This window comes from Cryptomeria japonica, chromosome 3 (genome assembly GCF_030272615.1).
Source record: "Cryptomeria japonica chromosome 3, Sugi_1.0, whole genome shotgun sequence".
Lineage (NCBI taxonomy): Eukaryota > Viridiplantae > Streptophyta > Pinopsida > Cupressales > Cupressaceae > Cryptomeria > Cryptomeria japonica.
Genome location: NC_081407.1, coordinates 158689201 through 158761289, shown reverse-complemented (window position 1 = coordinate 158761289; position 72089 = coordinate 158689201). Strand labels below are relative to the sequence as shown.

The window sequence follows — 72089 nt, the reverse complement described above, 5'->3', positions numbered from 1 at the left end:
TGAAAGAGTGCAACTCTTCTTTATTTATGTCCTTTGAAAGAGGCACAACCTTTAAGTCAAATCTACAATTCTGATTCCCAAAATTATCTCCTCTCAAATGAGGTACTCTTCTCTCTTTTATATCTCATGTCTGAGGTAGTCACAACTTTTCATTCCATGTATTTTGACCATCCATTAAGTTAATTAAATTTTAGTTATATTTAATTATATTCTTTTTATTTTATTTTTATTTTTATTCTTGTGAATTTATTATTATTATTTGTCATTAAATTCTATTTCAAAGTGGGGCCATTACAGTCCGCCCACTCAAGATTCCTTGTCCTCAAACAATCATCATGGAGTGTTCAAAATGATTCCCAATATGAAATGTCTTTGGGAATACACATGGAATAAACATGTTGAAAACATACCAGACATGAACCAAACACAGAGCATACACATTGATATATGCAAACATGGAGCATACATGGAAAGACAAGTATTGTTAGATCCTTCTGATTGACTAGAATCCATCCATAGATTTACCCTAATACATTTTGGAATCAACTTGTTTATGCAGGTAAATTCAATCTACCATTAATGGTTTTAAGAAACAATGAGCATTTAGTGAATGAGCAAACTATGATAAACATTATGACTAGCTAATTATTCTATAACTAATCATTGCTTAGTTTGGTAGGAGACATCAAAAGAACATCGGTAAACTTCCCAACCTAACTAAGCCCGAGAGCATGCAATATCCAAGTTATGGGCATTTGCACCACATCCCACAAGAGGCAAGAATGTCCAACCAGGAACAGATCCATCCTTTGGGATAATCAATTTATCACTTAGCCCACAAGAGGTAGGAACGTCCAACCAAGACCAGATCCATCCCTTGGTGTGATCAACTCATTACTTGGCCCACAAGAGGCAGGAACATCCAACCAGGACCAGATCCATCCCTTGGGGTGATCAATTCATTCTTGGCCCACAAGAAGCAGGAACATCCAACCAAGGCCAGATCCATCCCTTGGGGTGATCAATTCATTACTTGGCCCCCAAGAGGTAAGAACACCTAACCAAGACCAGATCCATTCCTTGAGGTGATCAATTCATTACTTGATCCACAAGAGACAAGAGCGTCCAACCAGGACTAGATCCATTCGTTGGGGTGATTAATTCATTACTTGGCCCACTAGAGGCACAAACGTCCAACCAGGACCAAATCCATCCCTTGGGGTGATCAATTCATTACTTGGCCCACAAGAGGTAGGAATGTCCAACTAGGACCAGATCCATCCCTTGGGGTAATAAATTCATTACTTGGCCCACAAGAGGTAGGAACGTCCAACCAGGACCAAGTCCATCTCTTGGGGTGGTGTACTTAGTTTGAGGGAGTCAATAAATAACATCTCTCTAACAAATTGTCGATGCAATATATAGTTGCTATATATCTCGATCTAGTCTACTTATATCAGATTTAGGCCTTGATCAATCCGCTTGGTTTGTCTTCTAGTAATGTTTATATTGTTGCATGAAATGTTTTGAAAAACTATGCCATAACACTTATATTTGATTTGTTCAAGCATTGGCATTCTACAAAATGTATTTTTGTAAGGAAAGTTGCAACCAACTTTATGACAATTTCCACATAGCCCAATTGAGATTTCAACAAAATAATCGCATAGAGTCCACATGCAAAGAATAGACAACATACACATCAAAGATGACACAAGATATACCTTGGAAAAACCCTCATGAGGAAAAAACCTAGCCTCCAAAAGAATCCATCACCATGTATTATTCAACAATGCAACATTACAATACAATTGTGAAAACTTTTGAAACTCAGCCATGAACAAGTCACCAACAAGCACTCCATGTGAACAAGCATGTAACCACACATCCCATGCCATGCTTCCAACTCCACAAATGCTAAACCTGGCTAACTGGTTCTAACCCAAACAACTACCCTTGTGGTTCCTTTTATAGACACAACCTCCCACAAAACCACCAAGTGTTATTACATCAAAACCATGTGCAAATACCATGGGCTAACTACCCCATTGACCCCACATCTGATATTGGGTACTTTATTAAATTACTTTTCCCAATATTAAATAAATACAATATAATGTCCCAATGTTACAATACAACTCATCAAGTGGTCCCGAGAATATTCCCAAGGAATCTTGACATGTTACATGTCCATGTGCAAAATCAAATAAATAAATATTACATTACATGTTCATGGGAAACTCACATAATAAATAAAATATTACAATTATAAACATTATTATGCAAGGTATACAACACCTATTTTCCCAACATTTTTAATAAAGGTTTATTTATCGTTTTAAGGCCTCGTGATAATTATTGATATCATTATTTCAAGCCATGTTTGACAATCTTTGTGATTCCTAGAAGTTATAAGACTTGTGAAGACTCTTTGTCACTTTTTCACTCTTCTCTATTGTAAACCTTGTTCTACCCTTCATGTTTGTCAAGGGTTTGACTTCGAGTTTGTTGTCCACTAATCACATGACTATTGCTATAATGCCCATGACTATCTAATTCAATTCATGTTGCAATTTCTACCTTCTTTGTTTCAGTATCATCTTGCATTTGGCTTAAGCTCCCTGCCATGTATTTCATGTGCCTCATGCTTGTGGAGACTATTCTTTAGGCATGATACTGGCCTATCTTTCATGATCCTTATAATAGTATGAATCAATCTACAGTCTATAGCAATATATCGGTTGCCACATTCATGCTTTATGTCTCACATGACTCCAAAACTATGTCTTTTTTGTGCTTCTTTTGCCACCCATTTTAGAGATTGTCCATCGTATCTTTCTAATGTCCCTTCTAAAGAACTTTATCAATACCTTCTTTGTTGCTTCATCATAAAGACTTTCATTTATGACTGTGAGTTGGTTGTCCTTTTGTTCCAATTTCCTTATCTTTTAGGTCATTTAGGGTAATTAATCTTGTGATTCTTTTCACAGGGATTGTTACTATCACTTTGTATTCTTAAATCTTAATTTTTTCTTAATGATTGTTTTAGAATAGACAAATCTTTTTGGTTTTATGCCAGCACTGTTATGACATCTATGATAACCTATTGTCTCCATGCACAGGACAAAGGATTGTCCTCTATAATGAAGCATCAATATTATAACCTCACTTTAATGTTTAAACATTCCTCATAGCTGTAAAAAAACTTTTATCTATTAAATTTTTATCATGGTTGTTCCTTGTCAATGTGTTCTTATATTTCCATCATTTTCCTTCTATCATATAGGCTGCCATATTCTTTTCTAGTATGTCACTGTTTGTGATGTCCCCTTTTTGTTGACATCAATTCTTTAGTGAGGATTAGCCTATTACCCTGACCCTCGTAGGCTAATGGGATTGGTTAGAGGGTCTTTTGAGGATTGGTATCATCCCCAGTGTTCAAAGTGCTTCAATTTAGTCTTTGTTTGGCATCATTCGGACATCATTTTCTCTACTTACTATTTTTAGTAAGTCTTGGGATGTTAGAGATGGACCCCTGCTATTTTTAGTAAAGGGGGTATGGTCATATGCAGTCTCCTCATGTTAGCTCTCAGTTCAGACGGCGTTCGAAAATACAGAGTATTCACGGAGATATTAATGTTTAATTGGCTCAATTAAACATTAATTATTTGGAGATTATATTATTAAGTTATAAAATGACTTTATATTATAAAGCACTTAAAGAGGGTCTATTTATCATCAGAAGGGGGCCAAGTTTATTAATAATTTATGAGCCAAGTTTATTAATAATTTATGAGCATATAACCCAAGGTTTAATTACATTATTGATGTCAATGAAATATTATAACATTTTAATGTTAATTAAGAGCTTTTTGGAGAAGTTCGAACTTCTTGAGGAAATATAAGTGTGCAAAATGAATCGAACTTCATTATGTGATTGGAGTTTTTGATTGAAGTTTCTCTAGAGCATTGAAGTGTAGAATACCGAGGGTTTCTGCAGGATTCAAGGCTCGTCGGCATTGGAGAGCATGGCTTCTTCATTGTAACAGCATATAGAGGGTGTGTGATATCATCTAATTATGCTTGTGAGAGTTGGCTTCATTCAGGAGCCAATATTGAGCTGATTGGAGGGTTTATTTCAGAGTTTGTTTGCAAATTGAAAGGGATTATATTCAGAGATTTATTTGTTGCTACGGTGCCCGTGAACAGTGCGCTACAGTACCCATGAATAGTAAATCGCTACAGTACCCGTGAATAGTAAACGCTACAGTACTAATGTATTTTAGAAGAGTTAATCTACATAAATTCAAAGGGATTTGAAGAGCGATTTCAGATTGTTGGAGGCTACATTTATTGTTGTTAGTACCACTCATTGGCACGTGGGAATTACATGTATGTATGACAAGTGTTTGTGTTAATGACAATCAATTGTAAGTGCATTTTGGTCTCTTAGAATGCATGCCAAATGTTCATAGAAATGTCTAACAGTTGTAGATGCATATTTCATACGATTTCAATCACACATTGTCATTGAAAGGTTAGTGGTAGGTGTTGCATTGCATTCTCATTTAACTTCAGACTTTGATATATGTCCTTTTGAGTTCAATGAATGCATATTATCATCTCTTAAATCAGAATATCAAAAAGAAACCACAATCAGCAAGTATAGAAGTTTCATGACAAGTGTTTGACAATATTCCTTGAGCATTTAAATCACAAATTTTCAATCAGATTTGGCAAGGGATATTACAGTGGTATCAGAGCGGTTTCCTGCCAACCTGTTGGGTAGATTGATTCAGCTAGTTAATCATGGTTACTTCAAGTACCCAGAATCAGTGGGAGCAGAATATGAAGCAAGTGTATTCCTCATTGGAAAAGTTAAAACAAAACCAGAAGAAGCTGGATGAATTGATTTCACACCCTGCAAAACTTGATAGAATTGCTCGATATATGACATCTATTTTTAAGGGGAAGGAGAAACAAGAGGACTTTACAGGGGAAGTATCTAGAAACCTTTGTAATGAATTTCTAGCAACTTGTGACCAACATACAGTTGAACCTATGGCGAGCAAAAATCAGACTTACATGGAGGAAGATGTTGGGCACAAGACACTTCATGATGACTCCAAGAGTGAGGAGGCATGTGTACAGGAAGTGAGGGTCAGATTTGAAGTGAATGTTGACACTGATAGCACTTTAGAAGTCATTATTAGTCATGATAACAATTCTGATTTTTGCAATAGCAGTCATATTCCATTGCCTAATTGTGAGTTAGTAGCCATCTCAGGTGAGATTGATGATTGTGTGGAGGCACCTAATGCAAACACTCAAGTTATGGGTGATGTTGAGGCCATAGGTGTTGTGGATTCAAACCACAACAAGTCTGATTTTTCCAATCAAACCATGGAAAACAAATCAGAAAATTTGCCTAATGATGATGGTTTCGAGGATTGTTTGACCGATGTGCACACATCTATATGGATAGTGAACATGAGCATTGATATTGGCGGTTCAGCAGTCTCTAACATGTTATTCGAGCCATCCCAAGAGGTACATGACAGCGGTACACTTGTTGAGGATGTGTGCAAAGTAGATAGAACACATGATGATGCTTACCACTCAGTGAGCGATGACAACTCCGCCTCTTACCAGAGTGTAGATTTCAAACCAGGAAATTTGAATGGAAGTGACAAGTTCCAAGGTTCTCACCATTTAGTAGGGCAACTGAAGGTGAACAAAAGTATGATAACTTCAGCCTTAGAACACTTCAATGTTGTGCAGCAATTGGTGGCACATTGTTGTTGGACTCCTGGTATATGTGAGCACTTGGATGGTGGGCTTACCCTTGCGGAGTTTCAGTTGCTCAGAGATGTCGTTGGGGTAATGCGAAATCATTACCTACAGATATTATCAGATAGAGATCATCTCCTTATGCTTGATAGTATCTATTATGATGCATTGAGGGGGAAGGAAGAGGAGGTTGACGAGCTCACTCACGAGCTTGAGGTGACTTTGGACTCGTTGGAGAGCACTTAGTTGGCCCTTCAAGAGTCGTAGGCATGGGTTGATAATCTTACTGTGGATGAGCCAAGCTCAGTCTTCACCAGTTACATATACGGTACAGTCTCCTACAGTGGCAGTTGGTGATGGTCTTATATCCACGGATCATGGATGTGGTGATGGATATGTTGAGGATGTTCTTGTCTCCATCACTGAGTTAGGTGCAGTTGATTCACATGGGATGAGCATATTGGTTAGAGCAGTGGAGAACCACATGTTGCACCGGGTTCTTCAATGATCGGTGCTACGAGAGGTGATGTAGGTCAAATTGATGATAGTGCTAGTATGGCGGTGATGGGTTCTCCAGAGAGTTGTGCGTTGGTGCACTGTGACACTCCCTCATCTACACAAGTGACTGGTAGAGCGTTACTTGGTTAGGAGTATGGCTCTCACACTAATTTGTTTCCCACTCCTGGAAGCAAATATGTTTCCTCATCTCATGCAGTTGATATGGGTGGACAGTTTGTTGCGACTCAGAGTCAGAGTCATCAGCTGTAGGTTTTTGGAGATAAGGTTGACTCAACCTTTTTTCCTTTTTACGACGCCAACTTATTTGTTGAGCACTTACTTGAGAGTTCAAAGTTTTAGGATGATTTGTATGGAGCTACCGGGGATACTCTCATTCGAGGTTCTCATACCATCGGGCGTCTTGTGGGAGCAATTGTAGACACTTTGGCTACAATGCTTCCAAATAGAGATTTTGCAATTGGGTTCGTTGAACAGGTTGCCAGAGGCGCTACCCAATCCGCTTTTCAAGGCCAGAGTTTAGAGTCATCTTTTGATTCTAGAGTTGTTAGTGATGAGTCGTTGATCGAGGTTGGATCTTGCTACAAGAATTACATTGTGAGGAGTGTTCACCAACTTTCCTTTGATCCACATGTGGAGGACTTGGTGATGCATCGGTGTGGATTGGCTTCGAGGGTATACCATCCATTGTGGGATGGAGAGTTACCATATTCTGTAGATGGAATTAGCAGTCACAAGTACCCGACTCAGTTGTTTGTTGGGGGCTACTTACTGGATTAGTGTTCAGTTTCCCATCATGGTGATGTGTATCCGGTGGAGATTGTTACTCCTGTGACATAGCGACTATCTTTGGATACATGGCTTTAGAGAGACTATGGTGACAGTAGGCATGATGGTTTAGTTGGATATCACATCCATGGGAGTTTAGCAGAGGTTGTGGAGGGATGTTGTGTGGTAGATGTTTCCAAGTATTCCTATCTCCACGGTATGGATGGATGTGTGTATAGATTGCCCTGGGATCCGAGTGGAGAAGTTTATTTGTCGTCGAGATTACTTGGGGACAAGCAATTCCAGGAGGGGCGGACTGCGATGTCCCCTTTTTGTTGACATCAGTTCTTTAGTGAGGATTAGCCTATTACCCTTACCCTCGTAGGCTAATGGGATTGGTTAGAGGGTCTTTTGAGAATTGGTATCATCCCCAGTGTTCAGAGTGCTTCAGTTTGGTCTTCGTTTGGCATCATTCAGACATCATTTACTCTACTTACTATTTTTAGTAAGTCTTGGGATGTTAGAGATGGACCCCTGCTATTTTTAGTAAAGGGGGTATGGTCATATGCAGTCTCCTCATGTTAGCTCCCAGTTCAAATGGTGTTCGAAAATACAGAGTATTCATGGAGATATTAATGTTTAATTGGCTCAATTAAATATTAATTATTTGGAGATTATATTATTAAGTTATAAAATGACTTTATATTATAAAGCACTTAAATGAGGGTCTATTTATCATGAGAAGGGGGCCAAGTTTATTAATAATTTATGAGCACATAACCCAAGGTTTAATTACATTATTGATGCCAATGAAATATTATAACATTTTAATGTTAATTTAGAGCTTTTTGAAGAAGTTCGAACTTCTTGAAGAAATATGAGTGTGCAAAAGGAATCGAACTTCATTATGTGATTGGAGTTTTTTATTAGAATACCAAAGGTTTCTGTAGGATTCAAGGCTCGTCGGCATTGGAGAGTGTGGCTTCTTCATTGTGACAACATATAGAGGTTGTGCGATATCATCTGATTATGCTTGTGAGAGTTGGCTTCATTCAGGAGTCAATATTGAGTTGATTGGAGGGTTTATTTCAAAGTTTGTTTGCAGATTGAAAGGGATTATATTCAGAGATTTAATTGCTACTACAGTGCCCGTGAACAGTGCGTTACAGTACTCATGAATAGTAAATCGCTACAGTACCCGTGAATAGTAAACGCTATAGTACTAATGCATTTTAGAAGAGTTAATCTACATAAATTCAAAGGGGTTTGAAGAGCGATTTCAAATTGTTGGAGGCTACATTTATTGTTGTTGGTACCACTCATTGGCGCATGGGAATAACATGTATGTATGACAAGTGTTTGATTTAATGACAATATGTTGTAAGTGTTACTATTTACTAAGTTGTCATTAGTTTTATGTCCAAAGTCATCCTATATACTCCAGTCGGTTAATACTACTGAAATATTCAGTCGGTATGTACTAAGGTTGTCGGTTACAGAAGAAAAGCTAGTCACCGAGATGAGAGATACCGAGCTACCTACCAAGTAAAGTTCCCATGCCTACCGAGCAGCAAAGAAGGTATACCAAGTTAATCTGAACCGAGTGGAAACGTGTTAACAAATTCAATGAACCTGGACACATGTGGAAACGTGTTACAAGATTCGAGAACAAGGAACCGTTATTACATAGGAAATTGCATTCAAATATTTTGTATGATTTTGAGGAAGTTTATCCAATGAAATAATTTCTATGTTTATTCATTCGATAAAACATGTTTGTATGATCGATGTATGAACAAGATCACCGTCTCAGAGATCTATATATACAGAGTAATTTGAGTATCTAATATAAAAAGGAAGATTGATGATTTGAAAATGAAAATCATGAGAAAAGATAAGCTGTGAAGAGTGACAGAGATATTCAGAGGTCACCGAGAAGGTTTTTCAGAAAACAGTTTAAGGGACAGAGTATACAGAAGAGGTCATCGAGTTGATTTATCAATTACCGAGGTATGCTATGAGCAAGGTAATTTCATATTGAGCACATAGAGTCTACTATAACATTTCAGATGTAAAGTTGCAGATATTTGTAAAGATTTTTTTATTGAATTATTTGAGTTGTAATAGAAACCTTTAACAGGGTAAAAGACTCTTAACAAAGTCTATAAATTGTAAAGCCTTTAACCAGGTACATCATTTTGTAAAAGTGTTTGTAAAATCCTTTAACAAGGTAGATCTAAAGATCTTGATACTCCTAACAGGGTAAGCTATCAAAAATAGCCAAACATGTAGCTCTAACCAAGCAACCTTTATTATTGCAGTAGTGAAGTTGTGGGTGCCATCTCCACCGTAGTTTTTCTCTCTAACAAATAGTTTCTGCGTAACCAAAATATTTGAGTTATGGAGTGAAATATGTATGAATGTTATTTCTATGATTATGTTTTAGCATTGCATATTATGAGATCAGCTATACACAGTTTATGTTTATCAGTAAGATTGTTTTTGAAGAAAAGTTTTGAAGTACCGCTTCACCCCTCCCCTCTCAGTACATTAGCTTTCCTAGTTGGACCTAACAATTAGTATCAGAGCACTACTCTTGGAAAAGGGTTTTATAGCCTAAAGAGAAAGATCCTATCAATGGAAGGCTATAAACAATCACACAGAATTGTGAATCTTCAAGAAGAATTGGGTCATGCTAATTAGGTGATTGTAGACATGCAGAGACAAATGCAAAAATCACTGAAAGTCAAAAGAAGATTATATGATGATTTACAGGACTCACAAGAGTTGGTGGAACAAATTGAGACATCATCTGAGAACAACATATTAGAAGAGTCTAAAGAAATGAATGTAGAATTGAAAGAAAAGAACAAAGCACTGAATGATCAGCTAAAATCAATGAAAAGGGAACATGAGTATTTTAGCACACAGATGACTAAAAATCTTGATGCATTGAGAACAATTGAAGATAACATAAGAGATATAGAAAGAGAAAAACAACAGCTAGAAGCATTGGTGTCTGAAAAGAATGATGAAATCACAAGGATGACTGGAAGTCAACATAATTTGTCTGATCAATTAGGTTATGCACATCATGGAGCAAATCTAAAAGAAAATGAGAATCAAGCATTGAAACTTAAATTATCAGGATTGACCGATGAACTTGAAGTAGAAAAGAAGTCAAAAGAAACACTGAAGAAAAGTTATGAAGTGTCAAGAATGTTGGATGAGCAACTAAACATAAGATCACCCAACAAATCTGTCGGACTCAATTACAAAAGAAACAACTCTACCAACAAAGGAATCAACACCACCAAGAAAGGAGAATCATCAAACAAGGCTGGAAATAAAGATAAGTTGAAAGATAAGAAGCATGTTTGTAATTATTGTGGAAGACAAGGACATACTGCCAACATGTGCCGAATAAGAAAAGGTAAGCAACCGAATGTCACTAGGTCTGATGGTTATTGTTACAATTGCAATAAGTATGGTCACACATCTAATCAATGTAGGACAAAGTCTGTTAGCAATTATTAGAAGAGAAAATTCAAGGGGTTTTGTAAAAACTGCAATAGATATGGACACAATACCAAGAAGTGTTGGTTTAAGCAGAAAAACTATATGTGGTCTTCATACCGAGCAAATACTAGAAGCTACCGAACTCACACAGATCTTAACCGACAATATACTGCAGTACCATGGGATTACAATACAAGGATATGGTGTGAATGTTGTGGAAGATATGGACATATAAGTGCCAACTGTATGATAAGGTTTGGAATGAACAACTGCAGATCATGGAGAAATCCTAGAATGGCATGTTTTCATTGTCACAAAGTTGGACACTTGGCTAAAGATTGCAGAGATCAACCCAGAGGAGATACTGAAGAGATAAGAATCAAATTACAGAAAATCTGGAAAAAGAAGGAAAATGGGTCAAATAATGAAGAAAGCACCTTACCTATCGAGTTAGGTGCATCTACATTGAAATAATCATAAAGGTATGAAGGGATTGCATTTTCTCAAGGTTAGATCTTAACAATTCCTATTTAATCATGAACACAGTTCCAAAATCTGCATACCTAAGATGCAATAACATTTTTAAATACTATCTAGTCTTTTGAAGTACCAGAGAAGTCGATAAATGCAGTAAACCTATCTAGTCGGTAAAAGCATATAAGGAAGATAGTCGGTTTAGTGGAACCGAGTGCATTTAATGCTTATCTTACCTAACTGCACGAAGCCCGATAAGGTAAAGGGTGTATTTAAAGTTCTTTGTGCGGTCATTTTACACTTACCAGTTTTTAAAGAGCAGAGTTAAGCGAATCAAAGGCGATCAAACATTTCCAGAGCGAATTTCAAGGTATTTTCACACAATCTTAAGTGCATTTTCAAGCAAGTTAACCGGTCAATATCAGTTGTGAATATTTGCATTATATTTACTAAGTCAAAAGCATTTTCTGGTTAGTTGAAACCCTAAGCTATTTCGTTAGTAGAAATCCAAGTTTGAAATGGCTCCCAAGATGCAGAAACCCGTTGTAGTTGAGACTATTGAGAAGCCCTCACTAAAGTATTCCTTACCTCCCAAAGTGGCATCCGAACCCGATGAGAAAACTGCATTCTCTCTTATTCCGGATAGGGTTCTATTGGTTGAACATGTCAGATTTTATACTAAGTGTCGTGTTGAAGAGTTAGGTCATACCAAAATTAAGGACATCTATGATGAATTATGCACTGATGGAATCCTGGATAATAAGTTAGAGCATATCAAAGTTAAGGGATTAACCGAATCCCTAACCTATCCTCGAGTTTTCAAACCCCAATGGGTCAAATTTGTCTTGAGTAGAGTGCATGACGACTTTATGTGGTTAGAGGATCAACCACTCAAGATCACCAAGGAGATTATTCACTTAATAACCAGATACCCTATATTTGACCACGCCCGAGCACAGAAGATGATTTCACAGAAGGAATTGATAACTTTAACTGGAGTTGAGTCTGATTGCAGAGGTCTCAAGTTGAATAATGTAACTAATGCAGAACTAAAGTTTGCAATTAGAGTCATTGGTTATTGTTTCTTCCAATCGGCAAGAGAAAACAGTGTACCGTGTGCAGCTGTAGATTTGGCCTATAAAATTGTGAAAAAGGGTATGAAATTTGATTTATGTGAAGTATTGTTGAAGAACCTTTTTGAAAATCTCAACACAATAAGGAAACCTAAGAAGAATAACAATGCTAACACACTAAAGTTTGGGTCACTCTTAGTGTGTATGTTCTTCTATTTTCAGAAGTTCTTTCCTTCAGTCGGTAACATCGTTTGGGAATTACACCGACCAATCACCCATCAAATAAATGATTTTATCAATCGGCTAGGTGATAATTTCAATGAGATAATGGATGATCACTTTAACAAATTTCAGGACAAGATGCATAACAGGTACAGGATCCCACCTCAGCTAGTGGAAAAATATAAGGATACTATATGTTTTGAAGTGGACACCGACTACTGTTATGTCAATGCAGTAGAACCTAGAACTCAATCTTTACCGCCTATGGGTTATGAGATTGATTTTGATATTACTCAACAACAGATAGATGCCTTTTTGGCACTTCTAAGGCACTCGACTGAGATCGGGTATGGTACCTATGAAGAGGTAAAAGAAAAAGTAAAAATGAGTATTGTGGTACCAAAGGCTACCAGGAAAGCCACTAAAATGATCAAAGTTTTAACTGAGAAATTTGGAGAAGGTTATACCTCCACACCTACTAAACAAGCAGGTAGGAAAAATGATCAACTTACAATCGAGGAAGAATCTGAAGCTCAAGAAGCCGCAATTACACTGAGCACCGAGTTGCCAAAGGGCAAAATTTTGAAAAGAAAGAAACAGGATACAACTAAGGTATCACTAACTCCAGCAGTTAAGCGACCTAACACTAGATCATCTGCTGTGTCACCCAGTAAGAGGCAGAAAAATGTTGAATTGCTTAAAGTTACAAAGACATAGAAAGTCGACCAGAAGACTCATTTTGAATAAGGAGTCAAGTGACACTAAATCTGAAGATGCAATTAAATTTCAGATTGTTAAAAGCACAAAGGAAGATGTACACAGTGTTGACAATTTTTGTGCAAAATTGAAACAATATGGAGGATTTGGATCATTTAGGTATATAAAATATGACTCCCGAACAGAAGAAGAGAAGAGGCAAATAGAAGAGTCAGTAGTGTGTACACTTCTCAAATTCCGAGTAGTTCCATTGGAAGTAATTGATTTTCTTCCAAAAGAATTGTACTCTTGTATTGACAACAAATGGAAATATGTTATGGACTCAGAGAAACAGATTAGAGAAAGAGTTTTGGTACATCTCTTTCCAGACATGTCAGTAGATGATATAAGAAATCATTTGAAAAACTACCAGACAAATTCTCAAGTAAAGCAAAGGGCCTTGAAAATGATGAATGGTCTTTATCTTGAAGTAGAGAAGGAAACTAAAGAAAAATGGCAAGACATATTCAGAATTCAGACTGAAGAGCCTCAAGGTGAAGTGGAAATAGTTGACATCACCGAGCAAGATCCTGCTTCAACCATTCAACTAGATGAAGATGTCATGGACACTGAGGCACAAGAAGAAGAGATGATAGAAGGAAATGCCTATGCCAAACTGGTATCAAGTGAATCAGTCTTGGAACAAGTTAAGTCCTATCCTCTGGTAACTCAACAAGTGTCAACCGAGAAACCTCAGGACACAAAACAAGGTAAAGAGGATCAAAAGGCTACACAAGGTGAATCTATCTCTCAGGCCACAGGCAAGCAAACTTCTCAAGCACCTACAAACACTGAAATTGTTGCCACTGAGACCCCAAGCAAGGAAACACCGAAGGTTACATCAGAGGCTACAGAAACTGACAAAAGTGTTGCTTCCACCGAGCAACATACCGAGGAAGAACAAGCCTCTAAAGCCGTTGTACTCATTCAACCGGTGAAGGCATCATCATCCAAAGAGAAGAAAGCAAAGAAGCACAGTTTTAAGGTAGATCTATCAAAGCCTATTGTGTTGCCGAATGTTGACATTTCAAAACTAAAAGGGCAAGCACTTATTGAATTCGGAGAGCTTTGTAAAACCAAAGCAAAACAGGAAAAACAGATAGCTATTCAAAAGAAGAACCGAGTACTACAGAAGGTCAAAGCATTATTGACAAACATGCTACCTGAAGCTACCGTAAATAAAGATGTTGCCATCCATATGCAAATGGATGAACTACTCACTCAATTAGAAGCATCATGAGTAGACGCATCAGAATACCTTAGCAAATTAAAAGAAAAAGAGCTAACTACCAAGATGATTGAAGAAGTGCAGAAAGCAATTGCTATAGGTAAAGTCAAGCTTGTTGGATTCATTGCTGAGTTATCCCCTCAACTCAAGCACATTATTTATTTATTCCAGAAGTTATGTACATTTTCATTCTTTATTAAAGATATCAAGCATAAGATCGAAGTCATTGAAAAAGAGATTACCGATCTCTCCAATACACTAACTACCGAGCCCAATTATATTCAGCATTTTTATACAAAACTACAAACTCTTATGGCTTAGCAGTTAGAACATCGGAATAAAGAGCACAAAATAAGAATGGATATCATGACTTCAAAAATTATTTATTCTCCATTTATCATCCGTTCAAGAGCAGATCAACCGAGCTATACAATTATCCACTCAAACAGAGGGAAGCACTTTAGATGGTTTGATTTCACTGTCAGCTGATATTACAGCTCAGAATTTTTTAATGGAAAGTGTCAAGGATGCCCTTACCAACGCTCTCAAAGACGCTCGTACTAAGTATAAATCTATTTTTGACCAGTTGCCCCCACCTAATGGTAACTAGTTTTGATGTTTGTCAAAAAGGGGGAGTGTACCGAGTATACAAAGTATCTGAGTGTACAGAGTTTATACTATCTACCGAGTGTACAGGTGACATTGACAGGGGAAGCATGGAACATCAGGAGCATGCAAATCAAGTTATGTACAACATATTGATAAGGGGAGTATGTACTTGAAGTATGTATTTGAACAAATGTATATACTGTCATTTCAGTCAAATTTTGTAAGTATATAGATTTTGTGTTATGACTTTGAAAGGAGTTTTGTCAAACATACCAAACTAATGTGAAAAGGGGAGATTGTTACTATTTACTAAGTTGTCATTAGTTTTATGTCCAAAGTCATCCTATATACTCTAGTCGGTTAATACTACCGAAATATTCAGTCGGTATGTACTAAGGTTGTCGGTTACAGAAGAAAAGCTAGTCACCGAGATGAGAGATACCAAGCTGCCTACCGAGTAAAGTCCCTATGCCTACCGAGCAACAAAGAAGGTATACCGAGTTAATCTGAACCGAGTGGAAATGTGTTACCAGATTCAATGAACCTGGACACATATGTGGAAACGTGTTACAAGATTCGAGAACAGGGAACCGTTATTAAATAGGAAATTGCATTCAAAGATTTTGTATGATTTTGAGGAAGTTTATCCAATGAAATAATTTCTATGTTTATTCATTCGATAAAACATGTTTGTATGATCGATGTATGAACAAGATCACCGTCTCAGAGATCTATATATACGAAGTAATTTGAGTATCTAATATAAAAAGAAAGATTGATGATTTGAAAATGAAAATCATGAGAAAAGATAAGATGTGAAGAGTGACGGAGATATTCAGAGGTCACCGAGAAGGTTTTTCAGAAAATAGTTTAAGGGACAGTGTATACAGAAAAGAGGTCACCGAGTTGATTTATCAATTACCGAGGTATGCTATGAGCAAGGTAATTTCATATTAAGCACATAGAGTCTGCTATAACATTTCAAATGTAAAGTTGCAAATATTTGTAAAGATTTTTTAATTGAATTATTTGGGTTGTAATAGAAACCTTTAACAGGGTAAAAGACTCTAACAAAGTCTATAAATTGTAAAGCCTTTAACTAGGTACATCATTTTGTAAAAGTGTTTGTAAAATTCTTTAGCAAGGTAGATCTAAAGATCTTGATACTCCTAACAGGGTAAGCTATCAGAAATAGTTAAACATGTAGCTCTAACCAAGCAACCTTTATTATTGCAGTAGTGAAGTTGTGGGTGCCATCCCCACCGTAGTTTTCTTGTCTAACAAAGAGTTTCTGCGTAACCAAAATATTTGAGTTATGGAATGAAATGTGTATGAATGTTATTTCTATGATTATGTTTTAGCATTATATATTATGAGATCAGCTATACACAGTTTATGTTTATCAGTAAGATTTTTTTTGAAGAAAAGTTTTGAAGTACTGATTCACCCCTCCCCTCTCAGTACATTAGCTTTCCTAGTTGGACCTAACAGTAAGTGCATTTTTGTCTCTTAGAATGCATGCCAAATGTTCATAGAAATATCTAACAACTGTAGATGCATATTTCATATGATTTCAGTCACACATTGTCATTGAAAGGTTAGTGATAGGTGTTACATTGCATTCTCATTTAACTTCAAACTTTGATATATGTCCTTTTGAGTTCAATGAATGCATATTATCATCTCTTAAATCAGAATATCAAAAAGAAACCACAATGAGCAAGTACAAAAGTTTCATGACAAGTGTTTGACAATATTCCTTGAGCATTTAAATCAGATTTGGCAAGGGATATTACATTGTCCATACCTTTAACAACATGTTTATGACTACATGGCTTTATTTGTTGACTATAATGCATTGTTTTAGCTTTACCTTGCAGGCTGGCAGGATCAAAGCTCTGATACCACTCATAATGTCCCTTTGTGTAAATTCTTTAGAATTAGAGACTATCGACTCACAAATCCTTTATAAAACTTATATTAGGCATAATTGATACCAAAAAATGGTATTATGATTCTCTATATGGTTATACCCCGATCTGCAATTATGAGGTTAACTTTGCTCTTCTTGATATGACAATATAATTTGCGTTGTAAGCTTTCTCCCCAATTGCTTATAGCGATGATGATAGGATCGTCATTTTTTATTATGCTTTGGAAGTATGCAATAGTTATGGTGTTGTTCCTGATTATTGTCTTTAATGTATGCAACCAAGTTTGCCACTAAGGTGGCTGCTCAAATGAGTGATCCAAATATGGATCAGTATAAAATAAACAATGTCAGTGATGTTGATTGGAATGAGATTGATCCTCTTTTAATATCTTAGGATACCGAATGGTTGCACCTCTTACTTGAGAATAGACGTGCCCTTCCCTTAATCGCATATTTTTATTACTTACACAAATCAGGCTATGCACCTTTCCATGAGCAATTGTTGATCATGCAAATCACACATTTACTCCTAATGGTTGTCTTTGCATGATTATGTATAATAATGAATCATATTGAATAACTAATCGATAAATTAGTAAATCATTGCTTTTAACTTCATGATTAATATAACCATCGATTCACATCTAATTAATCCCTCTTTTATCGATAATGATGATATCAATTTGATTGCCTTCATATAAGATCAATGCATATGGTTCCCCTTGCTTAGTGGAATCATGAATATCCTCTACAATGTGTATGTTTCTGTGTGGCATCAATATTATGATCTATGAGTATTGCTAGTGTAATGTCCCCTACTAGAAGGCTACCAATTCCTGTAACTTAAGAACAATTTTGATCTAATCTGATCGATGGTCATGTCACTGCATGCTTTTGATTCCTTTCCTTTATATCTCTCAATGTGAGGAAGAGCTCACACCTCTTTATTATGGATGCCCTTTGGCAAGAGACACGCCCTTTCACCATTAGCACCCTTTGAAAGAGTGCAACTCTTCTTTATTTATGTCCTTTGAAAGGGACACAACCTTTAACTTAGATTTGCACTTCTAATTCCCAAAATTATCCCCTCTCAAATGAGGTACTCTTCTCCCTTTTATATCTCATGTCTAAGAGAGTCACAACTTTTCATTCCATGTCTTTTGACCATTCATTAATTTAATTAAATTTTAATTATATTTAATTTATTCTTTAATATTTTTATTTTTATTCTTGTCAATTTATTATTTATTTGTCATTAAATTATATTTCAAAATGGGAACATTACATCTCTCCTTTCTTCAATGTTACCGATCTATACTCTTACAAAGGTGAAGAACGAATAGCTCAAGTGCCTGAAACAGGTGAAGAACAAACAATCCAAGTGCCTGAAATAAGTGAATATCCGATCATCGAGTGGGAGTAACAATTGCCCAAGGAGACACCAAAGCAACCTAAGGCAATTTTGGACAAGAAAGTGGTCAAGCAAACAAGTGGCAAAGAGTACATTTAGTATTTGATCAAATGGAGGAATCAACTAGATGAAGATGTTGCATGGATGACAACTACAAACATATCCAAGCATGGTAGCAATATTGATGAACTCATAGACAAGAGTCGATGAACAAGTTTGTGTTCCTTGGTAGTTTGATTCAGACACATCATAATTGTGGCTTTATTTTGGATGTTTCTAGATTGAATAATTAGAGGTTGTAAGCTCTTTACAATCTTCTAAGTCAATTTGTTTTTAACTGAGCTAGGAGGTTAGAGATATTTTAGGAGTAGTTTTTTTTTGGTTTTCCTAAATTTGACGGATTTGGTTTTGAGTTTGAATTAGCCATTTGTGTGTATAAAATACAGACAATGTTCTTAGCCTAAGGACAAGGAGAGTTTCCAAGCATGTAGAATAATATGTATAACTCTCGCCTTCTTAATATAGGAGTCAATATTATATGAGATTTTTAAGGTCTCTTACAATTATGCTATTGATTCTAGAGTCAAGCTTGGAGAATAATATTTCTGCACCATCAAACCCCCTTGGATAGAAACCCTTAAGTGTTAAATTTGTAATGTCCCCATTTGGGATTTGCCTTTGGTTTAGTCTCGAGAGCACAATTTTGACTTAAAGTGAGAGATGCAATATAATAATAAACATAATTTTATCAGAGTTGAATACATTTTATCATAATTTTTAACTTAAAATTCTAAGAGCAGTTTGGAGGATATTTGGTTTTGAGTTTGAATTAGCCATTTGTGTGTATAAAATACAGACAATGTTCTTAGCCTAAGGACAAGGAGAGTTTCCAAGCATGTAGAATAATATGTATAACTCTCGCCTTCTTAATATAGGAGTCAATATTATATGAGATTTTTAAGGTCTCTTACAATTATGCTATTGATTCTAGAGTCAAGCTTGGAGAATAATATTTCTGCACCATCAAACCCCCTTGGATAGAAACCCTTAAGTGTTAAATTTGTAATGTCCCCATTTGGGATTTGCCTTTGGTTTAGTCTCGAGAGCACAATTTTGACTTAAAGTGAGAGATGCAATATAATAATAAACATAATTTTATCAGAGTTGAATACATTTTATCATAATTTTTAACTTAAAATTCTAAGAGCAGTTTGGAGGATAGAACTTATTTCCTAACTTGACAAATGGACTTATGCAATGACGAAGTGGAATCAATTAAATAAATAAATTAATAGAGGAAGTGGAATCAAATAAATAATTAAAATATTTATTTTATTTGAGAAAAGGACAATTTAAATAAATAAAAGTATTTATTTAAATGAGAAAAGGCTTAGAAGAGGATAAATGAATTAATCAAATAAATAAGATTTATTTAATTAATAGAAGACTTAGGATAAAATAATTAAATAAATATTTTAGGTGTCTACAGGCTCCATTTCTATTGTTGCATGGTATTCATTGATCAATTGTGCCTTTAGACTAAACTTGATTCATTAGTCATCACTAAATGTGCATCTATAGTATTTGGTTGATCAGATCATCTTTGTTGACTGTGTGTGTTTTAACCTGCCTTTCAAATAAGGAAACTTGGAGTGCTACGTATGTTTGATTGCTTAATACAAATTGGTATCTGTAAAGGCAATACTTATTGAGAGGCTTCTTTCATTCAACATATATTCCTTTGTTGATTCTCTTGTAGGCTTAAATCTATTGATTTTTTGCAATCCGGTTTATCTTACACGACGTTATCTTTATTTATAAAGACAATACAAGGAGCTTTCTCAAGTTGTTTGGTCCTAGAGATTTAGCAATTGGATGGGGACATCACAAAATCATACCTGCAATGGAGTCTCCTCTACACCTATCAAAATATTGACAAAAAACCACTTTACCTTTTGGGGGTCAAAAGAATTCATTTAGAAGTTACATTTTGTAAGTATGTATTCCTTATCATAAGGTTTCCAAAAAGTATAATTTTGAAAATATTTAATTTCATTAATATATTTATTTTTTTATTTTTTGTGAATGTAGGTTTTTCATCGAACATTAAGGTCTTTGTTTCACACGTGGAAAAATAGGAAAATAGAGAAAAAAAAATGTAAAAAATATCTTTTTTCCTAGGTATCGATATCTTCATTTCAACACAAAAAGAAGTTAATTCAAATGCATACAAAAAAAAAATACATGACAACATACATCTCTATCCAAATTACAATTACAGTAACTTCAAAAATTAACTAAAAAGGAAATATATGCAACAAAAAATTATGAAAGATATCCATACACTAGTATTGTGTGATAATTCTATATTTTAAATATTAGAATTTTATTCCCACTACAAAAAATGTTACGCATGACGATTTTGAAAAAAATGTTGACCACTATAAAAAAAAATATTTAGAATCTAAACATAAAAACTCACAAATAAGTAGTTTGCTTACATACAAAGCAGAACTTGATCCCACAATAATGTGCAACTATGCTTTCCTCCCTTCGGAGATTTTTTTTGTATGCTTTGAGTTGTTCCATATTATGTATAGGGTTTTTGGTTCCTTCAAAGCCAATTTACTTTAAAAAAACACGTGGACTCAAAGAATAATCATGTCACCAAGCAACCAATATTGAGAATGCACTCTAAAAACTCCAACTTGAACTAGCATGCCAAGCTGACAAAAGAGGTCATCCAAAGAAATCAAAATGTAAGCATGATTGTGATATCAAATGGATCGCCTAAGGTGCATAATGATCCAAACAAAACAAAATGTGAAGCTAAATGCCAACTTCATGTCATTTATGAAAATAGCATGTGTATCTTTTAATCCTAAAGATTATCTTTAAGGTAACAAACCCTTACCCATGATTAAAATAGTTAAAGTGAATTCTATTCAAATAAAATTCCTCCAATAAAACTAGGATTGGGAAATATATCCTCCAATAAAAGTAATGAAATGAGTCCTTTTTAAAATCATGACCTCCAAGATAGAATAAGTCATCCTCTAGGAACATGTGGCCTCCAAAATAAGAATAAAGCAAATCCTCCTCACATACACAATCTCTAACATCCTCCTAAAATGTTCCTTAAAAAAAAAAATCAAATGAAGTCAATCCTCTTAAAATAAAAGATCTCTAAAAAAGGATACAATTCTTGTTTGGACATTAAGGAAAAAAGCATTTCCTTTTCGAACATATAACATCCAACAGAAGAAATAAAATGAGACTTTTTTTCGAAACATGACTTCTAATATAGGAATGATGCAAATCTTCTATGAATATGACCTTCAACAAATGAATGAGTCATCCTCTAAGAATGTGCAACCAACCACATGGGAATGAGACAACCCTCTTCATATAAATGACCCCTAAAATCCTCCTAAACCATCCCTTGAAAGCACGAATGGAATCAACATACTAGCATTTACTCTATCAAGGGCCCCAAGTATATTAGGACACATCCAAGAAATGTAGTAGAGAGACCGTAATTGATGTGATTAAAAGCTCAGCATTCACAAACACCATCTTGATCACTAGTTCCACCACCCAAACATGCTTGGTTAAATCAAGACATCTCCCCTAAATATGGGAGTCTCATTCATCAAATTTACAATATTTGAAATGATGATAATCAAGTACCTCTCCTTGAATGCTTCAACTAGCATGATAAGAAAAATCTCCAAACAAGGCAAAGTGTCTCCTTTGCATCTTCCATATAAGCACTAAAGGACTAAATGTACTCAAATATTTCCATAGTTAAAATGTCAACATCACAACAAATTTGCTTCATCAAACTCGGATGGCATCACTAATACAACCCTTAAAATCACCTCATTATTCTCAACTAAAGAACTTAATTACTATAGCATAATGTCTCAAGCATTTAAAATATAGGAAGCTATAATCCTTGGCTTGCCTATCAAGCTTATCACTAGCTATTATCATAAACAAGTCATTTCTACTCTTCACAACAAACTTATCACCTCAAAACTATATATCCTTGTTGAGTACATGGTAGCAATCACTAATCATGCCACCTTCAACCATAACCTTGCCCATACCAAATATGTAGGACTTATCATGTCTACTTTTTCAATAATTTGAAGCAAACTACCATCCTAGCCATATCATGAGTGAAACTAATATCCATAATAAACTCGTATTTAAAAAAGTGTAATAAATACATTAGATCTATGAGCTACAACAAACAATATTCTTACCTTCATCATATTATTCACTTTGTGTATCAAATCCTTCATCTTCTTGAAACAAGACTCAATATCTCCAAGCTTGCTACAATTGATAACTCTTTCCACTTCTATTTTCCCTTCATGTCTCCCTTTTCCCTTAGATTCATGTCTCAATCATATGGAATTTCTAAGATTTTTGCTTCCTCTTCCCTTTAGCTAAAGTGAGACTACTATAAACTAAGTATACCCATCATTGTGAGCTCTTCTTATTCAACAACTGGTAGAAATGTATAGAATCAAATGATAGTCTTTCCATGTTGTTTCATAACAAGCTTGATTGAACTAGAGAGAAACACGACATAAGGTAGATTCAAGTTAACAATAACAATCTCCCATTGCCACCTTTTGGTTGTATTCACTTCCACCTTGATCTAGCTATAACAAAAAATAACATGAACCATGGTATTAAACTCTTCCAATTCATAATCAAGTGTAAATATAGTCTTGTTCGATTCAAAACCCAACCCATTACTATGTCAAACAGTTTCAAATTATTGAACATCTCAAGGTTTTTTACTCTAGATAAAAATGTATCACAAATACATATATCAATAGAATGTTGATTCCTTATCCAACCTACCATAGAAAGCATCCTTCCCATCCTTAGTAGATGTAACTTTTTTCATCCCCATAAGTTTCTACTACAAGCCTTTGGTCTTTTAAGCAATCTAAATTAGAAGAAATTCAAAACTAATAACTCTATCCTAACAACATCAGAATCCCTAGGACAACCTTGTTCATATTCAAAGATGTCAAGACCATAGAAAAAACCTCCAAATAGGTTAGGAAGTAACATAGTGGTTGCTCTTCCGGGTGATGTGGTTTTTATGGTGGGGGATAGGCCTTGGTCACAACTACTGGATTTTGAAGGCCTCCCCTTTCGTTGTAGAAGATGTTTCTCTACTAGTCATCTTGGTTTGGGTTGCTCTTCTCCACAACACAAAGGGGTTTCTACATGGTGGAAGAATGCTACTACTGACCACTTAACAGTTATTGCTACAGATTCTGTGTCTAATGGCTCCTCCCATGAGGATGATGTTGTGCCCCCCACGGCTCCTGTTGCTCCTACTGATGTTTTTGTGGCCTCGTCTCCAAAGGTCCCCACTTCCGCTTCTCATGTCCTGCAGCCCTCCCCTGCTGCTGGATCTACTTTTGCTTCTATTGTCCTGTCACAACCTGTTGTTGTTGTTGTTATGCAGCCCCCTACAGCCCTCTTCCAATCTTTTGTTGTCACCGGTGTTGTTAACCCTGCGGGGGTCCTTCCGGTGGATCTTAGCATTGCCTAGTTTGTGGTTGCTCGCAGGCATAAGGAGAAATCTTCTCCCCTGCCTCATACCCCCCCCCCCCCCTCATGGGGGTTTGGGTGGCCCATCCCCCACTTGAGTGGGGTTTGTTCCCTAGTTGGTTAGGTTCTTGTACTTGTTCCTTTCTGCCTTTGGGTAGTGGTTCTCTTCCAACATCATCTCTCTTGATGTTGCTTTTTATTGAGGGTCAACGCCCTAGTTAACGCTACTTTTTTAACCAAAAACATAAGTTAACAAAGGCAACAAGTAGATTACCTTGTGAAAGCACTAAACCAAGCACAAATCCAACAAGATCACATTCATTGACATAGGACTTGGGAAGTTGATAGGTAATGAAAATAGGAAAAAAGACAAAGGCTTAGTTGATTTATTTAAATAATTGTTGTGCTTTTGTAGACCAAACAAAAGAATCCTTCTTTGTAAGGTCAATTAAGGGTTATGTTATTAAATAGAGGTTTCTTGTGAAGCTTCTAGGAAATCAAACTAATCCAATGTAATGTCAAAGTTTCTCATGAGAATAACAAAATTAATATGGGTAAGAGGTGGATACTTGGTAGTTCTTTGGGGACCTCTAATTCGTAACCTTAAACATAAGAATGATGATGAAAAATGTCTATAGAAGTGTTTCATTGAATAGACACGTTTTTTGGGCGACTCTTTTCAAAATACCTTAATAACCTATTACATCGTAAAGATTAATTAAAGCATTCCAAAAACCATTCTTTGATAGAATATTTCCCTTAAGAGGTGTATCAAGTAGAGTGTAAAATTTGGGAAGATAAAAACGCTACGTGGTGGCAACAAAACAAATCATATTGTTCTCCCATCTGAAAGTATCAAATCTTTAATCGAATTAACCCATCTAAACAAAACAAAAAGACTTCATATTCAAATCCTGCATATATAATCCCACTATTATCCATCAAATACTTTGTTCAAGTCATATTTAATAGCTATACCAGGCTTCCAAGCGAGACATGTTTGTTGTTTGTTGTGCAATACTGAAGCCATGATGTCTTCCTTGAATGATCGTTGACTGAAATTCTCTTCCAATATTTTACAAAGAGGCTGCAACCAGCTCAATATGGTTTTATCGATGGTCTAAGTAGGATTGAAAGAAGCTTTGCTGTATTTTCAGAAAGCTCATTTTTTGACATCAAAGCTGTCAGTAAAACTTTATTCCGGAAGAATCTTTTGACTCTTGATGGATTATTCCACCAAGGCCTCGGGACTTTTTTCACTGCCTCAAGCAGTAAAGGAGACATAAAATTCTTTAAATTCAAGGATTTATCCACCACTTATCCGTCCCCAAAAATGCTCTGCACAAGTCTTAAAATTCTTCTACATCAACATACAACACTAAATCAAAGACTATTCCCAATAAACCATCAATGCGCTTATCTTACGTTAAATCAAAATCTGGCAAGTACAGTTACACATCAATTTCTACACTTATTAAATAATAACAATCCCTACATATAGAAGAAACGGTACAAAACAGAATATCTATTCAAGAGAAAGGTGGCAAAGACAGATTCTCTGAACCGTATAAGTATGATCTGGAATTTCAATAAGCTTATAATGACGAAAACACAATTGCCCATTAACAACTGGAATTACAGAATTGAGGGTCTGATATTATGAGAGAATAAAATTGAGCCTTCTCATCCTATTCTATTACATCTGTGAAAGTTCTTCATGCATTTACCACCTTAAATTGGAAAATGCCCTTTTTGATTTCAGGAAAGCAAACTTATTATGCATTTCCACCAACGGGAATTGAACTTCCATCCCTCCCAAGATTGTGAACTCTCATTACCGTCAACCATATTTCATTTGACAATTTACCATCTTAATCAAATTTTATGCTGAATTCTTCAATTTTGAGAAAAAGAAAGCCCAATAAGTTTTCCCATAATATTGAACTCTAAATTAGGGAAGCCTGGAGCACGTTTGTCAGTGTTCTATCTTTGCCAATGTGATTAGAAGTATATAATTAAGCCAAGAAAGCCTGCAATTATCAGTATGTGAATTGAAAATTTAAAGGTAGTTCTTCTCAACTACATAACTTGTATAAGAATCCCAATTTTAAACAAATTAATGAGATGTTCACAGAGGTCATGATTGAGGCCCACTCGATCATGGCAGTAGTCAAGAAATTTAACTAAGGATTTAATAAAACATATAAATCTGGATCATATGCAAGCATATGAGTGTAGAGGTAACAAAAAGTCTTGTACATCGACCTGACATGCCTAACTATTTACAAAAAGGATTAACCAGAATGAACTGAAGAGGCAAACTGATTATCACCTTCCAACCCATCATAGATTAGGTTTCATGAAACAATTGAGATGCCATAAACAGCATCGTGCAAAATTGAACATGGGATGATAAAGCCATCAGAGAACCCAATCTATACACTAAGCTAACGTGGAAAACCAAAGAATTGACTCCCATGTTTCGATGCATGAATACCAATCAAAAGCTTAATGTAAACTCCAGAAAATTTCAGCAAAGCACCAAACAAATCTGCAAAATTCAGTAGGCAGCTCCTTTTAGTTGACCTTACAACACAGAAAATTCCAAGGGGTAAACGTTTATTAACAACTAAAGAACAGTTGATTAATCTTTACAGTTACAAATTAAGTGTATAGAATATAAATTAGATTTGATGAAAAAAACATAAAGTTCACTGATAGAAAGTAGAGTTTCTGGTCAAACTGCGTAGATTTATTTTACATCGGCATTTTGGATCACACTGTGTGATCCATCATCAGGGTAATGATATCAAAATGATGACAAGATTGAAAGATAGCACAATATAAACAAAAGATGTAAAGGAAAACATGGCAACTGACAAAAACCAATAATTAAGAATAAAAAAGGAGATAGGGATAAGATTTTGAGAAAAACCTAAAAGTTAGAGGTTGAGTGGTAAGAGGTAAGACTAAAGTACAGATAAAGGAAGAAGAAAATTGGAAACTGAAAGAGCAAGAGAAGTGAAGTTTAAGGAGGGAATGTCTGATAAGAGAGGGTAAATAAGAAGGTAAGGAGACGCAGTAAACAAAATGAAGAAAAATCTCCAAAAGAATTGAAGAAAACGGGCATCTTCTCTTTGTTTAATCTACACAAAGAAATTAGGAATATGACCCTCCCCTAAAAGATCAAAAGGAACTGTTTCTCAGATATGGTGCCTATAAGATTGAATGCTCTTGTGAAATGGGTAAAGCTATCTGCTCTAGGATCAAGGAGCATGACACAAACATCAAACATGATCACATTAACATATATGTGCTTTTTGAGCATTCATCTGAGACCAGACACTATGTTCACTTAGAATACAGCATGGTTTTTATGAAAGAGGTTAATTATTACAATAGAAAGTTGAGATGTGATTGAGATTAACAAGCACCCACATAACCTGAGTAGAGATGGGGGTTGGGATTTGAGCTTTCCATGGCAACCGATCTTATACCCTTTAACCTATAAATAGAAACTATGGTTGAATTGTGGGGTATTGTTTTTCCACTTCAACCTCTCCCTCGTAATGGTTTTTTTGTCTCCTAATCATATCCCGTGGACTTCTCACCTTCCTTCTAAACAAGTTCCCCGATGATATTTAATTCCATCCCTTCAATTATTTTTTCTTTACCTCATGTTCAGCTCTTCTGTTTTCCTTTATATTTATCCTTTGCTCTCTTATAATCCTTGCTTTCTTCTCAACCTCACTTCCCTTCCTCTTTCCATTTTGCATTCTTTTCCACCTTCGTCCCTTTACCTTACTCTTATCTCTTACTACCTGAACCTTTTTATCTTATAGATCTCACATTAATAATCTTATTCCGACCCCCGATTTTTAAATTTCATTTCTTAATAGTTATTCATCGACTTCAATGTCATTTATTGACATATCTTGACATATATTCTGTATATTGTCCTATCTTGCAATCCTCTCATTCTTTTTATCTCATTATCCTAATGGTGGATGACAATACGTGATCTTAAACATTGACAAAAACTAAATTTGCACAGATTTTACCAAAACCTCTTGCCCTATGTGTAGTGATGCTGGGGTATTGTCTAAATTGAACTAATTCTGAATTTACTTTCAAACAACAGTTCATCCAATACCGATGTTAAATTCCAGAACATTGGCATATACTGAGCTATCTTTGCATTCACTTCCAAAATTAATTAATTCATTCCTCATATAACCAAATAATGACATAACAATTTACAGTTCAAGGGATTGTATGAGAATGCAATCAGAATGCTACCCTTACAAAGAACCCCAACTAAAAATCTACAGATTACAATTTCAGACCAGATGATATACATATACTAACCAACAGTCTTGATAATGGTGCTGATAGTCACATCTAATCACCCTCCACTTGAACCTATCTGCAACGATTCTTGCTGGTTGTCTTGAGTCCATTCCCCTGAGTGGATCAATGCTCAGATGGCTACTCTGGGGTAAAGGGGCACTGAATGACAATAGTATTGATGAGTGTTGATCCTTGGGTCCGAGACATAGGATCCCTTTTCTCCAGTGATCTATGCTGGGCATATTTGTAAGAGTATTTAATTATTATTTAATGGTCATTTAGTTATATTTAGTTTGGTTTGCTTGTATTAGATAATTTCTATTTCAGTCTTTTGTTTACGATTGTTTCATTTAGAAACATCGTCATCTAATTGCCTACATGTACAAGTTTGTTTTCTTTAATCAATAAGCAATTACCATTTCATGGTATTGGAGCGGGTTAAGTTTTACAATTTTTTCTTTTAGAAAAAATTCGTAAAAATCTTTCAAAAGGTTTTTTAAATTTTTTTTTAAACAAAAAATCGTGAGCAAAAATTCAAAGGTTCCAATCTGGAAGAATCGTCTGCAGGTTTGTGTGGTTTTTTTGCAGGCAGTTTTGCAACTTCGTGGGTCGAATTCACCTACAAATCATGTTTATTGTCTGAGGAATCACGACGTCGAGGGTTTTCGTGGCCTTCTGTTAGCTCCTATGGGTTTTCATCTGCATCCCATGGGCCTTTTTTTTCCCGTGCATCTTTCTTCTTTGCCACGCGACGTTGAAGGGTTTCTGCGACTTGCAACTTCCGGCTCTGCTCAAAATCACGCAACAGTTCTCAAAATCGCACACCATTTTTGTTTGCTTGCGTGCTATTTTTTTGCGACGGCTCTCTACGTTTTACGAGTCTGTGGAGACGGTTTTGTGCTTGTGTCTCCCTATTTGTTCCGCGTGACCTGGGTGATCTTTGTGGGCATCGTTTCTACAGATTGCAATTTTTTGAGTGTGAGCTTTGCAAAACAACGCTTGTTCGCGGAGTTTTATTTCTCAGTTGCTCATGGCACCGTGTTGTTGGCTGTGACCTAGGGTTTCAAAATTTCTTCTGCTAGGGTTTCCTCTGATTTTTTAATCTTTCTGCAATTTTTGACAGGTTTGTAGATTGTGTTTTTAACTGCAATCTGGGTTTCTGCAATCTAAATTTAAAAAAAAATTATTTTTTTTCTAAAAGCATGCCTTGACTTTTGTACCTCGAGATTTGTGCAAGTGTTGTCGGGTTGACTATTTTGACCAGCTCATCAATGTTTTGTAGCACCTTGGGATCTGTGCATGCAAACTTTGTTAGTTTCTAACCTGCATTTAAAGTTTGTAGACACGTGTTTTTTGTGCTTTGGGAAGCATGCAAGTTGGCATCTCTGACAAACAATATACTGGAAAGCAGTCAGAAATTCAATAATCAAAATTATAACACATGGAAACAGCGCATGTCAACAATCTTTGAATATTGGTGTCTTGATGAGGTTGTTCTGGGTACTACATCTTGACCTTCGATATCGGGAAAAGATCAAGACAAATATGATGAACGCAATCAAGAAGCAGTCATACCCCTCAAATTATCCATCACAGATGATCAGCTTCCTCAAGTCCCATCTAGTAAGACTGCTCCGAAAACCTAGAAACATTTGAAGGATCTCCATGAAACCTTAGATAAAAGCAAAGTGTTTTTCTTGAAGAACATGTTTTCGATAATGATGGATGATAAAATGTCTCTGCAAGAGCATCTTACGAAGATCAAGGATATACACGATCAGCTAGAGGCTATTGGTCGCAAAATGGAGGAAGAAGACATGGTGGTGATCACACTCAAGACTTTATCTTGATCCTACGAGCATTTTATTGAGACGCTCAATATCACTTCCACTAGTGTTGATCTGAAGTTTCTTGATCTCTACAACAAGCTTCTACAGCAAGATTGGTGGAAACGGCAGTTTGGAAGCAGCACTAGCACATCCTCTACCGAATAGGCCTTTACTGCCAAAGCCTCAGACAAAGGTAAAGACAAGTCCTCCCAGCAGCGGAAGGGACAAGGAAAATCTCAAGAGAACTCCAAGAAGAATATCCAATGCAATTACTGTCACAAGTTTGGTCATATGAAGAAAGAAGGCAAGAAACGCTTGGTTGTTGAACAGTTGAAGCAAGGAGAGTCTAAACAGAAAGCCCATGTTGCAAAGTATACTGAGCAGAAGGAGTTTGCCTTTTATACTTTTATGGCTAAAAGACCAACAGACCATGTCAAATCCTCTGCCTGGTACATCAATTCTAGAGCTTCTCGACATTTCACTCATTGACGTGACTGGTTCACAGAATACACAGCATTCAGAGATTCTATGATCTTTGGAGGAGAAGAGTATATTGCTAAAAGACCAACAGACCATGTCAAATCCTCTGCCCGGTACATTGATTCTAGAGCTTCTCAACATTTCACTCATTGACGTGACTGGTTCACAGAATACACAACATTCAGAGATTTTGTGATCTTTGGATGAGAAGAGTATATTGTTGTCGGCAAGGGCAACGTTCAAATTACATCTAGAGGGAGAAATCTGATATTTCTCAATCTATACTATGTTCCAAGCATGGGAACTAAACCTTCTCTCTGTCAATCAGATTATGTACCATTCTCCGAAGCTGGATGTCATCTTTAGTGCACACAAGTGCAACATTGTTGACAAGGAGACTCACACCACTGTTGTTGTTGGTCTTGAGGATCATGGTCTTTACAAACTTGTTGACATTGGTGATTCTCAGGAGCATGCTATGGCAGCAAAGAGTTCATCCATCAGCACACTTTGGCATCGGCAGTATGGGCACCTGAATGTTTACTATCTCTCTCAGTTGGCTCGGTAGGGTTTGGTTGTTGGTTTACCTGAGATTCAGTCCTAGAGTCATGGTGTTTGCGGAGATTGCTAGGCAAGAAAGCAACATCCAACTCCTTTCTCGACAATGATGCTTGGAAAGCTTCCAAGGTCTTGCAGCTAGTGCATGCAAATGTCTGTGGACCGATGAACATTGCATCAGTCACTAGCACCATGTATTTTTTGTTATTTGTCGATGACTTCAGTAGAAAAATGTGGGTGTTTTTTCTTATAAACAAGTCAAATGTATTTCCTAAATTTCAAAAGTTTAAGGCCTTAGTTGAAAGAGTCAAGATGTCCCATCAAAACTCTTAGGTCAGATAATGGGGGGAATTTTGTTCTACTGATTTCTCCAACTTCTGTGCACACCACAACATTAAGTGCCAGCTTACCACACCCTACACTCCTCATAAAACGATGTTGTTGAGCAAAGAAACCGCACAATCACCGAAATGGCCTGATCTATGCAGTTTATATAGTAGTGTACCCTCTGAACTGGTCTCCCACACAGGCCATTAAGAAGATGACCCCAGAAGAAGCTTGATCTGGGAGGAAGCCCAAAATCAGCCGCTTGAAAGTTTTTGGCTCTACTGCTTATGTTTGAGTTCCAAATGCAAAGAGATCAAAGTTGGATTCCAAGAGCCAAAAATAGATGTTCACAGGCTACAATGACAACCATAAGGCTTATCAACTGATTGATGTAGGCACTGATCGTCTCATATTCAGTCAAGATGTTGTGTTTGATGAAGGAGGGCTTTTTCAGCCCACTTCTCCTGTTTTGAGTCCTAAAGATCAACCTCAAAAAGCTAAGGATTTGGATGTTCGACTTCCCTTAGCTCCACCTGAAGGGAGGGATTCTAATGATTCTAAACCAGAGGATGTTGAAACTCCTACGCAAGATCTTGTTCCACCAAATTTTCCTCAGGAAAAAATGGATCAGTAGCTTGATGAGTTTCTTCCAGACACTCCTGCTCATGCTAATCCTCCAGCATTAGATACAGTTGCTTCTCCTTGTCAAGCTAAATGGTGGGAAAAGACCATTGGTGTTGTTCATGATAATGAACTTGTTGAGGGGAGATCTTCTAGAGGCAAGAGAAAAAATAACATAGTGAATTTTGCTCTCATGGCAAATCTTCAGAGTATTTATGAGCCTCAAACGTATTCCAAAGCACAAGGAAAGCCTAAATGGGAGAAAGCTATTGAAGCTGAGTATCATAGTCTTCAGAAGAACAACACTTGGATTCTTTCATATCTTCCACCACGGAAGAAACCAATTGGCTGCAAATGGGTCTACAAAGTGAAGTACAAAGCTAATGGAGCTCCTGATAAGTACAAAGCTTGGATGGTGGCTAAGGGCTTCTTGCAGAAAGAAGGCATTAACTATGAGGAAACCTAGGAGCAAAGATGAGCACCATCCGGTTGGTTTTGGGCATTGCAGCATAGTTTGGCTGGAAGGTCCATCAAATCGACATCAAGAGTGCCTTCCTCGACGGTGAATTGGAGGAAGAAATCTATATGACGCAGCCTCAGAGTTTCAAGGTTGCTGGTAAAGAACACCAAGTATGCAGATTGATGAAGGCACTCTATGGCCTCAAACAGGCTCCTCGAGCATGGTACATAAAAATTGATCAGTATTTGGTTGGACAAGGCTTTCAAAGGAGTCTTTGGATCCCAACTTGTATGTCAAGAATACTGGTAGTGAGATTCTTCTTCTTGTCATCTATGTTGATGACCTAATCATTACAGGTAGTGCAGCACATTTGATTGAGCAGATCAAATAGAATTTGTGCTAGTCTTTTGATATGAAGGATTTGGGATTTCTGGATTATTGTCTCGGTGTAGAGGTTTGGCAGACTAGTGGCAGTATCTTTATTTCTCAGTTGAAGTATGCCAAAAGTCCGTTGGATAAGTTCCGGATGAATGATTGCAACCACTAGATCTGATCTCAGTTCATGATAGCCCCTAAAGCAGAACATTGGGTTGCAGCGAAGCATGTACTGAGATATGTGAAGGGAACACCTAACTTTGGCATTTGGTACAGCAAAAGCAAGGATCCTCGGCTGATTGGTTCTACAAAATCAGATTGCGCAAGTTTTGTTGATGATAGGAAGTCTACTTTGGGGTATGTCTTCAGTTTGGGAACAAGTGACTTCTATCCCTTGTGGAAATCACTTCTGATGCATGCTCCCCACTCCACTACTGGATGTGGAGCTGTTACAGGGCTGCCTACGGTGGATGCCACTTGGGAAGGCACAGAAATTTTTATCATCCCAATTTAAAATTGCACGAGGACAAGCAATCTTGGGAAGGGCAGACTATCATGCCCCTGCCAAGTCACAGCCTTTATAAAATACCAAGATTGCAGCCTTCATGAATGTTTTTCTAGGCGACCAAGATTTAATAAAAAGGGCAGCAATTAAGGATGAAGGGTTGTAACTCTTTCAAAGTGCAATGATTGTGAAAGGTTCTGACTCCCTCAATAATAAGATATAAAAGGGAGATTATTTCCTTGGGAAGAGATCATAAAGTCAGCATCACTCATCAATGCATCAAGAAATCAAGGAAGCAATCAATCAGCAAAGATCAATAAAGCAATCAGCACTCAGCAATCAATCTATCAATCCATCAAGCAATCAATCTTAAATTTAAGGAAGTGACTTGCAAATAAGGAGGACAAAACCCCTCCCAAATTCATTAAGAGACTCAAGGACAAACACCCAAATCTTGGTAAGCCTTGGAGGATGAAAAGCCACCAAGGTTGAACGGACAGAAACCCTTAATCTTATCACTGCTGATTAGGAACAAAAACCTCTGGTTCAGTAAATTTGAAAACATTTCCAAAGAATTCAAGATATGATTGATTTTCAGAATATGTCATGAATTATTGATCTGGATATTATAACAATTTCATACTTTTGACAAAGCCATTATCATTCGAGTAAGAATTATTGTTTTAAGGCAAAATTCAGAAATATCCTAGAAAGGGACACTACAATATCTCACATCAACCCAAAAAGTGTCACTTTTCACCACCTCCTTAACCCTCCTCCTCTACTTTGACTTAGAATCAAGCCCCTCACAACAATCTACTAACATGACCAATAGTTGCACTACATCTTACAACTCAAGCATCCTCTCCAAGAGAATGAAACATGATGCATATCTAGTCTCTATGAGTTTCCAAAACTCTTATTTGGAGGTGGTCTTGAAAAATGCATGTGAAGTTTAGTGGTTCCAACTTCCAAAAAAACATCTGCACATCTCGAACATCATTAACTACCTATTTGAACCAACCAATTTTTCCCATGTCCTTGAGTGCATTATTCATTGCATGCACACATCGAATTTAAAAAATATACTTGTAGGCCACTTCAACCAATTTCATTGCAACTTTACACACATCAGTTCTACCACTACTTGCACCACATTCTCTTGTCCAACCTCCTCAATAGCATCTCTAAGAATTTAGACCTGAAAAATCAGCATCCTTGAGGTCCGTTGAACAATCAAAAGCCCTACAATGGTAAAATTTCTTTGAAGATGTGACCATAATGTTGATGAGTAAATAATGCTTGAACCCATCAATGATTATGTTGCATCCACTATTGACCTAAGTAGCCTTCATTTTCTCCATTAGAATATTAAACTTGGAATAATTCTTATCCAAGATTGTTACCCTCAAATTTGTCTCCCCTTGTAGCACATATGATGGTGCTACTCTTATCAGATTTGCCACAGCCTCCTTACAATAAGGAGAGCTAACCACATGGAATAGATTGTCATTGGGAAAGAAAAATTTGTCAATGCCATCATCTGCCTCATCCTTTTCCACATTGAATAACTCTACCACTAGGTTTGCAACATCTCTACTACTAGTCCTTCAACATTTCCCCTTAGGCTTTGCTACCCCTAAACTATTAAAGTAATATTGTAATATTTAGCTTATAATGGTCATTTAAGTCATTTAGTTAATTTTTAGTAACATTCTATTCTATAAGTCAGTTAGTTTTTAGTATCTTTCTATTTTGTCTTTAATTCTCTATCGTTTTTGTTATGGAAAGATCTTTTGTAATTGCTTATATGAGGAGTTTTCCTCTCCTCCATCTAAAACAACAATCAATTATTATTTCAAAGCATAGGTTCTTTTTTGGCGAATTTTTCCAATAAAAAATTCACAATTCATTTACCTAAGAAGTTTTTGGATCGATTTATTTAAAAAACAAAAAATTGTGGTTTTTTCTCTATTGGACACTGAAGCTTTTCATCAATTATACTAAATAAAATCAAGGGTTTCAAGGGTTGCAGTCTAAGCAAGGTTTTTTTTTTCTACAAGATCACATCTTGTTGTCTGCCCACAAGGTTTTTTCTACCATGTCGCTTTTCTCTAGTTGCATCGTTTTCCTGCCTGCACATAGGGGTTTTTTTCCTGGAGTCACATGATGCAATTTTGCAATATTTTTTGAACGATTTTTGTTGGAAAATCGCGGGCCATTCAAGGATTTTTCATTCTTGATTCAAGGTTTGGAAAATCATGGATTCTTTTAGGCCTTTATTGTCTATGATGACACTCTTTTCTGTGATGGATCAGCTATTGTTAGCGACGACTATGGATTTTTGCACGATCTTTTTACTCAATCGTGGATTTTTGTTACAGAAGTCACGATCTGGGTTTTTTTACGCGATTTTTTATGTTTTTGTCTCATGTTCTAGTCGCAATGGGTTTGTTTCTACCCTACAAACCCAACGCTAGGATTTTTTGACCATTTCTCTACAATCTTCAAGCATTTTTGCACAATTTGTCCACAAATTGTGGACTGTTTCACCGTGATAGGTTTTCTCTTCACTCTTTGATGGGTTCTATCTTCAGGGCCATGTGAAGGGCTTTCCTTTTGTTCCATAGGTGGTTTGCACGTTTTTTATTATTATTTTTTAATCGAGGGTTATCTTCCTCATCTAGGGTTTGACGATTTTTCTACAAAATCGTGGTGTTGTTTTGCAGCAACTTTTTGACGATTTTTGGACCAAATTTTGGCTATTCGTTTTTGCAATTTTTTTGATTTTTAATCAAACCTGGGTTTGCTTCAGCAAGCGTTTTTGCATGATTTTTCAAAAAAAAACACAAATCATGTGTTTCAGTTTTTTGCCATTTTTTTATCAATAGAAATCTAAGTTTTTTGAGAAGCTACATTTTATCTCATTTTCAATGCCCCTAGATAGCGGGAGGGATGGCTTCGTTACCCAACATCATGTTGGAAGGCACTCAGAAGTTCAATGGCAGGAATTACAATACTTGGAAACAAAAGATGTTCACCATTTTTTAGTACCGATGCCTAGATCAAATTGTTCTGGGTAATTTTGTTCGTCCCACAGTGGCAAGCAAAGACTAAGACAAATTTGATAAGCGTAATCATGAAATGGTTATGCTGCTCAAGTTATCAATCACTGATGAGACGCTTCCAACAATGCCCTTTGGCAAGACTGCTGCACAAATTTAGATTCAATTGAAGGATCTGCATGAGACATCCGATATAGGCAAAGATTTCTTCCTTAAGAACATGTTCTCGATTATGATGGATGACAAGATGTCTTTGCAGGATCATCTCATAAAGATCAAAGACATCCGTGATCAACTGGAGGCCATTGATCGTGAGATTGAAGAAGAGGCTATGGTAGTTACATGCTGAAAAGCTTACCACAATCCTATGAGCACTTCGTTGAAACTCTCAACATTACATCCACCAATGTTGACTTGAAGTTTGATGAACTATGCAACAAGCTCTTGTAGTAGGACAGGTGGAAGAAGCAATTTGGTGGCAACAATGAGACCAGCAATGTGGAATAGGCTTTTACTACCAAGGACAAAAGCAAAGGCAAGTCCACTCAGCAGCAAGGACAAGGCTAATCTGAGGAGAGTTCCAAGAAGTCTATTACATGCCACTATTGTGGTAAACTTGGTCATATGAAGAATTTCTACAGAAAACAATTGGCTGATCAAAAATCCAACCAGGGAGGGTCTCAATAGCAGGCTCATGTTGTAGAGCATTCTGAAGAGTCAGCCTTCTATGCATTAATGGCCAAAAGACCAACAAATTATGACAAGTCTTTTGCATGGTAGTTAGTAGAATGACCGTTAAGGGAGAGTATTAAAGTAATATTGTAGTATTTAGCTTATAATAGTGATTAAAGTTGTTTTGTTAGTTTTTAGTAACTTTCTATTATGTAAGTCAATCAATTAGCTTTTAGTATCTTTCTATTCTGTCTTTAGTTCTCGATTGTTTCCATTGTGGAAAGATCTTTTGTAATGGCTTAAATAAGGAGTTTCCTCTCCTTTGTTTAAACTTTAAAACAACAATCAATTATTATTTCTAGTCCCCTTCGTGGCAAAGTAGCAAGTAGAATTGTTTGGTCTTCACACCAACCCCACAATCTATTTATTTCAGCTCTTTTTTGAGTGATAATTATTTACATATCTCTACACCTTTGCCTCAAACATGATGCAAGTGTCCATCAACTCTTATGATGCTACCTTGAAATTCAAGTGACAAAAATGCAATCTCCACAACCTGGTGCCCCTCATTGCTCCAAATTTTGCTTGTAATTTGGTTGTGAATTATTGTCTTGAATGGGACTTCTTATCAATGGAATCCTTGGCAAATTCTTCCAATAACTTGGAAGGGCAATTAAAATGTGCATTGTCAATAGAACTATTAAAGTATTATTGTAATATTCAGTACATAATGGTAAATTTAGTCTTTAGGAAAGAATATAGGAATATTCTTTATCCTTTTAGTTCAATTCTTATCCTTTGCTTTATTGGTTGTTGTTCTTATCCTTTATGGATAAACGCTTTTGTAACTCTTATTTAAGGAGACTTTCTCTCCTTAGTTTAACATCAAATATCTTGATAATCATTCTCTGTGTTATATTTTTCGTAATATGACATCAAAGCCCAAGTGCAGTTTCTTGGGATTAGTGAACACATGGAGATCTATAAACTATTGCCAACCTTAACGATTTGCACGCTTCTGACACAACGTACCAAAAGGTCATACATAACAGTATGATGTTATACGAAACTATTTTGGATGAATTTTTTTTAAAGAAGCAACACGTAACTCCTTTAATCAAACGAACGAGCTTGGAGAGCCTCTAGAGTCCTACTGCTAGTACATGCAGACATTTGTGCGCCAATGAATATGGCATTGGTCACTAGTGCCAAGCACATTCTTTTGTTTGTTGATGATTTTAGTAGGAAAATGTGGGTGTTTTCTTGAATCCAAAATTAGATGCGTTTAAGAATTTCAAAAGTTCAAATTATTAGTAGAGAAAGAGTCAAGATGTGACATCATAACTCTTAGACCAAATAATGGTCTAAGACCAAATAACTCTTAGACCAAATTATTAGTAGAGAAAGAGTCAAGATGTGACATCATAACTCTTAGACCAAATAATGGAGATAAATTCTGTTCAAACGAATTCAATGACTTTTTTGCTAAACACGGTGCTAAACAAAAATAAACAACACAATATACTCAACCACAAAATGGAGTAGTTGAGAGAAAGAATCGTACAATTATAGAGATGGCTCAATGTAAGTTTGAGAACAAGAGTGTTCCCAAGAATTTTTGGGTTGAGGCAGTTTATACTATTGTTTATCTTCTCAACGGGTCTCTAACACAAGCAATGGAGGAGAAGACCTCAAAGGAAGATTGTCCTAGGAGGAAACTCAACATGAGTCATCTTAAGCTCTTTAGTTGTAATGCATATGTCTAGATTCCAGATGCCAAGAAAGCCAAGTTGAACCCTAAAAGTAAGAAGTTCGGGCTTACACGATACAATTAAAATAATAAGGCCTACAATCTAATTGATGTTGACAATGACAGCTTGACTTTTAGCAAGGATGTTGTGATCAATGAAGAAGTTGGGCCTTTTCAGCTCTATTCAAAGATCAAATTTACTACAGATCACCCTATTCGGGCTAAGGATTCAAGTATTCAACTTCCATTGGCTCCACTTGAGGAGGGGGAGCATTCTAAACATGAGGTGTCTTCCAAGCCGGTAACAATAACAGAAGAATTTCTTGATGATAACCTGGATCAGCGTCTAGTTGACATAGAAATAGGAAGCCCAAGTCATGGTGACAACAATGATTTGGTTGAAGATGCGCCTAAAAAGAGACCAAAGTGGTGGGAAAGCATCATTCATGATGTACAGGATGATGAAATGATTGAGGGTAAATCATCCAGAAGCAAGAGCAAGAACACATTAACTTTGCTCCTATGGCCAATCTTCAAGGAGTTTGTGAGCCCCAAGAATTTGCAAAGGCAAAAGGAAAACTTTAATTGTAACAGGCCATGGAAATCAAACATAAGTCTCTTTTGAAAAATAAGACGGGAAATGGGTATACAAGTACAGTACAAAATTGATGGTACACTTGAAAAGTACAAAGCACAATTGGTCACAAAAGGGTTCTCACAAAGAGAAGGTATTGACTATGAGGAGACCTTTTCTCTTACAGAAAAGATGAGTACCATCCATTTAGTTCTAGCCATAATAGCTCAATTTGACTAGAAAGCCCATCAAATGGATGTAAAAACTGCCTTCATCAATGGCAACTTGGATGCAATGCACATGTCTCAGCCTCAAGGTTTTCAAGTTGCAAGAAAGAAGCATAAGGTATGCAGACTGAAGAAAGCTCTATATGACTTGAAGAAGGCACCCAAGGCATGGTACATAAAAATTGACATTTAAATAATTGACCAAGGTTTCCAAAGGAGTCATTCAGATCCACATTTGTACATCAAAGCATAGGAAATGATATTCTATTGGTTATTTATGTAGATGATATCATCCTTGTAGGTATGAGGTGAATTTGATTGAACAAATCAAATCTGATTTGAGTATAACTTTTGACATGACTGATTTGGGCCTCCTACAATACTGCCTAGGTGTAGAAGTTTGGCAAACAAGTGATGATATTTTTATTTCTCAATCTAAATATGTCAGATGTTTGCTTGACAAATTCAGAATGACATATTGTAAAATCTCTTCTACACCTATGGAGAAAGAGTTGAAGCTTTCAGCCAAACCAGACTCAAAGGTAATACATTAGTCAGCATTCAGGCAACTAGTGACCAACCTCATCTATCTTACAGCCACTGGACCTGATTTGAGCTATGCTATGAGTTCCATTGCCAAATTCATGACAACTCCAAAGGCAAAACATTAGGTTACAGCAAAGAGAGTGTTGAGATATGTGAAAGAGACACTTGACTTTAGCATTTTGTACAATAGAAGCAAAAATCTTAGGCTGGTTGGGTTCACAAATTTAAATTGGGTAGGTTCTGCTGATGAAAAAAATCCACTTCTAAATATGTTTTAAATCTTGGTATAGGTGCAGTCACATGGACCAGCAAGAAGCAGCAGACAGTAGCTCTTTCCTCAACAAAAAGAAAGTATCAAGGAATGGCAAAAAAACGCATGCGAGGCAGTATGGCTCAGAAAGATGATTTCATATGTGAAAATGCCTCAAGGAGGGCCTTCATTCACCCTTGTTCTGTGACAATCAATGGGTGCTAAAGCTTGCCAACAATCGATTATTCCATGACAGTACAAAACATGTGGAATTTCATTGTCATTTCATAAGACAACTTGTAAAAGATGGATTGATGATGTTGCAGTATTTGTCCAACTGAGGACCAAATTGTATCCAATCTTACCAAGTCTTTTGAGTCCTAACAAATTTGTAAAATTTTGAGATATACTTCATGTGGTCAATAGATTGACCGTTAAGGAATTGTATTAAAGTATTACCATATTATTTTATGGTCAAAGACTTTCGGAATGATCTTTATTCTTTTAGTTAAGATCTTATCCTTTGGTTTACTAGTTGTCACTCTTATCCTTTACAGATAAAAGCTTTTGAAGATTTTATTTAAGGAGACCTTGTCTCCTTAGTTTGATATTGACTATTTCAGTAATCATACTGTATGTCATATTTTTCGTAATAAGAACTACTTCTCTCATGCCCCCACCACCAGCATCTATACTCAGAGGTTCAAATTCCAACCTCCATAGTCCCCTACTAACTCTCTTCGTAATTGATGTTGTGAGAAGTAGAACTCATAGTGACACTACAAGAAATGGAATCTACAATTTAAATTTTATACCATACATATGTCATAATGTCACTAAAAATTATGCACAAGCTCAAGTCAAAAGGATTTTCTTTTTGTTTTTCTTATTTCAGGTCACACAGTGCAAAAGTAGAGAATCTGCAAAGATAGAAATCTTTGTCCTTCAACCTTCATCAAACAAGGATACCACTTTTGTTTTTCTTACCTCATGTTGAATGAAGTGCAGAAATAGAAAATACACAAAAAACCAAATCATAATTTGACTAGCATTAAAAAATTAATTTTAATCAGCTATTTCATAATTTATTAATTTATGCAAATTTGCACATAAATATTTCAAAATTTAATAATTTAAATTATTAAATAAATTGAAAAACCTAAAATACTACTGTTATGAATATAAAGTTGATACTTAAACCCCTTGATGTTGTTTTTAGGGTTCTCTAAGTTCAACAAATCTACGAAATTGCATTTTCTTACCATGTACAATTCCATGAACAATTTACTGTGTATATTTACATTAAAAACAAAACAAAAAAACTATCACAGAATCATTGAATTCAGATTTAGCCATTTAGGAATGTACAATAGAAATAAAAAATCCAAATCCCGAAAGATGAAGGGCCATGGCTTACATTGAAGGATTGACAACTTCCAACTTGATCAACGCATTGAAATGCTTGGCACTTGCTCTTCCTCTGACCATTACTTTCCCCCTTGCCAATGCTCTCACTCTTGCTATGCAACTTGCAGCCTTGCTCAATACTTTCAGGTTTTGATAGTGATATGGAGTGAGTGTGTGAAGTGTATTTATAGTCCTTATGGAGATCTTAGGGTGTGGATGGGGCCTAAAAACTTTTAGGATTAGGGTTTTGGCACAAACATCTAGCACAAGGGACAACCACGTGACACATCTAGGAGTTTCCCTGAAGTTGTGGGGATGTCTCGAAGTCCCCTCAACATCCCAAATAGGAGAGACATCTCAAAGACATAGAAGAGGATGTCTCCTCCCTCGTGCTTAATACAGATGCAAAAGCATATGGATTTCAAAGAATCGATGTTGTTCAATTAATCAAGGAGACAAAGCTCCTTTAAATAGAGTTACAAAGACGATGTTTCTAAAAGAAACAATCGTTAACTAGAGGCGAAATTAGAAACAACTTAAATGACCATTAATAACACAAAGAGAAAGATATTATTCTAATAGTGCTAGCAATGGGGGATGGAGGCAAGACTTTACTAGACATCAACAAGTCTTAGGGATGTCCCTATTTCCAAAAACACCATTTTTATAAGGGGCTACTTCCCCATGGAACACAACTATTTTCTTGCAACTTAATTTCTTAGAACACTATGATTTGTTTGCTCTCACTTGCTATGCAACTTTCAACCTTGCTCAATGCTTCTAAACTTTGATAGTGACTTGGAGTGAGTGTGAGATGTATTTATAGTTTTTATGGGTTACTTTGGGTGTGAGTGAGGCCCATTAACTTTTACTGTAAGAGTTAGGGTAAAATACTAAAAACATCAAGAAAAATATTTAAATTTTTTTTAATTGTGTTTTGAAGGTGTTTAGCACAAGGATCAATCGACTATCTCAAAAACACATGAAACATATGGGAGTTTCCCTATAGTCTCAAGGACATCTAGAAGTCTTTCCAACATCCCTAACAAGGGATACATCTCTTTGAGGGACACATCCTTGGTCTCCAACAAGAGAGACGTCTCAAAGACATCTCCTCATTGAGAGAGACATCCCAAGGATGTTTCCTGCCTGGTGGGGATGTTTCCTGCCTAGTGGCGGTGGTAGGCAAGTGGAGGGGGGAGGTTTACCAACCATCCCCGAGTCTCAGGCATTTCCCCAATTCTGTAAACACCAGCACATTCCCATGAAACGCTACTATTTTCTTGCAATTTATTAACTTCATATATTTATATGAATGACAAAATTTATTTTGGAAACTTTGTTAGTTGGCAAATCCATTTTTTTGAAATTTGTCAAAAATTAGTCAATTGGAAAACACAACCCAAAAAAATACCTTGCTTTCCAAAATCCCAAAATAAACCAAAAAAAAAATATGCACTCCAAAGATAAGATTTTTAAGATCCATAAGTGACCAAGAATAAGTAAACAAAGACTACTAAATGAGACGATATCATAAACAATGCGGCGCCATGAATAATTAATACATTAAGATCAATACACAATTGAACATAAAAAAAAATTTTGTTTTCTCCTATCAAGTAAGCAAAGGAAATCTTTGAACTATAGAACTACCAATATAGTCACGGGGAATAAAAGTAAAATTAAACACAATAAATTGAGGACTGTCCACAATAAGAGCTTGGCAGTCTTCTGCACTTGTTGAACTTGTGAATTTACCTACTGCAGCATAAACTTGAATATGATGATAGTGCATCCACTCAGACAGCCAAATGTATTAAAGTGAAAAGTGCTGCCGCCATATTTATGTCTTCCAATTTTCTCATTCAGTGTCGCTCAATATAGGTACAACCAGAGGTTTTAGTTGTGCTAAATAGACAATTGCCCACCTGCAATAAACAAAATGCAAATGTCAAAAGTAGAACTAAGTATTATCTCATTGAAAGGTGGATAATAGAAACATGTTATAGCATTAATATCTTATTCCAGGATGATTTTAGATTATTCAAGAAAAGTGAAATTGCTATTTCCTATTTATTGTAGCTGTATCATCTATTTGTTTATGTAAAATAGTGAAGATAATCCTATGATTGTAATTGTGAACATGCATTTCCAGCACACCGGGTAGGAATATGTAATGGTACATAACAAGGAAGACTACTCACATCATCCAACAGCACACTGTAGCAGTGGTGACCAAAGTAAAATGCAACCTGCACAATTGTAAACAATTTTTTTTATATCAAAGACGTTCTTCCAGCTTGGTTAATCAAAAACGTCTGCCATGAAGATAAATAAAAACCACTCATTTGAAGACCTTGGTGGGTTATTTGTGTAAACAACTATCTTATAACAACAGAGTTCCATATAACTTACATGATTAAAAAATGTTAAAACTGAGTTCACATTACAGGATTCTATCTTGCTTCTATAATTCTCTACTGCATTTTGAACAAGCAAGAAAGCCAACAAGCAAATAATATGACACAAAATATTATCAAATGTTTACTTCAAGAAATGATCAACAAGGATAGCCCACTTCCTCAATTGAAGACCTTGGTGGATTATTTGTGTAAACAACTAACTTAATAGCAGCAGTATTCTATATACTTTATGTGATCAAAAAATGTTCAAACCAAGTTTCTATAACAGGTTTTTTTATCTTGGTTCTGCAATTCACTACTGCTTGAGCAAGCAGGAAGCCAATGTGCAAATAATAAAATATTGGTGAACGTTTTCTTCAAGGGATGATTAACAGGGATAGCTGAGTTCAAGTAATGTATTTGCATGAAATAACTGACATGGTAATAAAAAAATACTTTAAAAATGCAAAAACAATGGCCTAACTTGTACAGCAAATGCAACATAACAGAGATAAAGTGATTCAGGAATAATTTCCATATAGTGCATAAACTCTATTGCAAAATGCATATAAACTGTTCTGATCAATGGACCTGCACGTTATCTCTTCTCCATTGTTTACAGACAGTATATACTAACATTGAGTAAAGATTTGGGTGAACACATGAGAAGTCCAAATTCAAGTCTCAGTTCTTTTTGATAACATTCAGCATTCCATCCTTTTATTTGCCAATCACATGTTTGTACTTACCTCTTCTCCTAAATGCCACAGAGATAAGTTGATTCCCCGTCTGCAGATTGTAAAACAAAGCAGTCAAAGATCCACCCTAATAGAACAACGTATTGAGACTTTTACAGTGTCTGCCCTCAAGCATATATTATCTTATCTCACACCAAGCTGAACTTCTGAAATTTAAAACCTAACACCTGAAAGATCCTGCTAAACTAGGCAATGATCTGTGATATTAAAAGATAATGTATTTGAATTTTGAATATTTTAAAATTTGCTTACTTTGTGATCAGCTCGACTTACATGCTGACTGATGAGTCAAATCTTGCTCTGCAATCTACTAATTATTGCTGAGAGCTATGGGTTAGTGACCCACAAATGCATTGGCAGTTCATTCTGCTTTATCCTGAATAAATATCCTTCAAATAAGAAATGGTCAAAGGATGCATGTTAAATTCCCCTGTTTGGGAGTTGTGTCCAAATGTAAGAAACACTTGCATGGTAGTGGTTTCCATTTTGGTCTTGATAAGTGTTGACGTGCGTTTTGTGACCACGCCCAACACAGAATAAAGTTTCCCAAAGGCTAACTTATCCTCTCTTGATCAAAGTCAAATGTATGCTAAGATTGCAGGAAGATCATACAATGACTCCAAGGTCTCGACAACGTACTAGCGACTTTATGTGGATATAGGCTCGTGTGGTGATGTTGCTAGTAATCCAAGGGGACTTACGTTTGAATCATTCTTTCACTTCTTTGTTGTGGCCAGAACTTCATCATCGGATATAGCAATTTTGTGATGATTCTGCCTCGAACGAAATAAACTAGAATCTGAGTTACCGGGTTCGCCCCTGGGACGCCCTGGTACGGGTCCGGGTTCGACGGGGTCCGTGGTACGGGTCCGGTTCGACCTGGGTTCAACCAGGGTTCAAAAAACCCAGGGTGGGTTCGACCCTGGTCGAACCCAGTCGAACCCGAGTGGACCCAGTCGAACCCGGGCGGCTGGGCGGCCCATAAAATTAAAAAACAAAGCAAATATTAATTTTTTTTCAATTTCGCCTTTTAAAAAGTGAAAATTATAACCTAAAAAACACTTCTAAACATTTTATTGACACATTTCACCTCATTTGTGTTGCAAACAATTTTTTTATGAGAGCAGGTTGAAGAAAGGTTGAACAAAATTTGGCTTCCAAGATCAAAGAGGAGGAGTTGAAGACTGATTTTAGAAGCTTCAACAAGTGTTGCAGCATCATTTCCATACATTTTCAAGCTTCCATTGGCTGCAAGAGGTAGGTTTTTAAACATTTTTTTCCAACTATTTTTGTTTCACAAATTGTCAAACATGAAACTTGAATTTTTTTTTATTATTTAGTTTTTGTTTTTGAATATGTTTATTTTATTTCTTGCCATAGGAACTAGAATGGCATCTACATCTTCCTCTATTGGCAATGAACAAATAATTGCAAAACAAAGAAATGATCCAAATTCTCCCTTATGGAAATATGTGGACATTATAAAACAACTTCCGGGAGGTGGGGGATTCTGTTGGAAATGCCAAGGATGTGATATTGAATGTAATAGTTCATATTATCGGGTGGTAGGCCATTTGTGTGGAATAAAAGGAAGAGGCATCAAAAAATGCCCTGGAAAAAATGGTAAACCTATACCAGATGAGATAGTGATGAAATATATTAGGGAGCATGAGGCGGCAGAAGAGAGGGAAGCCCGTAGATTGAACCAAACCGCATCAAAGAAAACAAGGGGAATGCAAGGCCCTTCTAATCCCAGTATTGTAGTAGAAGACCACCCTTTCTTTGCCACAAATGAACCTCAAAGTGAACCACCCTTGACATGTAAAAGAACAAAGGGGCCTTTAGAAACCGCATTCCAAAATGAGAGTAGAGACAATGCTGATCAAGATATAGTAAGGTGCATTTATGCAAATGGGTTGTCATTCAATGTTGTTCGCTCCCCATATTGGAAGCAAATGATAAAAAGTGTTAATGAGGCACCAAGAGGGTATAAGGGCCCCGGTTATGAGAAGGTACGTGGAACATTATTGGAGAAAGAGGTGAAGAGGGTTGAAGATGCATTGAAACCCATAAGGGATTCATGGGTTGAGACAGGTGTAACAATTGTTTCAGATGGGTGGAAAGATGCTAAAAACCGTCCCTTGATCAATGTCATAGCGGTGTCCCCTAAAGGGGCAATGTTTTTGAGAGCTGTGTATTGTGAGGGCCAAATAAAAGATGGCCAATTTATTGCAGAAATTCTCATCTCTGCCATTGAGTCTGTGGGACCCCGCAATGTTGTCCAAGTCATAACGGACAATGCAAAAAATTGTAGAGCTGCTGGTTTGTTGGTTGAGCAACGCTATGATCACATCTTTTGGACACCTTGTGCAGTACATTCACTCAATCTTATGCTACAAAGGATTGGGCAAAAAATAAAATGGATCAGAGATGTGTATGCAGAGGCTGAGGACATCCAGATGTTCATCACAAACCACCACATGTCTCAAGGGATTTTTAGAACCTATTCGAATTTGGAGCTATTGAAGGTAAGTGAAATAGTAATTTAATTTTACATTTTCTGATTTTTTTGAATTTTCAATGTTAATAATATCATTGTATAAGCTATATTGTGTATTCTTCTTTAAAGTTTGGCTTTATTTTTTAATCATTTGGCATTAATTTGTGTTATAGGTTGCTGAGACCCGTTTTGCATCAAACACAATCGTCTTAAGACGACTTGTGAAAGTTAGAGTGGCACTATGCAATATGGTGATCAGCACCAATTGGACTGTATGGAAGCAAAGTAGCATTGAGAGGGCAGAAAAAATTAGGGATAGAATATTGAATGAGAAATGGTGGGATCTTGTTACATATCTCCTAAGTATCACTGAGCCCATCATGAGCATGATTCGCTATACAGACATGGATAGGCCTTGCATAGGTGAGATTTATGATGGCATTGATTCAACGCTTGAAAAAATAAAGGTCACTATAAATGAAAAAGAGAATGATCCTCAGGAGAAATTCTTCAAAGAACTGGAAGTAATTATTGTAGAGAGGTGGAATAAGATGACCACTCCTTTGCACCTTCTTGCCTATGCCTTGACACCTAAGTACTATAGCAATCAGTTTCTTGATAAAGCAGGAAGGATTCCACCATGGAGAGATCTAGAAGTATCTGATGGGTATAAGGCAGCATTTCTTAGACTACATCCCGATGATGATTTGCGAGATGTTGTTACAAATGAGTTCATAGAATTCGCAAATGGGAATGGTCTAAGTGTTGATGCACTTCGTCATAGATCCAAGAAAGATGCTCATAGCTGGTGGTACTTCCATGGCACATGCTTCCAACACCTACAACCCCTCGCTATAAAAGTTTTATCACAAGTAAGTTTAATTAATTAAAATTTTAAATTTACAAGTTTTAGTTTATTTATAGTTTACTTTGTCTTCATAGGTTGCTAGTAATTTTATTTTTATTAATGTATAACTTTAATTGTTTACTTTGTCTTCATAGGTTGCTAGTTCATCTGCTTCAGAAAGAAATTGGAGCACATACTCTTTCATCCACTCAGTAAAGCACAATAGGCTGCTATCAAAAAGAGCGGAGAATTTAGTATATGTGCATTCCAACCTACGTCTTCTTTCACACAAACAACATGACTACACACAAGGGGAAACAAAGATGTGGGATATAGAGCCAGAGCATACTGATTTGGATGCTCCTACTTCTCAGCTTCTTGCATTGACACTTGATGACTCGGAAATTGAGCCAACTTATAGTGCAAGTGCAAGTGGCATTGGCTCATGTAATGTCAATGTCAATGAGGAGGAGGAGGAGGATGAAGAATTAGATGATCCATTTGATGATTAAACTTTAAGTTTATATTGTTGAAAGTTGAAACAATGATACTTGAATATTTTGTCATTTTGATATTAAACTTGATGTATATGATGCTATTATCAATTATGGTATGATCATGATGCTATGATTACAAGTTTATGTTTGTTTTGTTGTTCATATGATGCTATGTGACATGCATATTTTAATTCATGCTTATAGGCTTCACAAATATCAAAATATATATATATATAAAAAATTTACATGTTTTTGTACTAACGAACCCAAACCCCTTTTCAAAATTTTGCCGTACCGGCATACCGAGTTCTTCGAACCCGAACCCGAACCCGAACCCGAACCGGCAACCTAGACTAGAATGAACTGAAATTAAAGAAGAAAGGGTTTAGGAAGACTAAACTAAATCTAAGAACTCAATAGATAGCAATGCTTCAGATGAGATCAACCACACTTCACTTCACCACTAGAAGACAACTACATGAAGTGGGTGAAATCTTTAAAGGTTGTGCTTGAAGGATTTTAAACCATTGTTAAACACCATCAGAGAACAATGTCCAACCCACGATTCAGATTGAGCGCACACATAGAATAGCTCAGTCCAACCTTGCACTGTTGATAAAAATCATCTATCACCAAAAGGTATGAGCAAGCGATCTTCACCTTAAAACATTGCAATCAACTTTGTTCATCTAACTACTTGGAAAATAAAATTCTACTCTAAGTGAGGAAGGTGAAACCATGCAAGTTTTGAAAAATAACTTAAGTGAACACCATCAGAGAACAATGTATCACTGTTATTATCTCAATAACTTATCGCAACAATTTCATACAAATCTCCCTCCTTTACAAATGAAGGGGTCACCCCCTGGCCCCTTATATAGGCCTCCAACCTTGATTACATGCAAACAAGGTGGGAATAAACATTAATAACCCATCATGCCCATTACCAATTAATTGCATTCCGCCCAAAAATGTCATCCATTGTGTATTAAATACACCACTTCTTTCAAATTTGCCCAATGTGTAATAAATGCTCCATCATGCAATAAATCGTCTATAATGCTCTGAATGCTCCACCATCTCACCATGCATTGACTCAACCGCCACTTGGTCAAACATTTCAGCAATGAATGCACCACCATGCTACCATGCATCCAATAGATTCTCGCCATGCAAGTGGACCCCGCCGTCATAGGAACTTCTATAATTTTTTGGGTTGTGCTTCATTAATACGGAATATTCTCTTTACATGTCACCAGCTCATCCTTTACAAGGATCTTTCCATTTTGGGCTCACAAAAGACATTTTGGAAGATTTTCTTGCCTTGGAAGAAATTTAACAATCTTTTCCACTTCTAAAGGATTCCTGTACGCTTGGAAATTTTGGAGAGGGAAAATCTTTCCAGAGAGAGATTTTTGTCCTAAAGGAAAATTTGTGTGTTCCTAGGCATACTTTGTCCTGTAGGGAGATTTTCTTACCACTGACCATTTTATTGTGTCTAACAAATATTATCTTGTTCAGAGCTCCAAAATGCAAGAGAGAAAATTGGTCAATTTTTCCTATGCCTTGGAATTTCTTCATATTGTGCGCAATTCCATCTTGAGGAAGAATTTTTTTGAATTTTGAACTTTTCTTCTTGAACCTTGATTTTTATGTCCTACTTCCAACCTTGAGCACATTTTGAGCTAGAGAAGAAATTTTGAAAATTTTGGAAATTTGTCCCTAGAGGAAGGAATTTCTTCATGCCTTAGACAAATTTTACGTTATTTTATCTTCCTTAGGCATATTTGGAAAATCAAGAAAGTTCCCCCATACAAAGCTTTCCATGTCTTATTTTGTCTTTGAGCACATTTTAACTGAGGAATTTTTTGAAATTTTGGATTTTTCCTCCTTGGCCATGAATTTCACTTCAATTTTGTCTTTGGACGTTCTATCCTTGCCAAGGGCGAATTTCATCTTGGAGGAGGAATTTGGACAATTTTGGAATTTCCTCTATCCCCAACTTCTAGCACTTTATCTCCTTCCATGGGCACATTTCCTTGGATGTGCAGAAATTTTGTTCTAGGAGGAAATTCCTCTTGACCCTCTATTTGGTGCCCATCCTCATATTTGGGTGGATTTTCCTTATGAAGGAGGAAACTTGGATGTGGAAGAAAATTCCTTCAATACCCTTTTCTAGCGCCCTTTCTTCAGTTTGGGTGCCAATTCCATATTCTGCAAGAATTCATCATTTGGAAGGAAATTCCTTCCTCACCTTGTTTTGGCACCCTCTGCCTCTGCCTGGGCGAATTTTGCATAGTGTGGAGGAATCTTTCTCAGGGAGGATAATTCCTCCTTGGGGGCATTTTGGCACCCTATCTCCATCTCGGGCGCTAATTACATCATGTGGAGGATTTTCCTCTTTGGAGGAAAATTCCTCCTTCCCGTTGATATAGTGCCCATGCTCACTTGGAGCACTATTTGACTAGCATGCAAGAACTTTGGTTTTTCAAACTTTTCTTCCACCATGCCACTTTGGCGCTCAACCTCCAGTTTGAGCGGAATTTTGACTAGATGAAGATTTTTGGCTTTAGAGGAAAATTCCTCCACTACTTCACTTTGGTGCCCATCCTCTACTTGGAGTGCATTTTCCATGATGTGAAGGATTTTGACTTTTCCTCCTTGCCTTGGGTTCAGTGCCCATTCCTCTCCAAATGCACTATTTTGCTATGGTGAAGGAATTCTTACCTTGGAGGAAAATTCCTCCACAACCCCAATCTAGCGCTCATTCCTCTTTTGGAACCCATTTTGGCCATGGAGAAGGAATTAATTGGAATGTAGACATCCTTTTCTAACTTAGACATTTTTTTGCCCATTTTCTAGACTTGGATGCTATTTTTGGTTTTGAAGTAGATTTCTCTACCTTAGAAGATTTTCATGCTTTTTTCCACTTCAGGAGAGGACTTTCAAACTTAGTCATTTCTTTGACCAACTGCCTGCTTTTTCATCTTTCCCGATTTAGCCATGGATTTTCAAGAATGCCTCTGCCTTCAGTGTCGTGACCACTGCCTGAGGTGGACTTGCCAAAAATAGTAAGTACTTCAAAATATCATATCTAGATAAACCGGGACAAGGAGACACTAAAAATAGAAACTTACTAAAAATAGTAGGTTTGATTTTTGACAAAATTAGGCCAATCCAAGACACAATGAAACTTACTAAAAATATAGTAAGTTCTCAGAATTCGCCCAAATTTCACTGGTAGCTTCCTTGAAGGGCTCTGATTTCATTGCAATGTTCAAATTTTCCAAAACCCTAAGGAAAAGACCTCAAACCTAAGTCTAAAGGGCAAAATCCTAAAATAGGCAAAACAGGTTCCAAACTCGGTCAAATTCGCTCCAACGACTTGCAAACTTGATCAAATTTCACCAAAACACTTGTAGACCAGGGAGATTGAAAGGATTGCTACGAAAAGACCCAAAGAACAAAAATCAAAAGACCCAAGAGAACCTAAAAAGTAGGGGGTCCCAATTTGCAATGTGGCGATGTGTGAAAATGTCACAACAATAAGCCCATAGCAGTAGTAGATGAGGGGAATTATTGGCGTTCACTAACAAGACATATTGCTAGATTTGTGGACTCATGTAGGTTAAGCCAACTAGCAAAGGAGTGAGTCAAAATACAAGGTTCAAGACTTCATCTCTAAGAGCCAAATAGACCATGGCATGGCATTCCTATGAAATTTGTATTGAAACTGCCAATGATGTGGAGAGGGTTTTATTCTAGCTATGATGCTAGGACAGCTTTTCTAATATGGCTCATTTTCTTCTTTGTAAGAAAATAGTTGATGCATCGGAGTGACAGATATATTTTCAAAAAGAAATTATCAGGTTACATTGAATGCCCAGCATAGAGTCTAAAACTACATACTCAGCACTTTTCACTCTACGTTGTCCTTCCCTAGTCATGTTTTAGGTTGTAATGTCCCCTACTAGGATGCTGCCAATTCCTATAACTTAATGATAGTTCTGATCTGATCTAATCGATGAGCATTCCACTGGATGCTTTTGACTCCTTTCCTTTATATCTCTCAATGTGAGGGAGAGGTCACACCTCTTCATTACTTCTGCCCTTTGAAAGGGACACAACCTTTCACAATCAGATCTACACTTCTTATTTAAATCAGATTTGCACTTCTGATTCCCAAATTATCCCCCTCTCAAAATGAGGTTCTCTTCTCCCTTTTATATCCCATGATTGAGGGAGTCACAACTTTTCCTTCCATGTCTTTTGACCATTCATTAACTTAATCAAATTTTAATTATATTTAATTATACTATTTTATATTTTAATTTTATTCTTTTCTATTTTAATATTATTATTATTATTTATTATTAAATTCTATTCCAAAGTGGGGACATTACAGTCCGCCCCACTCAAGATTGCTTGTCCTCAAGCAATGATCATGGAATGTTCAAAATGATTCCCAATATGAAATGGCTTTCGAAACACTCATAGAATAAACATGCTGCTACTTTTTTTGTAAAAACCCTAGTTCTTGCCCTAAATCACCATTTTATGTAAAACTACAAATGGAACAAGATGCGTACCTGATTGAGATCCTGCAATAGGTTAGGAAACCATTGGAACTGATAATATAAATCTCTAAAGAAAGATAATTAAGCATAAATTAACTTAACCAGGGTCTGGTCCAACTCCCTATAGGAGCTCAATCATAAGAAAGTGGGAGTAAGAGGAATGATGAGGTGTCCAAGAGACCCTCTACCCTAGGCCCAAGAGCAGAGTGAAAGCCAAAGCCCTCTTGGCCTCATGGAACCATCGATCAAACTACCATGAGGTGGGCTACCTAGTGAGGTATCCTATCACTGTTCCCCTTCATCACTTCCATCCTTACCCCCTTGTTAATAATTAATTATGATAGAATTTGGAAAGATACAATAGGGTGCCCTGAATACCCTTCCCCTCTTAAGTCCAAGAGCAGTGGACTCCAGCTTACAACCCCTTGGCCTCATGGGACCATCGGTCAACTACCATGCGGTGGACTACCTAGAGGAGGACCTCATCACCGTTCTCCCTCTTTGTATTTCCTTATATTACTACCATGGCAGTTCGCACAACATATGCATTATAGGGTATTCTCATACAAATGATAATATGAATTACATATACATTTCATAATTATGTAATTTTAAGACAAGTTTTCTCTCATCCTTGTCTCGCATCACTTCTTAAATGGATTGCACGATATCATAGATATCACTTAATGTTGAGAACTTATGATTAGAAGCATGACACACATTTATGACCTCAAATACAATGTTCCTAAATAAATACATCTATAGTAGTCATGGACACTCATGGAGCAAACAAACACATCAGATATGAATCAAACACGGAGCATACACTTGAAAACACAAAGCATACACATGGATATCTGCAAACATGGAGCATACATGTGAATACACATTGTTAGATTCTTTTTCCTTAACTAGGATGATTCATTGATTCATCTTTAGATTCTTTACCCTGCAGGATGGCAGGATCATTGCTCTGATACCACTGTAATGTCCCCTACTAGGATGCTGCCAATTCCTATAACTTAATAATAATTAAGTTTTGATCTGATCTGATCAATGATCATCCCACTGGATGCTTTTGACTCCTTTCCTTTATATCTCTCAATGTGAGGGAGAGGTCACACCTCTTCATTATGGATGCCCTTTGGCAAGAGACACACCCTTTCACCATTAGCACCCTTTGAAAGAGTGCAGCTCTTCATTACTTCTGCCCTTTGAAAGGGACACAACCTTTCACAATCAGATCTGCACTTCTTATTTAAATCAGATCTGCACTTCTTATTTAAATCAGATTTGCACTTCTGATTCCCAAATTATCCCCCTCTCAAAATGAGGTTCTCTTCTCCCTTTTATATCCCATGATTGAGGGAGTCACAACTTTTCCTTCCATGTCTTTTGACCATTCATTAACTTTATTAAATTTTAATTATATTATTTTATATTTTAATTTTATTCTTTTCTATTTTAATATTATTATTATTATTTATTATTAAATTCTATTCCAAAGTGGGGACATTACACAGGTCCCATTTTGCCAATTTCCAGGCCTAAATTCCATCACTAATTTACCATGCAAGCCAAGCCATGATCCCTTGGCTGCTGTCAAACCATGCCCTTGTCATTTCCAATGCTCCATACTTATGGCCACTAGTGCACTAGCAACCCTAGACACTAACATAGGCACACTAGCATCTCCCATCAAAAATCAACAAAAACCCTACCTTTATGGCCTTGCAACATTTGTATAACAACTCTTCAACACTTACCTTCATAAAAACAGTCTTAAACCTCATTTATCTCTCTCTTGGCTCTCTTTTTGAATCTTCTCAAACTTCTTCCACTTTGATGCTTTTGAGCAACCCTTTTAGAATCCCTGCAAATTTTGATTCCCAACAACTCCTTACATCTCTCCCAAGCCACATGTTTTATCTCCCTATTTCCTCCATGGCGAAGCATTGCATGCCCTTCATCAAGCTTGCTAGGGTTCTCCTTCACACCTCTTGCACCCACCACACTTACACCTACACATAGGGCATCAAACACTTCTAAAATTACTATCTAGTTTGAGGCTGAAACAAGCCATCTAAGAGACTAACTGAGGCAGCCTCCCAAAACCATTTAACACATTTTTCCCCTTGTTCATAGGTTCAATCACAAACAACTCAACACGATAAGATCAAAGAATCTGCAAATGGCACAACAATCACAAAAATTAGGCAAACCTAGATGAATAGTTTCAATATTGTGGACAAAAGGACAGTAGCATCTATTGGAGGTTCACAACATGCCCTAGAGGTCAAAGTGAGTTTCAATGTTTTGATCATGTGAATACATACTTAATGCCACAGAGACATTCTAAAACTAAACCCACCTACAATATTACCCTTCTTCAATTCCACAAATTTGAAATCCCTCAACAAACTAAACATGGCATCTATGGCTGCCTTGCAACTTTCTGTCATCTAGAGACTGAAATCAACAAACCTCCTTGAAATGATCAAAAAAGTCCCTATAACAATAGCAAGGAAAAACCCTAACTTGTGGCATTGTAGTGCCCACAGAATCTGCTGCTAAGAATGAATCCAACCCAAAATGGGCACCTCAAATCAAATGACAAGGAGAGCATTGGTTTTTGGTAATTGAGCAACCCTCCGCATTAATGGTGGCAAATGGGAATAAACCCCATATGTATAACCTTGGCGCCCAAACTGATTTTTTGAAAAAGCATGCTCCAATCACCAAAGGGCCTTTTCAATATCTACAACAATCACCATATACCTTATCGAACCTTTGGATGATCAAGTATTAATATTCTCAAACCTTTGATAAACAATGAGTATCCTTACTCTCTTTGCTTGTCAAGCCATTGGACAATCAGGCCAAACCTTACCTTCATGCTCACTGGAGAAGAGCACAAAACCCTTTAATGTCCCGACATAGTTATCAAACAATCAGGCCATTGGGCTCCTCTTGATTTGCATACCTATCAAACCTAGGAAGTGGGCACATGCACCTCCAATATCCCAACAAATCACAAATCCATTGGACATTGGGCCTTCGTCAAACAACCTGCCAATAGGGTGGGAGATAAGATACTCTGACAATTCAACGGCGTGATTATGCCATCAGAGGAATCAGGAAAGACAAACCCTCAAGGTATCGAGATGGAAAGGGAAGGTATGAAGGGATGGGAAACAGTGAAAGTCTGAAAAAACCCAGAGGAAATTTTGAAGAGGATTGAGGGACATGTAAGGTTATTGGACTTTTAAGGATAACATGATTGAGATGGCAAGTCCAATAAGAATGGAGGGATGAAGAAGTCTGAAAGACAAAAAGCAACTTTTACGTAATCAAGGAAGGAAGGGATGGTAAGAAGGTAAGAGAAAGTCTGAAACTTTGAAACTGATAATTGCGTAGGTGTATTTCAAAGACTTCAATGGAGTTTTGGACCATTAAGGTATATGGAAAGCAATACTGGATAGGGAATGGCCGAAAGACTGATTCTAATAAGTTACATAGAGCAATCAACAAAGTATTAAAATGTTGAGAAATCAAGGAGTCAGGGAAACAGGCATCAAGAGATGTGTTAAAACTTGAATTTTCAGGGCAGTAAGGCCTTTCAATTGGTGATAAAAGCTCAGTTTGGAGCCTTGTATTTGATAAAGTCTTGAAGAGGTATGGACCACAAATTTGGTTGCAATGCAAATGCTCTTATTTCAAAGGATCAATGTTCTAAATTAGACCCCAAATCCAGAAAATATATTTTTTTTGGTTATGGTGATTGAATTAAGGTATATAGATTGTGGGATCCTGCTACCCACAAAATCATCATTAGCAAAGATGTATTTGATGAGTCTTCTCTCATAAAATTAGACATTGAAAAGTTCATTTGAAATAGGAACAAGTACTGCAATATCAACAAGTTCAGTTGGAAACTCATCCATCCACAGAAATAGGAAGCAAGGAGAAGCTTTTGAAGATGAAGATGTGGATGCAAAAATAATACAAGAAATGTGGAAATACCACAACCATCTCTAAGGAGATCTACACAAGTCAAAAATCCTTCTAAAAGATATGATGCTTTTGTTTTGTCTATTACTTTGATTTCTAATGACGGGGAACCAATTTGTTATCAAAAAGCAATAGATGGCACTAAAAATACTAAATGGAAAATAGCAATGAAAGAAGAAATGGATGCCTCAAAGAAGAATAAAACATGGGACTTGGAAGAACTTCCAAAGCATAGGAAAGTTGTTGATTGCAAAAGGGTCTATAAATTGAAGAAGGGTGTTGATGATAAAACTTAAAGGTACAAGGCACGACAGGTGGCAAAAGGATATTCTTAGAAGGAAGGTATTGACTTTCATGATAAAATTTCACCAGTTGTTAAGCTTGTTTCCATTCAAGTTTTGTTAGCATTAGTTGCACTACTTGATCTTGAGTTAGAGCAGCTAGATGATAAAACAGCATTTTTACATGAAGATTTGAGTGAGGAGATACATATGGAACTTTGTTCAAGAACGCAACTAAAAATTTGTTTGCAAACTCAAGAAGTCATTGTATGGCCTAAAGCAGTCACACAAGCAATGGTACAAGTTTGATTCCTTCATGGTGAGCCAAAGCTTTACAAAAAGTGAGTATGACCATTGTGTTTACTTAAAAAGGTTCAAAAATGATTTCTTCATTATCTTGGTGTTATATATTGATGGTATGGTTGAAATTAGTGAGTTAAAGGCTCGGTTGGCTAGGAGATTTGATATTAACGATCTAGAAGTAGCAAAACAAATTTTGGGCATAGAAATACACCAAGACAGGGAACATGGTAAGCTTTGGTTATCACAGCAGAAATATGTGAAGAAGATCCTCATAAGATTCAGTTTGCAAAATGAGAAAATAGTAAATATCCCTTTAGCTTCCCATTTTAAGCTTTCTTCAAGTTTATGTCCTAGAAATAAAAAAGAAAATAACTATACGTCTCATGTACCATATGCTAATGCAGTAGGAAGTTTAATGTATGCGATAACATGTACAAGACCGGATATTCCACATGCAATTGGTGTTGTCAATAGTTACATGGCAAATCCAAGTAAAGAGCATTGGGTATCAACGAGATGGGTGCTTCAATATCTTAGAAGCACAAGTGATTATCGTATCACCTACAATGGTTGCAGTGATTCAGTGTATGGCTACGTTGATTCAGATTTTGCAGATGATTTGGACAAAAGGAGATCTACTTCAAGTTGTGTCTTTACTCTTGCAGGAGGACCTATTTGTTGGATGTCAAAGCTTCAAGAAACAATTGCTTTATCCGCAACTAAGGTAGAATATATGGCTGTCTAACATGCATGTGAAGAGACAATTTGGTAGAAGGGTCTTTTGGGTGAGTTTGGAAAAGTGCAAGACTAAGTGACTATATTTTGTAATAGTCCAAGTGTTATCCATTTGGCTAAAAATCCAGCTTATCACAGTACCAAAAATATTGAATTAAGTACCATTATGTAAAACAGATTATTGATGGAGGTGGAGCTACTCTTGAGAAAGTTCATATGCCAAAAAACTATACAGATATGTTTACCAAACCAGCACTATTAGAAAAGTTGAGATGGAGTTTGGCTTCCCTTGGCTTGCAGAAAAGGTGATGAATGGGCATGGGCGGGTATTAGGTAAATTGTTGTCAAGGTGGAGATTGTTGGATAATGACAACAATGAAAACAATAAAACAATCTAACCTAATCTTATCTTTTAGAAGAACAGTTTTTTTCTTTAAGAGAAAATTCCTAATTTATTTAAAGGAATAAAACTTGTTTTTCCTAAGTTTGATGATGGTTGTTATCTTGAAGATATTCTATATATTTTTGTTGTCTTGAAGGCAAAGTAATTATATAATAATTGTAATAGCAACAGCTGTGAAGATTATAATTGTTTTCTCTGAGCAAGAACAATACCGATACCTTGCCCTATGGATTGTTTTTTTGGAATATTGTCAAGGTTTTACCATGTAAATCTGTGTCTTCAATGTTATTCTGTTCTTCAATTTTACTTTCTTCATTAATTATTCGCAACTAATTTGTGCTGCAACTTTTTAATTATTCTGGGTTTTATACTTCCGCTTCCACAACACAAGGGGTCCTATAAAAAGTTTCAAATTTGTCAATTCTGGCAATTGAGCAATTGTTCATTTGCCTTCAAAATTCTCTAGCTCCATTTTTGTGGTGATTGGATAAGTTTTTGTGCAAGAACAAAAAAAATTAAATCGGGCCTCCAAGGGGGGCCTCCAAGGGGGCCTATTTACAAAGGAGGTCATTAAATTCAATTTGCTGAGAGGATGAAAACTAAATAACAAAATTTTGTGAAATTAATTATGGTCCTTCACAAAAACTCATGGCTTTCAGAGTCTGTTTGTGCTTGTGGTGAATTTTTCATCATTTGGCCTATCGGGTAATTAAAATCCCAATTTCATTATCTTGACAAATTTGAAACTATTTAAATCATTTTAATGAAAGAGGGGCAAATTAGTTGTTTTTAGTACGTTTTATCCTCCCCTTTTTTGTTTTAAGTCTCTGTCTTTTGAAAATATTACAAAGTTTATTTTTAAAGAGAAGGCCATGTGGCCACAATGCACAGCGGTGCATTGTGGGGGCCTTTCCTTTCCCAAGACTTGTGCTATACTAAATTGCATTGAACATGGTTTGACTTGCTATGCTGGAGGTAGATGGCGCTATTCCTTTGTTTACTACGTGCAAAAGCATATGTCTCTGTTTGCTGTCCTCTTCACATTGACTGGACGCTATTATTTGGACAGCATTTTTTTGCTGAAACATGAAATAAATATCAGGCAAGTGCTGGTATGAATCTTTGGTCACGTGCTACGGTTTTGGGAGGAGGTTTTCACTGAAATGAGTAGCATAAAACGAAATTTTAACGTCCCAAAACTTATCACTAGCCATTCACACGCCCAGGCAGCCATTTTAGCAATGTTCTAAGCATTTCTAAACTACCTCCAATGATAAAAAGAGACCTGCACAAGCCAAAAAAGTCCCTACTGTAATTTTAATGATTTTTTAAGCATTGTCAGCTGCCCGCTGTTAACAAAAATGCCCATGCATCATCAGAAATGATCTGCACTCATTTTAATCCTTCAATATGCATTTTATATCCTTGGCAACACATAAAACATCATTTCAGATGATTTAAAGAGATCAGAATGCAAACATGGGCAACTTTTGGACCTTTGGTTGAAGTGAAGTTTGTTTTATAAAAGAAATGCAGGTTTGACCTACAGTCTTCTGTAGTTGGAAATGACCCACAATTTGGAATGTGGAACCGAAAGGAGGAGAGGTAAGAGGGAGATGTATAGATAGCATAAATGAGTGTTTCTATGGGCAAACAGATTTAATACACGTTTATTTTAAAAGGTAAACTTAGAGAAATCCTATGGCAACTTGATCCATGCTAGATGTTTGATGCATTTGAAGCTCTTCCACCAATGCCAACGGTTATGTTCACTGTGGAAAGAGCAATCTCTTTGAATGTTCCCACTAGTCAAGATGCAGTAACAATAGAAGCAGTAGATGGGGTGACTCACCAAATGGAGTGATTGGGGCCAGACAATGGGAATGTTATAGTGATCAGAATGTAATCATAGGTAGATGTAATAATGAAAGCATATCAATTATTAAAATGAAAAAATTAAAATACAGAGAAGAGTTTTAGAATTAAAAATTTCATGTGCATGGTTAATGGCATTTTTTTAAACTGCCATTAAATGGGTATTTACCCAGAAGTATATTTTTCACTGTCAAGTGAAAAATAAAGCTGGTAAATGGGGTTTTATACCCACATGAAAAAAGTTGAACGGGATTTGAAAATAAGGTGTGAAAATCAATTTTCAGCTACAAATAAAAAGACCAAATGAGAGGAAAAATAAAGATAAAGATGCCAGTCAAATATCCAGCCAATCAGATGACACATTTGGATGATTTCCAAAGCAGTATAACAGTTTTTTAAGTGGCAACATCAGCATCAATCCCAGTTCACTTTAACAACTACATATGAATCAAGGAGTTTGCTTTCAAGAAAAGATCAAATCTTGCTGTAGGCACAAGTCCCAAGACACAAATATTAAATGAGAAGTCAAAAATGTAACTGAAAACTAGGTCCTAGGCCGACATGTTTTTACTTTTTCATATAGGTAATCTGTAAAATGAAAAATCCTGAAAAGGGGTTTTGGATTCTGGATTTTGGAATTTGGACTAGGTTTTAGAATTTATTTTCCATTTTGGGCAGGTATTTTCAGTAGAGAGGTCATATTTTCAGGATCACAGGAAATAATGTTGTCTGTAAGGAAATAAATCTCTATATCACATATTTTCAGTTGAGATTGCAATATATGAATAACACTTTCAGTGTGTGTTCGCAATTGTCTTTTTGAATGTATGCATTTTTTTTAAGCAAGAAGATCAAGGGTCTTTAAGTTTACCTGTTCAGATTTCCCGAATTGCATATTCTATTTATATTTTATTGCTTTCATTCATGAAATGAATTAAAATGCTCTAAGTGGAATACAGAGGACTGTGCATCCTTTTAGGGATTTGTAAGTAAAATTGCAAGAAATACTCTTTTTTGGGTGTGTCATTGTAAGGTAGTGATATTGTTATACCCTCTGAAGTTGAAGTTTGGATGTCAAAAAGAGGCATTTGCAGTGTGAAAATTGACTCTATACTGTGAAAAGGCGCCGATCTACAGTTTATAGCAATGTCCCCTTTTTGAAATGGGATTTAATAGTAAATGATAATATCTTAAAATATAATATATAATTATAATTATAATTATAAATTAATTAAGTTTAATAAATGGTCAAAAGGTATGAAATGAAGAGTTGTGACTCCCTCAAACGTGAGATATAAAAGGGAGATCATTTCACTTGAAAAGGAAATCCAAGGATGATTTATCTAACAATAGTCAGGGAAGAAAGAATGGAGCATATGAATCAAGGAAGGATTAGTAGAAAGGAATGGGATGAAAATAAGGGAGTGACTATTTCAAAGGGCAGAAATTAGGACAGGTTGTACTCTTTCAAGGATCGGTAATTAAGAAAGGTTGTGACTCTTGCAAAGGACAGACGTGATGAACAGGTGTGACTTTTCCCTCACAATGGAAGATATAAAGGGAAGAAGGTTTCATTGGAGGAGAACATGCAAGGGGCGATCAATTTGGAAAATAAGTTATTATCATCAAAAGGTAGCAATGGAGGGTGGTGACTCAATTCTTATGAAGGTGGTGACCCTTTAAACAATAAATCTTAAAGGATAAGTAATTCCAAGCATTCAAGGATCACTATTCAATCATCACTCGTGAATCCATCAAATCAAACCCTTCATTCATCCATCAATCATCAATTCCTCGAGAAATCAAGCAAACAATCAATCAGCAAGATCAAGCTAACAATCATCAAATCCACATCAATCATCACTTCATCTTCGGATCAAAAAAACAAACAATGCCTTGAAGCCTACTCTTGAAGTCCACTTTAGCTGCTTTGTGAACAAAAAAAGAGCAACTCGTCAGTTTGAATGCGATGTTAAGAACCACTCTCTTGACGTAGCATCTATGTGCTTTTTAATTGGCATTGATTCCTGGATTGTTGAAGGAGCTTATATTCCTGTTGCAACATATGAAAGCATGCTTGTCAATGGCAACGTAACTTTAGGAGTACCTCCACTTATCAAAAGTGCAACAGCTGAAGAAATTTATGCAGATATGCCAAGATTCTTTCAAATTCTTTGTAAATCCCAAACATTAGGTCGTTTTGTCTGGCCATTAGTGGCTTTCCAAAGTTTGAGCTTACATTCTCGTGCTGATACTTTCCACCCTTATCCGTTATCTTATTTTAAAGGGCAAGGACCGCGCACAAAACCACTGTTAATCTAACCGTAAGAAACTAGGGCAACTTTGTCTGCTTCAAAAACCTAGCTATTATATCACAAGGCATTACAATATAGAAACTATAGAAAAGGGCTTGGAATTATGGACCCTACAGGAAAGTCCTTTAAATGAAGTTCAACTAACAGGTTATATATGTATCCCAATCCATTGCAAAAAACAAAATCTTTTTCAAGAGCTTAAAAACTTGACGGATGGCCATTTAGGTATTAAGCTATGTGCACCAGATCTATATTCTACATTTATGCAACAACTTTAAATTATTCATTGCTATGTCAATAAGTAAATTGAAGAAAAAAAAAACCAATTCAAAATTCAATTAAACTCGATAAAGGCTAATCGAAATTAATATAGACTGTGATAGAGAATCTGAGTATATAAGATCTAAAAAGAAAATTGGTGTACGAAAAAGAATGCAACTTACAGGTTGGCAGAAGGACCCTTGTTGTAACAAAGCCTCACCAACAGCGAGGCCAATATTCCGCTGAGGAGGAAGATAAGCGTTGTGACGAAAAAACCCATTCTGAATTGCACAATCCACGCCTCTGCAATCGCAATGGGAAGATGCCACGGATCTCGTATTGTTAGCGCAAACTTTTGTCTTCGTTTGATCTGAATATTTGTTTAATTGTGTAATTGCGCCAAGCAGATTTGAAGGCCTCGTCAGATAATGAATCTGTGAAACCAGAACAATAATAGGCGAAGAGAATTGTCTAGTGAACGGGACAAGTTGCCCCCTTGGTCATATTAGAGAACCGAAAGAGGAGCTGAGCGCTCTTTAAAATAAATCGGTAAAACCGGTTTTTATTTTTCGGGTGTTGAAAATTTCCCACCTCAATTGAACGTGTAAAGAATGAAAAGAAATGAAGAGAAGATTTATAAGTGGACGTCAAAGCACGCTAAGGGGTTTAGGATGCCATACAATTTCTAGTATCAAAGTTTTATAAAATTTGTATTATTTTTTTTAGATTAAATTTTTTGAGTCTTATATTTTCAAACAAGATGCTTAAATTATCAATTTTCAAGGTGTTTTCATTACTGGTACAAATGTACTCTACGCTGAGCACTTCATGACGAAGTGTCATCCTGTTCCCATAACTCTCTTATTGTAAAATCGGCTAATTCTCTTTTCCCACTCTACTTTAAGTAGCATCTATCTATCAATTGCACACATAAGATGATGTGAGTTAGTACTTAGCTAAGCTATCGAACATTTGTGTTTTTTGTTTAATATTCACTCCTATATAGGCTTTTTCCTCGTGGTCTCGTGTGGGGTTATGTAAGCTTTTTTTAACCTTAGTTGTTTTGTCCATAGAGCATTTCTAATTTTTTCTCTCACATACTTTTCTCATTTCTTTGCTATCAATTTGGACATTCATGCATATTAACATCACACTTCATCCATCTGTCATTTTGCTTCATCCATGTGTTGTTTGTTCTAGTTAGCTCTTCCTCCATAATTAGCTTAGACCAATAATGGTTCTCCATGTTTTTAATCTTCTTTAGGTAACTTAAAAGTTAAACCATTGTCTGCAAAGGAAAAGTACCAGTTTCAACCAATAAAATCTTGTATTCAACAATAGTCTTAATCTTGAGACTTCTAATGATAAGGTGTTATTTGAATTATTTCCACCTACTTCCATGTTTTATTTGACATGCTACTTTTCACACTCATAAAGAACCATTGGTGTAACAAGCAAGCCAAAAAGCATTGTCTTAGTTTTCCAATCCCATAATTGTACACTTCTACATCTATTTTGTAGGGAGTATAACACTTTCCAACATCCTTGAATTATTTGTTCTTTGCATGTTTTTCAATTGAGCTTGTTGTGAAAGTCAAGCCCGAGATATTTGTACTCATCCACTACTTCCAACATGTTGCCTTTAAAGAGAAAGTTAATGTGTTTCTTTTTTGCACAATAACAAAATCATTATTTTGGTTTTATTGGTGTTCACCTACATCCCTATCCCCTAACAACGAAGACTATAGAAGAATTGATAATGGATGATTTAAATATTAAATATTTAATTAGATTTGGAAGAATGACTAAATTAATTAAACTTTTCAATTTAATTATTTAATAGAAGAATAAGCATTAAATTGCATTAAATAATTAAACTTGTCAATTTAATTATTTAATAGAGAAATTAACATTAAATAAATAATAACTATTTATTTAATTATTCATAGCCAATTTTGAGTGTATATATACATCATGTAAGAAGATTGAATCATAACACAAGCATACATAAGATTGCATCATCATAATAGTTGCATACATCATGTAAGAAGATCACATAGAATACATGCATATAGTTGCTACAAGGAATGAGTCATCTCATATATATATCAAAAAATAAAGTGTCATGATATAATGATGTCAATATTATAATGGCTACAAAATCACTTGTAGGTGTCTATATCATCATACAAAAAACTGATACAAAATGGATCCAAGTGAGCTATGATGAATACCCTCCCTCGGAGTCAGTAGGCCTCAAAGGAATCTAAGCTCCCAAAGATCCAGCCCCTAGATTTCCTCATCTATCCCCCCTTTCTGGTGGTGCGGGTGGACCCATGACTCCACCACTGGATGCTCTCCTCCTGTCCCTGCTAGTAGTGGTAGTAGAGCATGACGCTCTCCTATAACTCCCTGCCCTCTGCTCTGGAGGTACTGCGGAAAAGTACAGGGTCCTCTAGTAGGCTATCTCATCTCCTACTTAGAGATAAAAGGTGAACCCAGATGTTGTGTCTCCTCATGTTGTTTCCCTAGCCACCCTCAAGGTATCCTTTGCAGCAATAGACCTCTGGATGGCCTCATCCCTCTCTTGTTGCATATATGTTAGTTGTCACCTCAATCGAGTCACCTCTCTCGAGATCGTCGATCTCATCGGCCTGCCCTGCTACGAGCTCTTGTAGCATGAGTAGCTCATCCTCCTCCTCCTCATCTCCTCCCTGGGCTCCCTCTACCTATCCTCTCTGTTGTGGGATGGCATGTCTCCATCCACCCTGTACTTGTCCTTGCCTCTGTCCCTGTCCCTATATTTTTTCAGTAATCTATAGGACATATCCTCCTCTCCCTCTGGGTGGCCTCAATGGTCTACCTCCTTGTCCTGCATCCCTGCCTCCCCCAAAACCCTCTTCTCTCCCCTCATCCCTTTGTCCACCTCTTCCTCTAACCACCCTCCTGACTCCCCCTCGCCTCTGTCTCCTTCTTCCTCTTCCACCTCCATCCTCGTCATCGTCGTCATCATCATCCTCCTCTGTGGGTATGGGCTCACCTGAATTTGTGAGTCTCAAGAATGGATGCACTGCAAAATATGTTGTTTACTGCTTGTCCATCCCGACATCAATAATATCTAGTAACATGTCCCAAGGCATCAACACTAGCTACTCAAACTATGTCATGGCCGCATCGTATGACAAAATAAGCCCCCAGTGACTCTGCTCTCTCTCAGTCCAGGAAAACTCACTCTAACCTCGTGGCATCCTATGTTGTCTACCAAACTACCTACATGCCCTGTCAATCAAGTGATTGTCTAATATATAAGGAGTCCAACCAATCAAATATCTACTCCTAAAATAAAATGGCAGCTATATCGCATCCTCCTTGTAGTCTAAGTATGGCCTCCACATAACACTGTGTATATTGTCTATCACCCTTTGCCAGTACTCTAACTTCCTAATCCATGGTTGGGAAGTGATTATGCTATATAGCTAAACCTGAAATGTACAAGTCTAGTCACAACTATGTGCTCATACACCCACACCTGTAGAAGAGTCACCCTGCATCTCAATCCTTAGCCACCGAGGTACACAAACTGACGAAAATCATGATATAGATGTGCCAATATGAAAGGTTCCCATGCAAACCTCCTCCTCTTTGTGAGTAGGATCTCTAATGTCTGTCCCCATCTGATGGTCAAGCCTCGTGTTGCCCTGTCTAGACATAGATAACCACTAATGATCCCTCCCACCACTGTTGTCAATGCATGTTTGCTACTATCCATCACCTCCCAGCTCAAGTGTCCTAGTCTCAACTCAAGATCTGGATCTCTGAGACCCATCTAAGTGCATCCATGTCTCCCTCTCGATCATAGATCACGAGATCCTCATAGATCGACACTCATAATATCTTGAATGCATACTCTAATGTGACTGACATCTCGCTAACCGGTAAATGAAAAGTGCATGTCTCAGAATGCCATCTCTCTGCAAGGGTAGTCAACAGTCATGTGTTTGTCCTGATCTTTGACATATACATCATATGTCTCAGGCCCATCACATCAATAGCAACATGATCATCATCGATCAAATATGTCAGTAATGTTGAGTCATAGGGAATCTCTCTCTAGACTCTAGCTAGGGCAAGTCCTTCTGCATCCAATAAAATCAATCATGTCAATCCTAGTGGTACTCGTGTCTATGACATAGTGCTACTTATATCCTAGCGCTAATGTCTATCGCATGGCATTGCATCCTAGTGTATATGTTTATCACATTGCACTATATATATCTTGTTGAGCACCTCACCAGATTTTATCAATTCAACGACTTATCCTACACTTATCTTAGCAAACCTACTTGTTTTAGGGCACCTATTGAGTGCATCCTCTCGATAGTTTATCCAATTGGCAATGTATGTTTATCACAAAATTGTCAATTCTAGCCTATCCTTGAATTTGTCTCTCTAGGGCACCTGTTTGAGTGTATCCTCTCAGTAGCTTATCCAATCGACAACGTATATTCATCACAAAACTGTTGATTCCTACCTAATCAAACATAAATGTGTTTTTGCTATGCAGACGTGGTTTCAACTACCCTAAACGCACTTTTGCAACCTAGACGTGCTTGTTCATCATAGACACGAGACTATTCTACCTATACACCGTTTGTCAACCTAGATGCACCTATTCATCACAAACGCGCTCATATCTATACCTAGACACGTTTACATTCCTAGACGTGACCTAAAATTGCCTAGACATGATTGTTTATCACAAACACGTTTAAACCTAACATAGACGTGTTTCTACCCTAAATGTCGCTTTTGCATTTTTGCAAAACTAGCTTAAAATGCATTAAATGCAACAATAATTGCAAAATTGTACAAAGTAAGTTTGAGGTACTTATTGGCTCACCCATGTCATCTGGTCTTTGGAATCATTGAACGCGATCGATCATATGTAACCTATCTGTCATCTCTCCTCTTATGTTGACTACTCTCTAAGCTCTCTATGCACTTTGATCTTTGAAGTGAGTGGATTCAAATGAGGATGTTTTCCTTGTGGCCTGTACATATAGACTGCTTAGCCCCAGTCTTTCATGTCGATCTTTTTATCCCCGTGTTAGTCCCTATCTCATTTGTCCTTCCTAGCCTTTCTCTCTTATCGAGAGATTATCTGCAACCCCTTTCATTCTTTTCATCCAATCTCTCGAGGGGGCATATCATTCTCATCTTAGGGAAGCTTTGTATCAATTTATCTTATCTTCTTTGAGCCAACGCGACAAGCTACATTGTCTCAAAGAGGGGCAAAATGTAGACACCTAAAATTACCCTCCTTAATTAGATAAATATTCTTATTTATTTAATTATTTTATCCTAAGTCTTTTATTAATTAAATAAATATTTATTTATTTAATTAATTAATTTAGCATCTTCTAGCCCCTTTCTAATTTCAGTAAATACTTTTATTTATTTAAATAATCTTTCTTCTAAATTAAATAAATATTTGAATTTATTTAATTGTCCCCTCTCTTCTATTAATTAAATAGATCTTCATTTATTTAATTAATTTATTAACCTTTTCTACCCATGACATGTGACATTCATCTCTTAATTCCTACATTACGTACCCTCTCATTATATTATTATTTTCTCTACCTACCCTTTAATCCTGACTGCCCATTTATCTTTTTACCTTTTAATCTTATCCCTCAATTTCCTAAAGTGTCTTCTATATAAGAGGATGCTTCCTTCATTATCAATCCTAATCACATAATCAGCTAACACTCATATGCAATCAAGCTATCAACCACAATCCATTCTTTGTTGAGCTCTTGTGCACATATAAAATCTGAGAGCAAATATAATAAACAAGATCAATGGAGATAGGAGACAATGGAGATTGAAACCCTACTTGACACGTGAATGGTAATATTGCTTTATTTTGTTGATTTACATGATCTTAGGTATCTATATTGGTGTATGGTGGGTGTTTCATTATAGGACTTAGATTTTTTGTGGTTGGATCTTTATGGTTTTGCAATAGGTTTTCATTATCATATTTTCAACATATACAATATGTATCAAGATGATGAAGACTTTAGAGATGCTTTTGTTGTTTGCAATCAGTCACAAGGTATTTTTCACAGCGAGTATTCATAATTTATGTTGCAAGATGGTTTTTTATTCAAGGGTTCTCAGTTGTGTGTGCCAAAAGTCTCTACGAGAGCAAATCTGATCAGAGAGAAGCATTGTGGGAGTTTAGGTGGACATTTTGGGTATGATAAGACCTTGGAGTAGGTCGAGAGGTTCTATTATTGATCGAGGATGAATGTTGATGTCAAGAAGTTTGTGGAGAGTTGTGGGGTGTGTCAAATCTAGCCAAGGGATCAAGTTATAATGTAGGTTTATAGCAACCTTTGCCAATACCTAACGACCCATGGGAATCAATAAACGTGGACTTTATTTTGGGTTTGCCCAAGACATAAAGAGGATATGACAGTATTTTTTTTGTTGATAGATTTTGTAAGATGACACATTTTATTCCTTGTAAAACTACAAACAATGCATCTCACATAATTGGTTTATTTTTCAAATTGGTTGTAAGGATCCATGGACTTCCTTTGTCAATTGAATTTGATAGAGATTCCAAATTTATAGATCATTTTTGGAGGACCTTATGGAAAAATTTGGGAGCCAATTTAACCTTCAGTTATGCCTATCATCTACAAACGCATGGGAAAACTAAGGTTGTTAATAGGTCATTGGGGAAATTTTTGAGGTGTCTTACCAAGGATCATGGTCAATCACGGGACCTCATACTTCCTCAAGCAAAATGTGCCTATAATGATTCTATCAACCAGAGCATAGGAAGGAGTCCTTTTGAGGTTTTGTATGGAATGAACCCAACGGGTCTATATGAGTTGAGAGATTTGAAAGGAATGGAAAGGAGGAGTGCACAAAGAGAGGACTTTACCATAGCAATGCATAACATCCATCAAAAAGTAAAGAAAACTCTTCAAAAGAGTGTGGACAGGTACAAAGAAAGGGCAGATTTGAGAAAGAGAGATGTTCAGTTCAAGGTTGGAGACTTGGTGTTTGCATATCTGAGAAAGAAATATTTCCAAAGGGTAAATACACCAAACTAATGATGAAGAAGATTGGACCTTGCAAGGTGGTCCATTAATTTGGACAAAATGCTTATGAGATAGAGTTACCTCCTATGGTAGCCATCTCACCTATATTTAATGTATTTGACCTTTATGATTTTAAAGGATCTGTGGATGCAGGAGAAGAAGCAAGTACAGAAGGGATTGAAGATGAAGAGTGGGTTAAGGACCTGCCTCCAAGTCAGACAATGAAGCTTGAATGCATATTAGACACAAGAGAGGTGAAGAGGGCAAGACATAAGGTCTACAATGAATACTTGGTCAAGTAGCATAATCTACCAAATGAGGATGCTACATGGATGATAGAGGATGATCTCAAATAGCATGGTAACTCAGTCCAGGAGTTGCTCTCAGCAGGGACATGATTTCTTTTCTTCTCCGGGTGAATGGTGCATGAGCACCCAAGTCCAATTTTGGGCAATTATGTAATTAGGGGCATGTAATTATGATTTTGGTTCAATGGATGTGATAAGGTCATATTAAGATCATTTTTTATATTTTTTAGGTCATATAGGTTCATTTAATGCAAAAGTGTCAAAGTTGTCAAAGTTGCTTAGCAACTTGATAACTTTTGAAATATGAGCAGCCATTTATTTTAAAAATTAGCTGTGAATAGTTGGAATTCAAGCCAAGTAAGTTTAAAAAAGCCTCAAAAGGTCGAGGCATGGTTGTTGAAGAAATTTTAAAGGAGAAAGCAATAATAAGACTCTGGTTTTCTATAATTTTCACTCTTTTTGTTGTACTTTATGTTGGAATCGAGGAACGTTGAGAGGGAGGGTGAATCAATGTTCTGCAAATTTTAACATTGTTGCATTGCTTTTTCAACCATTCAATGCATTGAACCAAAAGAAAGATGCAAGAACATAGAGCAATCAACCACAACACCATAACACAAAGATTTTATATGTGGAAAACCCAGTCAAGGGGAAAACCATGGTGGGGATGAGACCCACAAGATGAGTATACTCAAATATAAAGTTTTACAATGGAATGCACATGCATTCAAGCACACTGCCTACAACTCACTGCTCAAACTAAGAAGGACTACAACCCTAGGAAGGCTCATTGCCTTGCAAATCAATTACAACGGGTAACTAAAGTACATGAACTAAATAGTAGCATCCACAAATGTCTGATTATAGTTTCAGCTAAGTACATTACACGAACTTCTCATATTTTTCCTTATACTACTTCGTTCCACTATTTTCCTCTGATCTGGAGCATAAATCTCTAATTTGCACATGTGCAATTGTGCACAATCAATCACCAACATTTTTTGCATTCACCAC

The 72089-nt window shown here is 36.5% G+C and overlaps 1 protein-coding gene across 1 annotated transcript; it reads right to left on the bottom strand.

Annotated features, from left to right (window-relative positions):
• Positions 1 to 43415: 43415 nt before the first annotated feature.
• On the bottom strand, positions 43416 to 64191 carry LOC131031031 (V-type proton ATPase subunit e1). Its single transcript, XM_057962038.2, has 3 exons — positions 63829 to 64191; positions 44086 to 44133; positions 43416 to 43809 (listed from the first exon to the last, which is right to left on the bottom strand). Exons 1-3 carry the CDS (start codon positions 63924 to 63926, stop codon positions 43743 to 43745), a joined length of 213 nt encoding a protein of 70 aa, XP_057818021.1. The 5' UTR covers positions 63927 to 64191; the 3' UTR covers positions 43416 to 43742.
• Between the last annotated feature and the right edge of the window lie 7898 nt (positions 64192 to 72089).

Bases quoted from the DNA above. Each gene is read 5' to 3' on its own strand.
- LOC131031031 (XM_057962038.2), bottom strand. From the start codon at position 63,926: ATGGGTTTTTTCGTCACAACGCTTATCTTCCTCCTCAGCGGAATATTG. The intron at 44,134-63,828 runs GTAAGTTGCATT...ACAATTGTGCAG, and splicing joins AAGGGTCCTTCTGCCAACCT to GTTGCATTTTACTTTGGTCA. The intron at 43,810-44,085 runs GTGAGTAGTCTT...TGTTTATTGCAG, and splicing joins ACAGTGTGCTGTTGGATGAT to GTGGGCAATTGTCTATTTAG.